This window comes from Silene latifolia, chromosome 1 (genome assembly GCF_048544455.1).
Source record: "Silene latifolia isolate original U9 population chromosome 1, ASM4854445v1, whole genome shotgun sequence".
Classification (NCBI taxonomy): Eukaryota; Viridiplantae; Streptophyta; class Magnoliopsida; order Caryophyllales; family Caryophyllaceae; genus Silene; species Silene latifolia.
In genome coordinates, this window is record NC_133526.1 from 97522524 (window position 1) to 97594612 (window position 72089).

At 38.2% G+C, this 72089-nt stretch overlaps 3 protein-coding genes and 2 non-coding genes across 6 annotated transcripts; 3 read left to right on the top strand and 2 right to left on the bottom strand.

The window, feature by feature from the left end:
• Positions 1–3477: 3477 nt before the first annotated feature.
• Positions 3478–6942, bottom strand: LOC141651508 (uncharacterized). The gene is made up of 2 exons (XM_074459218.1): positions 5471–6942; positions 3478–4693 (listed from the first exon to the last, which is right to left on the bottom strand). The coding sequence occupies exons 1-2, from the start codon at positions 6940–6942 to the stop codon at positions 3478–3480; spliced, it is 2688 nt and encodes an 895-aa protein (XP_074315319.1).
• A 925-nt stretch (positions 6943–7867) lies between these two features.
• Positions 7868–7974, top strand: LOC141619814 (small nucleolar RNA R71). Its single transcript, XR_012531812.1, has one exon. It is a non-coding gene; the product is annotated as a small nucleolar RNA R71 (small nucleolar RNA).
• Positions 7975–19596: 11622 nt separating this feature from the next.
• On the top strand, positions 19597–19902 carry LOC141651514 (uncharacterized). The gene has a single exon (XM_074459224.1). The coding sequence runs from the start codon at positions 19597–19599 to the stop codon at positions 19900–19902; it is 306 nt and encodes a 101-aa protein (XP_074315325.1).
• A 289-nt stretch (positions 19903–20191) lies between these two features.
• LOC141608053 (putative transcription factor KAN2) lies at positions 20192–27062 on the bottom strand. 2 transcript variants are annotated; one of them, XM_074427411.1, is made up of 6 exons: positions 26172–27062; positions 25868–25944; positions 24598–24640; positions 24297–24474; positions 23520–23589; positions 20192–20808 (listed from the first exon to the last, which is right to left on the bottom strand). In XM_074427411.1, the coding sequence occupies exons 1-6, from the start codon at positions 26803–26805 to the stop codon at positions 20674–20676; spliced, it is 1137 nt and encodes a 378-aa protein (XP_074283512.1). In that variant the 5' UTR covers positions 26806–27062; the 3' UTR covers positions 20192–20673. The 2 variants fall into 2 exon arrangements, with proteins under 2 accessions (XP_074283512.1, XP_074283507.1); XM_074427406.1 differs by having other exon boundaries at positions 23520–23592.
• Positions 27063–50451: 23389 nt separating this feature from the next.
• Positions 50452–50558, top strand: LOC141619404 (small nucleolar RNA R71). The gene has a single exon (XR_012531697.1). It is a non-coding gene; the product is annotated as a small nucleolar RNA R71 (small nucleolar RNA).
• The last annotated feature ends 21531 nt before the right edge of the window (positions 50559–72089 follow it).

A 72089-nucleotide genomic window follows, 5' to 3' on the forward strand; every position in this document is an offset into this window, starting at 1 on the left:
AGGAACATATTTTTGTGATTTTTTTGGTTTTGAAAAATTAAAAAGACATATTTTTGTTGATTTTTGATGTAAGAACTCCCTCCCCACACTTATTTATTTACATCACTTCCAAATGGAAATAAATGTGTGGAGGGAATTCAAATTAAAAGACATGTTTTTGGTTTTTTTTTAGGCCCTCCCCACACTTATTTATAGACATGGGAGGGCAATTTAGTGAAATAAAATAACATGTTTTTGGTGGTTTTAGTCATTTTTCAAATTTTTAGTTGGTTTTTATTTTGATGATGCAATGCATGCGATATTTAAATGACAATGCAAGTTATGCTAAGTGAATGGAATTGCTAAATGTGACAATATATTACAAATTTAAAATCTAATGCAACTCTATATGAATGCAAACTAAATGAATTATCAACTAAATGCATGCGAAAAATTAAACGTGAAGGAGAGAATTTGGATAAAAGGGAGAGATCGTACTTGTCATTTTGGATTGAATATGAGGAGCATGCCAAAGGCTTTGGATTTTCAAAGGGGAGCAAAAGCCTTATGATGGTGCAAGGCTAGGAATCACCGAGAGCCACTCTACTTCTACCAACCAACAAGAAATATAACCAATCTTCAAGAAATGGAGAGATGAAATACTATCAAAGGGTCATGGAACGAGATGCATAGGAAGCCACCATTGCCAAGAGCTCACATTTGAAAGTACCCTCTCCACTTCACCAACTCAATTCTCAAAATCAATTTCATCATCCAAATTGAAATCATCATTACCCGCGTCACGAATAACATCATCATCGGTACTCAAATTCCATCCTCCTCCGGACCCCGACGCCCCCGCGTCACCATGAAATGAAGGAGCCACTCCACTAAACCACGTGCCACTCTCATGATGAACCACGGGAGTAGGAAAGGCCGGGTTACCGAAGTAATCCGATTGCATGTGGAACCCTCCACGAATAGTCGGCGCGGTGTATCCGTGGGTGGGCCATTGGAAGTAATCCGGGTGCGGCCCATCCCTCGTGACAAACCCGCGTCGGGCATAATCATCATAAATGGGGTAGTTCCCTACTCCTTGGTTATAGTAGATATGGTCAAGCCTTTGGTTCACCGCGTCAAACCGAGTATTCATTTCACTCTTCATTTCACCCAACGCCAAGTTTAAGTTGTCAAAGTACCCTACCAAAGTTGGGTCAAGGGGAGGGTGTTGATAGCTCGGTTGTTGAGACGTGGAAGGCATAGAGTGAGAGTCAAATTGTTGCGGCAAAGAGGTAAAAGTGGATGGGTGGGATTCTGAGGTCGGGCCATGGCGTTCTCGCCGAGAAAGTGTTTGGCGGGCACCCCCGGTGTGGTCACGCTCATGCACCGTGAGGAGGTAACTAGTTTGGTCTTGCTTGATAGTTGTTTCCTTAGTGTTTGGAAGGACAATTGAATCCTTGTCATCGATTTGCCAATATTCACGATTATCGGCGGGGTCAACTTTAAACCATTCTAAAGAGTGGGTCAAGTAAAATTTTGATAAGACATTTGGTTCTTGAACCGGGTTGTACAAAGACTCGTCAAACCCACCAATATCCTTGGCCAATTGGGTGATCATCCCGCCCACAAAAATCCCCACACTTTGATCCGGGAAATTAGCCAATTTCCGAAGGTGGAGCACAAAGTGGTGAGCAATGTTAATTTGAAACGGCTTGGGCTTTTGGAAAAGGTAAGAGCCAAGGATATTTAGTTCATCGGTCCTTACGGACCACGGTTCACTCCTAGCAAAGATAGTCCACCCCATAAATCGATGCCAAACCCTTATAGCCGGAAAATGAATAGAGTTGGCACTCCTTTTTCCTACCGTGGGATCGGGCTTACCCAAAATAGCCTCCCAAACCCTAGAGTGATGAAAGTCGGCGGGTTCTCTATAAGAGTCCATGAAATTCAAACCAAAAACTTTCCCAAACCTCTTCAAGGTCATAGTATGGTTTCGGTTCATAAGACGGAATCTAATTTCAACAATTTCCCCGGTGCTTCTCCTTTTATCTACTTGAAGCGAGCACAAAAATTCCCAAGTAAGGCAAGGGTAAGTCAATCGTTTAAGGGTGTACAAGAATCCCATTCCAAGCCCTCTAAACAATTTCTTGGCATCGGTATCTATCCCTAAATCCTTCATGGTTTGGCTACAAATAAATTTAGTAGCATGAATGGGACGATTTTTGAATAAGAGGAACTTACATTTTTGAGCCCCGGATGCGAAGACAAGATTAGGGAAGTCGGGATCCGGCGAGGTATCCGTTACTTGTGCCACCCCGAATTGAGCCGACTCCTCAATGGCCCTAGCCGTGTCCGCCCTTGTCCTTTTGGATGCCATCTTCAAGTAAGTGGGAAAGGTGAAGTATTTGTGTGGGTTAATTTGGGGAATTAGAGAGGATTTTATGTTGAGGGAATGTAGAGAGAGAGAGTGAATTTTAGAGAGTGGAGGGAAAAAGGGTGGGTGAAGGAATATAAAGGGGGGCGGAAAAAAGGCTGCGAGCCGGCTGGGTACCGGCTGCCGGTTGCCCGGCTCTCGGTCATGCAGGTTATTTCTCAAAAATCAATTTTTATGTGTCAAAATTGATATGTCTCGGCGCCGGTCAGCCGACCAACCGCCGGTCAGCCGGCCCAGGGTCATTCTTGCTTCATTTTTTCATTTTTCGACTCCTAAAATTCGAAACGCTTCGGCGCCGGTCAACCGACCGGCCGCCGACCCTCCTTCCCAATGTCAGGCTTCCAAAAATGGATCAAATGACGACTAACTACCAAAAATGCAAGCTATATACAAATTCCATGGGTTGCCTCCCATGTAGCGCCCTTGTTTTACGTCGTAGGCTCGACCAAGTAAACAAGCCAACAAATTTCATGTTAAGGACGAAAAAGTATCTTAATTCACTAGAAAGGTAACAAGGATCTTCATTTCCTTTTGGACGGGATTGCCAACGTGATAATGCTTCAATTTTTGACCGTTTACTTTAAAAGTTCGGTCTCCTTGGCTTATTTCAACCGCTCCATGAGGGAAAGATCGGACAACGGTGAAGGGTCCGGTCCACTTCGACCTCAATTTTTCGGAAAAGAACTTCAAACGGGTATCATATAGAAGAACCAACTCACCCTCCTTGAACTCTCTTCTAATTATACATTTGTCATGAAATCTCTTCGTCCTTTCTTTGTACAACTTGGCATTCTCATAGGCTTCTAGCCTAAATTCTTCCAATTCATTCAAGTCAAGAGATCTCTTCTCACCGGCCGTTTTCAAGTCATAGTTGAGATGCTTGATGGCCCAATATGCCTTGTGTTCAAGTTCAACCGGCAAATGACAAGCCTTGCCATACACCAATCGGAATGGTGAGGTACCGATCGGTGTTTTGAAGGCCGTCCGGTAAGCCCACAAAGCATCATCAATTCTCAAGGACCAATCCTTTCTTGACTTGTTCACGGTTCTCTCAAGTATAGTCTTCAATCTCGGTTGGAAATCTCGGCTTGCCCATTAGCTTGAGGATGGTAGGCAAGACTTTTCCTTTGTTGCACTCCATACTTTTTCAACAAAGCTTCTAATGCTCTCTCTCCGAAATGAGTACCACGATCGCTAATGAGGACTCTCGGGACCCCAAACCTTGGAAAAATGATCTTTTGAAGTAGCTTGATCACTTCCTTAGCATCACAAGTCTTAGTTGGGATCGCCTCAACCCATTTGCTAACGTAGTCGACCGCCACAAGTATGTACTCATTTCCGAACGAGGATGGGAAGGGACCTTGATAATCTATCCCCCATACATCAAAAAGCTCAACCTCAAGCATGAAATTCATGGGCATTTCATGTTTCCTTGTGATGTTCCCGCTCCTTTGGCATTTGTCACATCCTTTAACATAAAAGGCAACGTCACGGAATAGAGAGGGCCAAAATAAACCACATTGAAGTACTTTAGCGGCCGTCTTCTTGGAGCTGGCATGGCCACCACAAGGCATGTCATGGCAATGGCTCATTATAGAGGTAGCTTCCTCTCTTGGAACACACCTTCTTATCATTCCATCGGCACAAGACTTGTACAAACATGGGTCATCCCAATAATAATGTTTCACATCATGAAAGAACTTCTTTTTCTTGTGGTAGTCATAATCATGAGGAATTATCCCGGAGACCAAATAATTGACAATGTCCGCATACCACGGTGCTTCTCCCAAGCTTAGGGACAACAAGTGGTCATCGGGCAAATAATCATTGATAGGAAGCCCATTGTCAACATTGAGGTTGATTAGCCGGGATAGATGATCGGCCACCATATTTTCAACTCCTTTCTTGTCTCTAATCTCCATGTCAAACTCTTGGAGAAGTAGTATCCACCTAATCAATCGAGGCTTGGACTCCTTCTTGATGAGCAAGTGTCTCAAGGCAACATGATCGGTGAACACTATAACCTTAGCTCCCACCAAGTAGGTCCGGAACTTCTCCATAGCAAATACCACGGCCAAGAGCTCCTTCTCCGTTGTTGAGTAATTTGTTTGAGCATCATCTAGAGTTTTGCTTGCATAATGAATTGCATGCACCTTTCCATCCTTCCTTTGGCCTAAAACCGCGCCCAAGGCATGATCGCTCGCATCACACATTAACTCAAACGGCAAGCTCCAATCCGGAGGTTGTATAATAGGAGCACTTGTCAAGGCTTCTTTCAACCTATTAAAAGCATCAAGCCACCGGTTAGAGAACACGAAAGGGGTATCTTTGGCTAACAACTCGGTCAAAGGTCTCGCAATCTTAGAGAAGTCCTTGATGAAGCGGCGATAAAAGCCCGCATGTCCAAGGAAGCTTCTCACCCCCTTAACATTGGTGGGAGGTGGGAGACTAGCAATGACCTCTATCTTAGCCTTATCAACTTCTATTCCACGGTTGGACACTATGTGTCCCAACACAACACCTTCTTGTACCATGAAATGGCACTTCTCCCAATTAAGCACAAGGTTAGACTCTTGACACTTGCTCAAAACTTTCTCCAAATTCATCAAACAATTTTCAAAACTTTTCCCAACAACCGAGAAATCATCCATGAAAACTTCCATTTCTTGTTCAATGAAATCGGAGAAAATTGACATCATAGCTCTTTGAAAGGTAGAGGGAGCATTACATAGCCCAAACGACATCCTCCTATATGCATAGGTGCCGAATGGGCAAGTAAAGGTGGTCTTCTCTTGGTCACTTGGATGGATAGGGATTTGGAAAAATCCCGAATAGCCATCCAAGAAGCAAAAATAGTTGTGTTGAGCCAATCTTTCTAGCATTTGATCCATGAACGGTAAGGGAAAGTGATCCTTCCGGGTGGATTTGTTCAACTTCCTATAGTCCACACACATTCTCCACCCGGTTACCGTCCTTGTAGGAATCAATTCATTCTTGTCATTTCGCACTACCGTCATGCCTCCTTTTTTGGGAACTACATGAACCGGGCTTACTCACCTACTATCTGAAATAGGATAGATAATGCCGGCGTCAAGTAGCTTAAGGACCTCTTTCCTTACAACCTCTTTCATTATGGGATTAAGCCTCCTTTGTGCCTCTATTGAGGATGCATCCTCATTTTCAAGTAAGATTTTGTGAGTGCACAAAGAGGGACTAATCCCCTTGAGGTCACCAATAGTGTATCCAAGGACACCCTTGAACCTTTTAAGCAAAGAAACTAGTTTTGAGGTTTGGGTGTCATCAAGTGCACTATTGATGATGACGGGATAAGTGGAATCATCACCTAGAAATTCATATTTCAAAGAAGAGGGAAGAGGTTTAAGTTCAACCGTAGGAGGAGGCGTGGAACTCTCCTCCTTCTTACCGACTTCTAACACTTCAAACTTGGGAGCTTGTTCATGAATTGGAGCCGAATCCAACATCCATACATATGCAAGAGTCTCAACATCTTTGTCATCGACCTCATACCCACTAACAAGACAAGTCTCTAAAGGATCCATAGAGAAAGCTTTTGGGTCATGCTCCTCCATGGGATTCTCTAGAATGTCTACAATGCAACATGTTTCACCTAGAGATGGAGCTTCCATGGACTTGTGGAGTTCAAATTCCACTCTATCTTCACCCACTTGTAAAGACAACTTGCCACTCTTTACATCGATCATAGCTCCACCGGTAGCAAGACAAGGCCGCCCCAAAATAATAGGCATATTGTAATCCTCGGGCATATCCATAACAAAGAAATCACATGGTATGACAAGCTTCCCAACAACCAAGGGTACATCGTCAATCACACCAATGGGAAATTTGACAGACCGATCGGCAAGTTGAAGTGAAACTCTAGTTGGTTTCAAATCTCCCAAATCAAGCCTCTTGAATATTGAAAGTGGCATGAGGCTCACACTAGCCCCCAAATCACACAATGCTCTTTTAATAGCCACCCCTTGGATAGAACAAGGGATCGAGAAGCTACCCGGATCTTCTAACTTGTTTGGAAGCTTGTTGGTGTGAGTGAGAATAGCACTACATTCCTTAGAGAGGTTGATGGTTTGCACCTCTCCATTCTTCTTCTTCAAAGTGACAAGTTCCTTAAGAAATTTGCCATAAGATGGAATTTCGGTAATCATATCAAGGAAAGGAATAGTGACATTCATTCCCTTCAAGATCTCAACAAACTTCTCATATTTCTTTTCAAGCCTAGGCCTTGCAAGCCTTTGTGGAAAGGGCACCGGTGCTACATACTCCCTTGGTGGTGGAGTACATTCTTTGGCCTTAGTTGCAATAGGCTCATCTTGCTTTGGAGGATCAACCATCTCCACCTCCTTAGACTTCTCCACCACAATCTCATCTTCTTTCACAACTTCAACCGGGTGCTCTTTCACTACTTCATTAGTCACCCTCTTCCTCTTCCACTTAGGAGATTTCTCAACCTTCTCCAATTGTCTTCCGCTCCTCAAAAATACCGCATTCATCTCCCTTGGGTTAACCGTATTACCCGGAAATTTCCCCGGATTTTGAGCCCATTGACTCAATTGTTGAGAAATTTGGGCCACATGAGTTTCCGTAGCCTTTTGTGATGCCCGTATTTCATCATTCACCCGGTTTTGTGAGGCAATGTGGTTATCAAGCTTTGAGTCGGATTTTTGATTTGCAATAACCAATTGTTCAAAGGCTTGTTCCCAAGATGGTTTTTGAGGGGTTTGGAAGTTTTGATTTTGTGGTTGGAAATTTTGGTTTTGTTGTTGATTGAAATTTTGTCCCTTGAAACCCCCAAAGGGTTGTTGTTGTGTGACAAATTGTTTCCCTTGGAAACCGGGTGGAATTTGTCTTTGGAATTGAGAGTTTTGATTGAACCTTTGTTGTTGTTGAGGTTGGGAAGTGGTGGGATTTTGAATGTTTTGTGAAGCATAAGATAGGAAAGGGTGAGTTCTTTTTCCATTGACAAATTGGTTGTTGTTATTATTGTTGAACCCTTGCCTTGCACTAGTTTATTCCCAAATCCCATTTACTTGCTCATAGCATTCCTCACCTAGGGGTGAAATCAAGGGACACCCAATGGGAGTATGCCCTTGTTCACCACACAACTCACAAGACAAGACTTGCCTCATATCGGAGCCTTTAGGTTTTGAATTTAGCAAAGCAACTTGTTGGGTGAGTTCATCTAGCATACCTTTAACCTCCACATTCAAAACCGAATTAGAATCCTTGCTCTTGCCCTTCCTCATTTGTCTATCACTTCCCCATTCCATAGTTCTTGAGGCCATCTCCTCAATTAGTTCCTTTGCCGCTTTATGCCCCAAAATGTCTAAGGCACCTTTCCCCGATCCCGCATCCAATGAAAGCCTAAGGTCTTGAGTCAACCCTTTGTAGAAATTGTTCACTAGCTCGGCCTCGGAGATGCCATGGTGTGGGCATAACCGTTGGAGCTTCTTGTACCATTCCCATGCCTCATATAAGGTCTCATCCTCTTCTTGAGTAAAGCTTTGTAATTCACTCTTGACTTTGGCCGTTCTTGAGGGTGGGAAATATTTGTTTAAAAATGCCGAAGCCAACTCATCCCATGTTTTGAAGGAATCCGGGTCACAATTCTTCAACCAATCCTTGGCCGAACCTCTAAGAGAACGGGGGAACAACCTAAGGCGAACCGCGTCATCGGAAACCCCATTTGACTTGTACATATCACAATTTTCAAGGAAATCATTTAGATGGTCATTTGGGTTCTCCAAGGGACCCCCTCCAAATTGGTTGTCTTGAACAAGGTTGAGCAAGGCATTTTTAATCTCAAAGTTATTAGCTTGAATTCGTGGCCTTTGGATGCTTGGATTGACTATGTGCTTAGGAGCCATAGTGTCTCTTATCGGAACCGGATCACCCATGGTGTTAGGCTCTTCTTCTAAAACCCCAAAAGGATTTTCAAACACTTCGGTAGCTTCTTGGTGATTAACTTCTTCAATCGGTGGTGTATCAAGTAAACCCCTTCTTCTTAGAGAATTAAGTCTTCTTGCTGTGGCTTCAATTTCGCGGTCAAGTTGATATATCGGTTGACCTCGTCTTCGTCGCCTACTCATGCAAAAGACCTAAGCACTTGAAAGAAAGGATTAGTAACAAAGGACTTAGTCTAAACTAGAACAAAAACGATTAATATCAAGCCGTACTCCCCGGCAACGGCGCCAAAAACTTGATGGTCTCAAGTTAAACCTCGCAAGTGCACGATTTTATCGTTGTACACTTAAAAGGGTCAATCCCACAAGGAGTAGGTGGAGTACTAATCGTTCTAATTCACCGGTTTAGCTAAGTCGATAAATAACAAAGAGGGTGGTAACAAACTAGCACTAGAACTAACCAATTTAAAGACTATAAACTAGACTAGATAAGAACAAGCTAAAAGACAAAGGATAGATCAAATAAAGAGAAGGACTAGAACTCGGTTCTCCCACAAATATAGGTAATTCCACATACTAATCGTCTCGGCTAATCAAAAGGGGTAGAAAGGTAAGGGGGAGATGGCTCTAATTCGCCTAGAACCTCCCTTCCGGTCTCGCAATAGGACACTAGCTACTCCGACTAACCCCCCTCCCGGGTTCGAAAGCCGGTCTCCCTAACTCAAAACCCGACAACCCCAAGAACATGCATTTTCCCTAGGAGGTCAAGTAATGGTCAAGGTCATTAAGTACTCATCGTATTCCGGGTCATCCCACTCCCCCTTCCGGAGGTCGATTTCAAACACTAGCCTAGAGGCACCCTCCCTCGGTTCTCCTTCCTGGTCTCAACCTTAGTTGGTGACAAGGTCAAATTTCGGGTATCCAACTAACAACCTAACCAACTTCCGTTGGTGGACAAGGGTCACAAATCGGCACAACCCAAAACCCAAACCTTAAACATGCAAATTCCCCTAGACTACCCTCACCAATTTTCCCCACAAATTAGCCTTAGTGATAATTAGTTAGTGAAATTACCTATATCGGGTCAAACCGAGTCCTAGAAGGAGACTACTCACTAATCATGTTTTTAGAAGTAAAGAAAACAACAAAGATAGAGTCTTTAAGCATAAACATGGTGATAGGATGAATTTTACTTATAAACATGCAACAACCCAACAATAATTATGAAGAAAGATGATTTTAATCTAATAGCAAGGATGAACAAACTAAAAGACACAATCTTTAACAAAATCAACTCAAAGATTAAGTCTTTGAGGACAACTAGCCCAAGATGAAGAAAGGAGAGAGAAATAATGAAAAGATGAACAAAGAAAAGATAAACAATGGTGAAACAACAACAATCAAACAACAAGGATGTAATTTTACCAACAACAATCAAACAAACTAGAAGGAAAAACAAAAGTAAACAAATGAAAAATAGGGAGAGAAATAATACCAATCAAATAGTAAGAAAGGAATTAGGATAGAAAATAAAAGAAGGAGAAACCTTCAATTCTTCTTACAACCCAACTCCAATTACTAATTAATTGAAGAACTACTCTAATTAAGGAATGATTAGCAAAAATGATTAACAAAGTTTGAAACTTGGAAGAGGAAATAATTCAGATCTAGGGTTGTGTGCCAAAACACCGATTTTTTGGGGGTATTTATAGTGTCCTCCTACTTAAGTTGTAAAAAGGGGAATTAAGACAAAACACGGGTAGCAGCGACCGCCAGCCGGTCGACCGGCGGCTGGCTGCCCATCCGGCGCCGAGGAATCTCTATTTTTGAAGCTTGAGAATGCCATTGTGACGTCCCGCTGGTTGGGCGGCGGCCGGTTACCCGGCTCAGGGTCATCCTCCGTCTTTCTCTCCTCTTTCTTCTTTGCTATCTTCCTCTTGTGCCTTGTTTCTTCCCAAATTTCCTCTAGCTAGCTCAATTACCTACAATAGAGCACCGGAATCGATAGTAGCGGGAATATGGAGCAAAAAGCAAGAAAAAGGCCTAAGATCGTGCCTAAGTAGTCCAAAAGATTAGCAAACGAAAGGGTAAAAAGGGGCCGAATGTTCATTCATCATTATGGTTTTGCTTGGGTTTGTCACAGTTGTAATGGGTTGATGATTCTAATCTAATAGAAGCAATGGAAAGTAAACAAGCAACAAAATTAAGAAATGTAAACAAATGAATAAAAATGCTAGGATATCATGGGTTCGTAAGGGATTCATGGGAGTTGATCATACAAATATGTTTCCTACTAGATGCAAGCAATTATTGTTATGATGAGATTGAGTTATTGTATATCTTACAATCCCTAGGAAGATTTGGGTCCCGAAACCGAATCGATTAGATTGTACAACACCTACAAGTCGACTTAATCCTCCCTATCCAACTATATGCATGGTCTAATGAGACTCGAGTTGGTTTATGTCTTACAAGTCTCTTTGAAAAGATAAGTGATGGGTAAAAAATGCAAGGATTCATAGGCTCGCATTTCATCAAACATAACATGTGCATAAGTTGAGATCACAACAAGCAAGCAAATAAATTATGTGAATATATTAGATTAAGCATGAATCATCCCCCATGTTGGTTTCCCCTAATTCCCCATTAACCCTAGTTAAGGAAACTACTCACTCATGATCAAGTTTAACATGTTAATAAGGTTGTCAATCATACTAAGAAAGGCAAACATGAAGAATAAATGATGTGATTAACAATAATTAAACAAGAGTAAAAGAGATTATACCTATGAATATGATTCCAAATAATAAAGCAAGAATAAAAGAAGAGAACTTGATTGATTGATGATGAGTTGTCAATACTCCAATAATAACCCAATAATCTTTAATTACCCAATAATAAACTTGAACAATAATTAAGGAAAGATTAATGTGTAATTTGTGGAAAGATTAAAGAGTAATCTATTCTAATCTACTCCTAATGAAGGCTTAATCTAATCTAAAGAAGGATTGATTTTATCTAAGGAAAACTTGATTGTTTGATTATTACAAATAGAGTATATATAGTGGTACATCATTAGGTTAAGTAAGGGTAGATTAGTAATTAACAATTCTAATTGTTGAGTTGAGGAAGTGCTCCTCTCCAAGGAAGATGCTAGTCTCCTTTTTGCTAGTCTTCAAGAAATATGCGCGGATCATGGATTACGTAGCAAGGAAAAGCTTCCTATCCAGCAATACGCTCGTCCCGTGCTGAAAATAAGGATCCTGAGCCTCAACCCGAGCAGGTTGAATTTGACCCGAGCGGGTTGTTCTGTGTCCCACTCCAGATAAGCTTGACCCGCGCGGGTTGAGCTGCTGTTCCCTTTCTTTTTGCTTTTAAGCCTAAGATGCCTCTATATACTCTTTATTTTTACCTCCTTGGTCATCATTCTTGCCTCCTATTCATACTTAGTCCATCAAATATCGTCAACAAGTTTCCAAATATGCACGAAAGACGGGAATTTCCGCCTTAATATCTCCTTTCTATAAAACATATAGAATGCACTAGGAAAGCAAATAGGAAGGTTTTGACGGATAAAATGGCCATGAAATGTTATAATAGTATGCAAAATAGGCTCAATTAGGGGACTAAATGTGCGCAATTATGAGTCACATCAAATATCCCCAACCGGACCTTTACTCATCCCGAGTAAAGAGGTGTCAAAAACTAGGACTCTTATTCAAACTAACCTACTAATATAACCGATGTGAGATAATTAGCGGGTCTCACTCTGCCCCTTCAACTCACAACAAGACAACCATGAGGTAGGATGCCTTCTTGCAAGGCAAGGTGGGTCTTGCCAAAATGGCGACACATCCAATCATTAAAGCACGTAAAATCAAGTAATGGATGCATCTAAATAAGAGTAGCCACTTTCCTCATCTAAGTGGCGGAAATTATCTAAAGGGGAAGCAATTCAAGGGTACACACTCCTTCAAAGATATGGTTTCTTCAAACTACTAGGCCTAGAAGGATACCAATAAATCACCTCCAAGTTGTGTCAAGCTAGGTTACCTTTGTCCTCAATCGTTAAATGCTTTTGTCAAGAGTAGACTCCTTATGGTGTTAGAAATACTGGAGGATCGCGGAATTCCCCTTCTTGCCTAGACAAGAAGAAGGGTCGTCCCCTCTTTACCATGCACAAAAGTGGATACAAAGGAAAAGGGATCAATAGAATTTGAGTTTCATATGGGAGTTTGCTTTTTGTTGTTGTTCTCCCCCCCCCCCCCCCCTTCAAATTTATTGTGGCATTTTGACATTTTGAGAACATTTCTTTGTCATTTCTTTTGATGTTTGGCATTTTAATACTTGACAATTTCAACTTTTCTTCGCATTTCTTTTTGAACATTTTCAAAGTCACCCCATTTGTAGTGAGGGTGCTTATATTTGAAGCTTTAGGAGTTCTATTTTTACTCCTCTTTTCATTTAATGTATTTGCAAACTTTTTCACTTTTCATTTCAATTCTTGAACTCAAATTTTTGAACAATTTTTGTGCCCATTCCCTTTGATGACAAAAATGTGGTAGAATATGGATGATGATTGCATGGTTTCAAGGGTCACCTTGGAATAAACGGTAGCCAAGGAGTTATCACACCACAAGGTACTCTTGACTAGGCCTTAATCCATGGGTCAAAGGATACTAGCATGACACATCCTAGGGTGTTTTACAAGTATTCTAACAAGAAAAGTTTTAATAAGAAAAAGTATCAACAAGGGCCTATATACACTTGTCAAGTTTCCCAAATAGATGCTTTCACAAAGTTTTTCTAACATGCAACTACATGCCATGATGCAACTAACATATATACATCCTAATACATATGCTTCTACCAACTAGTATGCCAAATAATCTTAATGCAATCCTAATTTCACATTGTTTATACCGCATCAATCAAAATAAAGCCACATAGTCATTAACATAAAGAGGAAAAAGGAGATTGGAAAGATCATACCATGCGATCTTCTATATCCTCATGTCTCGGATGTGGCGTAATCGATCAATGTGAAAAAGGATGAACAAACACAATATATACAAACAATATATACAAGACTACACTATAAAGGAAATGAACATGTTTTTGGATTTTTCAATTTTTCAAAATTTTTATGGGTTTTGTTTTTATGAAATTAAAAGACATATTTTTGTGATTTTTCGAAATTTTTCAATTTTTATGCATTTTTGGAATATAAATTCTCATCCCCCACTTTATTTTGGATATTGTCCTCAATTTACATGTAGGAGTAGGAATAAAAAGGAAATACATTTTTATGGATTTTTGATTTTTTTTTTTTTGAAATAAAGTACAAATGCAATGATATAATATGAATGCATGCATGCTCTAACTAAATGCAATTCTAAATGACATATATAACAAATGAATGCAATCTAAACTATACTATATGATGCATGATTTTTAGTAAACTATGGTCACCTATGATCAAACCTCCCCAAACCGATTTAAACACTATTTCTAGTGTAGAAATGAATAGGTTTGGCCATTAGTGACTATGCATGAATTCTAGTCTATATGCAACTAACTATATGAATCATGTGAGATAAATTATAATGCAAACTAATCTAATCATATGAAATATATTACAATGCTACTATACTATATGAGTTACCTAATGTAAATGCAATATGAAATATAATATAAGTGCAAGCCTAAATTATATGATATATGTATGTTGCTTCATGGTTTAACCTCCCCAAACCGATTTTAAACACTATTTCTAATGTAGGAAGAAAGGGGTTTAATCATGAGACAAATACATAAATGCAACTATACATGAGAGATAGGGAAAGAAAAGGGTTCTTACAATCATTGTAGGAGATGAAGATGGTAGATAGGAAGCATATATAGCCATGACACGAGCCAAATGAGAGAAAAAGATGAATTTTAGCCTGAACCCGCTCGGGTTAGGATTGACACGCTCGGGTTGACAGTGAACCCGCTCCAGATTAAATGAACCCGCTCGGGTTGTTAGTGAAGACGAGAATTTTCCTCAAAATCTGCGCGGATTCTTGGTCAGAGAACTTTTGCTTCTTTTTTTTGTCCTTCAACCCGTCGGATTAGTCTCGGGATGCGCATATTTCGATCCAACACCTTTCTCATGATAACAAACATACTCACAAGCCCAAATTCTCCATTTTCTTCATTTCTTTACATTTTTCATCTTCTCATTTTCATTAATTTCCTTCAAAAGCTCAATTAAAGTATGAGATCCCTCCCTTTCATCTCTCATGCAATTTATTAAATGAATGCAAAACTACACTAAATGCATATATACAAATTAATAGCTATTAAGGAACTCCATCAAACCAAAGATTATCAATAAACAATTTCATGGAAGATTATCACTAGCACTCAAAGCACGTAGAAGTCGGTCAAATTCTTAGGAGTGAGATATAAATAAGCATGGATAACAACACAAGATTATCCGATGAAATAATGCCCAAGTAAAAGACCGAACAAGCATGTCAAGAATGCTATGACAAAAATCATAAGAGATGTGATGGATGGAAGGAACATGAAATGGGTAGTTGGTTGGCAATTCACTCAACTCATCCTCCAAATAGTCAAAATCACCACATTCAATGCAAGTACTCTCATTATCATCTAAGGTGATTTTAAGGGTGTCTATTTGGGGTTCCCAAATGTCCTCATCATATTCCTCATCCCAACAAGGTCCATTATCAAAGGGGTTGTCGTAACAAGGCTCACCAAGTTCAACACAATTGTCTCCCTCTAATATGTCATCCTCAAAGGGTGAGTTTTCACTCAAGCTCACATCCATATCACTCTCACTTTGCCCATTAACATCAAATTCCACGGAAGTTGGGTTCATTGATACACAAGAAGAGTAAGGTGACGGCATCCAGGCATTAGTTTCAAAATCAAGAATGTACTCCTCCTCATCATCACTCTCTTCATCTAGCACACCATCTTCCCAAGGAGGGGCAAATTTGTGGGCATAGTAGGTTGACTCAAGGTTATAGGAAGGTTTCTCATTCTCACATATCTCATTTTCATCATAATTTTCATCAATGAATTTTTGAAATGTGGTTTTTATCACTTCCATACCTTCCTAGGCACTCTCAAAGATGTCATGTACAATTTGCTTAAGACAGTGGATGGTCATGAACTCAACAAATTCCCAAAATTCCTCACAACTCATCTCACATATCATACCACCACTCAAGTGAAATGCCAAGTTGCGGGTTTCAAGGTTCATGCCATTATAAACAACACAACATGCTTCATAATTTGATAGAGTAAAACCATGATGCCAAGCATGAGTCATATAATCTTCAAATCTTTTAATATACTTATCAAAAGACTCATTTTCATATTGCCAAAAGGTGACTGTAGACATGTTGATCAAATGAAATAAAACAAGTACAATAAAACTCAAGAAAAATAAGCACAACTAAAACTAGACAAAAGAACGATTCAAATACACAACACCATCCCCGGCAACGGCGCCATTTTGATGAAAGTGTCGTTGGGGCTCTCAATCAAACACATTTATATTCTCAACAAACGACTAGTTAGTGGTAAGTCGAGGTCGATCCATGGGATGGTGGTACTCAAATTATTCAATATAATTATGGTTTTGCTTGGGTTTGTCACAGTTATAATGGGTTGATGATTCTAATCTAATAGAAGCAATGGAAAGTAAACAAGCAACAAAATTAAGAAATGTAAACAAATGACTAAAAATGCTAGGATATCATGGGTTCGTAAGGGATTCATGGGAGTTGATCATACAAATATGTTTCCTACTAGATGCAAGCAATTATTGTTATGATGGGATCGAGTTATTGTATATCTTACAATCCCTAGGAAGGTTTGGGTCCCGAAACCGAATCGATTAGATTGTACAACACCTACAAGTCGACTTAATCCTCCCTATCCAACTATATGCATGGTCTAATGAGACTCGAGTTGGTTTATGTCTTACAAGTCTCTTTGAAAAGATAAGTGATGGGTAAAAAATGCAAGGATTCATAGGCTCGCATTTCATCAAACATAACATGTGCATAAGTTGAGATCACAACAAGCAAGCAAATAAATTATGTGAATATATTAGATTAAGCATGAATCATCCCCCATGTTGGTTTCCCTTAATTCCCCATTAACCCTAGTTAAGGAAACTACTCACTCATGATCAAGTTTAACATGTTAATAAGGTTGTCAATCATACTAACAAAGGCAAACATGAAGAATAAATGATGTGATTAACAATAATTAAACAAGAGTAAAAGAGATTATACCTATGAATATGATTCCAAATAATAAACCAAGAATAAAAGAAGAGAACTTGATTGATTGATGAAGAGTTGTCAATTCTCCAATAATAACCCAATAATCTTTAATTACCCAATAATAAACTTGAACAATAGTTAAGGAAAGATTAATGTGTAATTTGTGGAAAGATTAAAGAGTAATCTATTCTAATCTACTCCTAATGAAGGCTTAATCTAATCTAAAGAAGGATTGATTTTATCTAAGGAAAACTTGATTGTTTGATTATTACAAATGGAGTATATATAGTGGTACATCATTAGGCTAAGCAATGGTAGATTAGTAATTAACAATGCTAATTGTTGAGTTGAGGAAGTGCTCCTCTCCAAGGAAGATGCTAGTCTCCTTTTTGCTAGTCTTCAAGAAATATGCGTGGATCGTGGATCACGTAGCAAGGAAAAGCTTCCTGTCCAGCAATACGCTCGTTCCGTGCTGAAAATGAGCATCCTTAGCCTCAACCCGAGCAGGTTGAATTTGACCCGAGCGGGTTGTTCTGTGTCCTGCTCCAGATAAGCTTGACCCGCGGGGGTTGAGCTGCCGTTCCCTTTCTTTTTGCGTTTAAGCCTAAGATGCCTCTATATACTCTTTATTTATACCTCCTTGGTCATCATTCTTGCCTCCTCTTCATACTTAGTCCATCAAATATCGTCAACAAGCTTCCAAATATGCACGAAAGACAGGAATTTCCGCCTTAATATCTCCTTTCCTATAAAACATATAGAATGCACTAGGAAAGCAAATAGGAAGGTTTTGACGGATAAAATGGCCATGAAATGTTATAATAGTATGCAAAATAGGCTCAATTAGGGGACTAAATGTGCGCAATTATGAGTCACATCAGTATCGCAGCACATGATTTTTTGGACTTTTTTTTTCTTTTATCGCAATACTTTATACGAGCTCCTAAGATACGTTGTGCGCAATCCCTCATTTATTTGTTCTTGTATTATACAGTACATAATATTTTTATTAGTTGTCGAAATACATAGTATGTAGTACATTTATTTGTCATTGACATTTATTTGTCATTGACGTTAACAGGGACGTAGCTAGGAAAATATAATGACTGGGGCCGATATTAATTTTGTCGATGTATATAATCATTTATTATAGACCTTACACCATTATTTTACATTATCGATATTTATCAGTGCCTCCGTCTCAAATGCTTGTTTACATTTTAGATGATTCCTTAAATAGTGGGGAAAGAATGGGGTATACACATAAAACTAGAAGAAAAAGCCCAAAAAAAAAAATTAAAAACAACCTGCCAAGAGAATCAAACACACGAAATGTTGGACTCATGCATGAAATACTTAACTTACCATTGTACCAAATGCAGAACATTGTCTTATTTACTACACAAATTTTATTTATTCATTAAGAGCTTGCCCGGGCCATGGCTCCTTCAACCCAGGCGTAGCTTCGTCTCTGGACGTACGCGGTACATTTGTTAGTCTTGTAATATAAACATTAAAAATAAAAAAACATGCGCGCGATGGGTAGCTAATAGCAAAAAGGAGCGTTAAACTAGCACATTTGGCTGGTGATGATGGCTACGGGTGGTGGTAAGTGGTGGGGGTGGACCGTGGTGGAGCAGTTGAAAAATAGCGTACTGCGAAAACTTAACTCCCCTTACATGTAACTAGGCAAATAACTACAAAATTAAAAAGTAGCACATTTGGGTGGTGATGATGGCCATGAGTGTTTTCAAATTACCTGATAATTTTTAAGAGGAGTTGCGTTCACTTGTCTCAAGGTTTTGGTGGGGCTCGAAAAATGGGAAGAACAAAATTCCGTGGTTGGCTTGGAAGAAGCTCTGTGAACCTAAGTGTAAGGGTGGGTTAGGTTTTCGCGATTACCATAAGTTCAATATGACACTCTTGGGTAAGTAAGTTTGGCGTCTAATGACAGATCGATCGAGTCTTATGGCACGGGTTTTGGGCAGCAAGTACTTTCCGGATGGATCCTTCTGGAATGCGGAGATAGGGAACAATCCTAGTTTCACTTGGAGAGGAATATGGGAGGCGATGGCGGTGGTTGCGAAAGGAGCTCAAAGAAGGATTAGAGACGGGTTGAGTACGAAGGTTTAGGCTGACCCGTGGATCCCTAACACTCAATCACGACGTGTTTTATCTCCTAGGCTAGGGGCTGATGAGGATATGTTAGTGGCCGATTTGATGACTTCGGAGAATTCATTGGGATCGTTCTAAGGTTTGTGAGGCTCTTCTTCCTTTTGAACAAGAGCGGGTTTTTAATATTCGGATTAGCGGGTCATGTCCTAGTGATTTATGGTGTTGGGACGGCGAGAAGAATGGGGTTTACTCGGTTCGCTCTGCCTCCTGGCTGCTTGCTTTGAATGAGGATGATGGAGTGGGTCCGTCGAATGAGAATTGGGAGAAATGGGTGTGGAACAAGTTGTGGAAATTACCTGTGCTTCCGCGAATGAAACTATTTGCTTGGCAAATGTGTAATGATGCCTTGGCCACGCAGTCTAATTTAGCTCGACGCATTAGCATCGAAGACGTAAGCTGCCCTTTGTGCCTCGATAGTGTGGACACGACTCTTCATTTCTTTCGGGGTTGTGGTTGGGTGGGTGGGTTGTGGGATGGGTTGGAGTTGGAGACCACTTCGGGGGTGGGGTTTGAGCGGGTGAGGGAGTGGGTGGAGGGAGTGTTGAGGGAGATGGAGGAATGTGAGTGTGTCCGGTTCATTGTAGGGTGTTGGGCGCTGTGGGAGGGACGAAATAAGAAGCTCTTCGAAGGCAAGGAATTCCGTCTGGACAGGGAGGTGAGGAGGGTGTACGAGATTATTGGGGAAATGAGGGATGTGGATGAGAGATGTGGAGTACGGAGTGGTTAAGGTTTCGTGAGTGACAGGTGGTCCAGGCCACGGATGGGGTGGCTGAAGATTAATGTGGATGCTAGTGTTAGGGAGGGAATTGGTGTTGGTGTAGGGGCCGTTTGCAGAGATGAAGAGGGGTGTGTTGTGTGGGGACTGACGGAGCAGATGAGGGAGATGATTGACCCAAGTGAAGCGGAGGCGTTAGCAGTTTATGTGGGACTTAAGGAGGCTGCTCGTAGAGGACACCAGCACGTCATCATCGAGCTTGATTGCTCGATGGTTATCGATGCTTTGAAGTTGCAGAAGCGTGGTCGAAGCGAAATCTACCTTTTATTTGATGATATTCATAGTATTTGAACTGTATTTCGGTCTTGTGTTTGGTCTTGTGTGCGTCGTGATTGTAATCGTGTCGCTCATGAATTAGCACGAGCAAATCCTTGGCAGGTAGGGTCTAGAGGGTGGACGGAGTCTCTGCCTCCCAATGTTGAGAGTCTTGTTTCGAATGAGTCGTTGGCTATAAATTAGTACCGAAGACGGGATTTTTCAAAAAAAAAAAAAATGCACAAAATCATCCTCATCATTCATCAAGAAGCTAACTAAATATTACTTGTATAATCAAAAGTTCAAAACCGATTAAAAGCATAAATAAAGAAAATTAAATTAGCATATCATATTTACTTAAGGTAATAGTAATATAGTAATATAGTAATACAATAATATATCTAGCTAGCTAATTTAGATCTTAAGACATGATAAGATGTCCATATTTCCTCTCTTTTTTTCCTCTCCTTCAATTCACTCTCCTTTTGGTTGCTTTCTCTCTTTTTTGTCCCCATGTCTTTTTTTTCCATTGCCTTTTTTTTTCTTTATATCTCCTTTATGCACCCTTTTCCTTTTTTTTTTCTTTTTTTTGGCTCTGAATTTCAACCAGTGGGTACCTGATTCTCAAATCATTTCTAAATGAGTAGTACTATGTACTCTTTAACTCATATCATCACCATCTATTATTATCATCATTGCCATAATCATTATCATCATCATCATCATCATCATCATCATGGTTGTCATGCATGCATGATGATCATGCATCATAATGCATTTATATCATAATTATCTAGGTTGTTCTCATCATAATGCTCTTCCTAAGGTGAACTCCAGATTAGGCTTTATTAGACTGCTTGTTTGAAGATTATCTCCTGATAAATTTGAAGAACTTGCTTCTGATAGTCTTTCATAACTCAAGCATTTTGGATCTTGTTCCTTCTGCATTCAAAATTAACATTTATGTTATTCATTATAATCATAAAATGCAATACATTTATGTAAAAATAGTTCAAACCCTAGCCATCTCCCTCAAGTTTTTAATCATAAAATGAATGGAGGGCATATATATTCCTAATCGTTCATAAATCACATGGACGTATGCTATTAATATCGAATAGATCTTAACCTAGCGATTAAGACGAAATTATTTTGTGGTGAGACCGTGAGTTCGAATTCTTTCAATCCCTTTATGTTACACTGTTTTATTTTGTCCCTACTCTTCAGAACATAATTTATGAGCTATCAATATGTTATTAATGTTTGATGCAGATGAATGTAATTTTTTAATACAAATACATTATTTAACCAACAATTATTTTATATCCCGTGCACATCGTAAAAGTTGTTATAAATTGTCAAGAAATCATCTCAACCAATAAATCATCTCAACCTAAGCTTTTGGTTGGAATTCTAGAATCGGTTTATATTCTAACAAGCCTCCTCACACGATTGTCCGTTTAGCTTGAAATCTAGATGCAACTGGAGGTCTCCCTATACATAGTGCTTAATATTCCACTTTAGAAATTGGGGTGGTGAAATTTGACATCTGACCATTCAATCACATGACTCTGATACCATGCCAAAAAAACATCTCAACCAAAAGTTTAAACTTTTACTTGGAGTTTAAAGATCAATTTTGTATTCTAACATGAATTTCATAGTCATAAAAAAAAGTTGCAGACTAGGTACAAAAGGCTAGGTTGTGTACAATTGCAAATTGGTTGGAGACTTAGCAAGGTAGGAATCCAAGGACATTGGATTGAGAGAATAAAATAACATGGAATAAATTTTAATTTAATTAAAAAGAAAACAAAAAAAAGAGAAAAATGCTTCTGCTTGACTAGTGTTTTAGGTGTAGAAAGTCTGCTTTAATTTAGTGCGTGTGTCTCATTACTCATGTGCACGAAACAAAAAAAAAGATTAGCTCTCTAAATTCAATAATTATTCATGCATGTTTGTTTGTTTGTTTAATTTCCTTCACAAAATCTTCATCCTAGTATCTAAACTTGATATTATTTCATTCCATGCAATCATGCATCCATTTTGTGCACATTATGACTCCAAGAGTCAAACATGATAAACCATTGATGAGTCAACATCTTATAGTACTATTTTCATTCTATTTTAATTTCTATTCCTTTGACTTTGATACTCACTTTTATTCAATAATCTTTTAAATTTATGGGATTTACAATGTCTAATACGGAGTATGTTGTATTCATTTTACCAGAACAAATAATGTTTTCGTAGTACTCGATCTTTCCATTTAAATTCAAATATCTATTTATTGTTTGATAGTATTCAGAAATTACCTGTTAAAGTCAAAACATTAACAATATATAATTATTAGTGTGATTAATTTCTCTACTTTTATTTAACGTTTTAAATTAAAGATTTTGGATTAGGGTTAGAAGACTGAAACTAAGACTAAAATTATTTATAAACCAAACGAAGCTAAGATTCAAATACCCGTTTATATTTCGACATTATTCATGAGCGAAATTACCAGTTAAAGTCAAATAAAAACAACATATATAGTTACGGCAATTAGTTTCTATACTTCTTTCTACGTGGTAAATTTAAAGATCTTAGATTAGGGTTAGATGACTAAAATTACGATTAAAATTATTTATATAACAAATCAAGCTAAGATTTAAAATTATTTATATACCCGTAAATATAGTTAATAACTTAAGAGTATTTATTTACTTAAGTCAAATTTCTTTGACCAAATATATGTAACTTGTTTTTACTAGTAGTAAATCAACACAATGCTTTAACTTTGTGGTTGATGCTCTTTTAAAATGAGGCTTTTGCTCAGAGCTTTTCCTTGGTCACGAGAAGCCATGTTTCCTTTGGGAAATAAAATGACAAAAATGTCCCCTTTAGAGTAGCTTATGACCATAGGACACTCTCTTCTGCAGCTTTTCAAAGCCTTCGTCCTTTTTGTAAAATTCTCTTTTTTTTTTCCTACTTTGTAATAAAATTGAGAGAATTTTATGAAGAAGAAAGCTAGAAAAGTTTGATTTATTAATTCAAAAAATAAATAAATAATAATAATAAACGTTTATAATTACATCCTGTTTACTTCCTTTTGCCTTTGCTTTCTTTTTATGGTTATCTCACTTTTCTATTTATGCACATTCTCTCAATATATTCTCCACAAGAATGATATGTTTAGTATAGTATGTTATTCGTTCTATGTAGTTAGAACTTTTACTCTATATGGGTATCAAGAATGCTTAACAAATATAGAACAAAGTAAATAGAATAGGAATAACCATTACTAAAGTGTAGGAAATTGACTATATATTCTCACACACCCTAATAATCTATTTCCACATACACTCCTCTCCTCTCATATGTAGTGTTTCCAAAGAGTATTTGATGATCATCGCGATTCTTAGATGAAAAAAATAAGAGGAACATAACGTTTGAACCCGAAATAACCCAATCCGACCCAACTAACCCGATAATGTTACAAACACGGACTGACCCAACCCGATTGACCTGTTTGCCAAGTCTAGCTTCTCGTTCTGACACTGTCATCGAGTGCTTGACTCCTCCAAACGTTGTGAAGACATTTATTAGGGTGTGAGAATTACTTTCCTTAAATAAGAAGCAAAAAGAATGAAATTATTTATTAGTACCTCAAGAGAAGATTGACATTGCATGTTGTTTCTTCCGGAATCCTTTGGTTTGCTATGCAACCATGCTTCCCTGCTACAATATTGTAACAACAACAAAATTACATGAATATTTAGATTGTTATCAAAAGAATAACCATATTAAACAAGAGTTTTTGTTGGAATAATAAATTTGCCCTCTCCAATGAAAGCAGAAAAATTAGTCAAAAGAATTAAAAAAAAAATGGTCTAAAATGAGCCCACAAAATCTAAAGGAAAGTGATATATCTTTCAATATGCTTGAGCATACAAGGTCAAGTGAGAAATTCTTCATGTTTTGATTCCTTTTGATAATGGAATGCATGGTATGCTTAATTAGTTTGTTGTTCGTTCTTGAATCTATCCCTCTTGCACCATTAAATGTGTAAGGATTGTATTGCAAGCACACATCATTAGTTGAACACTTCCTCCGTCTTAGTTACTTGTTTCTCTTTAGTAAACAGGAAATTAAGACGGAGGGTTGGAGGGAGTAATAATATACTACGAGTACTAAATGAGTATATATATGTAAATTGTTGTGTAATTATTATTCCCACGACAACAATTTATTCATTTTCTCGAGTTTATATTACCGCCCCCATCCCTTGGACCGATGCCACTTACATTGAACTTTAGTGTCGAGCACAAATTACGAAAATATCATATTTTTAGCCTAGAAATGCAGTTGAGTGCAAGTAAGAAAAATGTAGCATCATTGACAAAATTCATAAACGCAAATTAAGTAAATGAGGTAAAGTGAACCTTGAAGAATTGCTCCAAAGTCCATGACAATAATCTTTATCTTGAAGTGCGTTATTTGAGGACGATCTGCCACATTGTTGAGGACTTGGGAGTTCTGAACTTCTACTTTGCATACTTGCAAATATTTCATCTGATGTTGTATCTCCTGATGACCCATTCTCATATGCGTCCCCTTGACCTATATATATGAGTGTCCCCATAAACAATTAGTTTACTTTAAACGACATTTCAATCGTTCCAGTCATTTGTTTACGTTTAATAGTAGTATTAATAACCACAGTATGTACTCCGTATATTATACCTGAAGCGGCTGCTCTATCTGTCGTCTTTACAGTCCTATACATCTACAAAACGTAACAATAGGCAAAAACATTCAATTTAATGAGTTAGGAAAAAAAATATTAAGTAAATGACTTAGCATAGTCGATAGTACGTCCAAAAACAACAATGAGACGATTTTACATGAAACAACAAAGTGTACATTATATATCAAAAAGGAGTATTAAGAAAACAGGATGCTATAAGTTAATTTCGATTAACCTAATTTTTTTACCTTATAAAAAAATCAATAATATTAAATATAGTCTTTAAAAATTGATTTGAAAGGTAGATGGAAATACGTAGGCAAGTAGTAGTAGGAGGGTGGAGGGAGTAGATGTATGGATAAGAGTGTAAAAAAGTCAAGTAAGGTTAAAAAAGAAGAGTAGGAGAGATTGAAGGAACATTATATCATTGAGAAATGATGGTGTTTCTGTACTTTCTTCCATTTATTTACTTCTCCCATCTCTAGGTAGACAGAGAAATACTCTATGTACGTTTGTATCTATTGTGTCTACGAAGTAGTAGCATTTTCCCAAGACAATTTAATCACTCTTCCAAATTAACTCACTCACTTCCACCTTTTCTCATCTATTATTCCGTTTATTTTGTGTAAGTCCGTTGTATAACACATAATGTGTTTGTATTAAGTATACACTGTAAATCTGTAATATCACAGTAAAACGATCTTATTTTAGTTATCCTCTGTCTTTGCCTTACTTATAGTGCTTGTACTAGTTTATTTATACATTATCACATGATAATAGTTCAATCTAAGGAAGAGTTTTCTTCTTGAAAAAGATGGCTCATGAGTCATGACTTATGTATATGTACTTTCGTGTATATATAACCGTCTTACTTTGAGATAAATAGAAGTTTTTGGAATTAGTTTTCCAATAAGAATGTCTTATTATACGAGTATAAAATGGATTTTCTTCTTATTCTTCTTCAGATCGGTAAATTACAAACTTTGGACTTACTAACAAAAGCAAAACCTCCTACATTTTCTTAAAAATTATTCAATCGACAAAATAATATTGTAATTAAATGTGAGGAAGATAGACACTGACAATTTGAGAGATTTGATTGTAATAATAGAGTATGTGATTTTTTTATTTTATTTTTCTAAAGAGGTAAGAAGAGACACATAAATTGGGAATGATTTCAACACTATTATATTCATTAAACCTTCATTAAATTGATCTTTTTTTTTTATTGATGCAACAAATTAAAGAAAAAAGAAAATTGATTACCTGTAAATGGGACTTAACATGAGCTAAGGTAAGATCTTTGACATCCATGAGCTCAAGAACTGACTTTGGTGTCGCCCCTATAATATTAATTAATTAATTAATTAATAACATTATTATTACACTCTCGATTAAAATTATCCTTACGGTTTATCAATATAAATTTATATACTTCCTCTGTACCATTTAATTGTATACGTTTTTTTAAAATTTGGTAATTTTGAAAAAAACCTATACAATTAGGAAGTATATAAATTTAATTACCCTAGAAGAAAGAAAAAAAGAGGACTGACTGAAAATGGCGTACTTTCATGACCACCCAAGAGTTCAACAGCGTGAACAAAGCGAGCATGAAGAGTAGAAGTCCACCTCATACGTGGGGCCCGCATACTCCGTTTCGCCGGAAACCTCGAAAGAAACCTCGATCTCATCATCATTCCATTATTCTGGGAGTGATGATGATGGTGATGGTATGGGACGTTAGTCGTATTATTACTAGGTAAACCCGAAAGCCCCCCAGCCGTTGACGATGATATAACGGACGAATCCAACGGCTGAGGAGGTGCAAAGGGGAATGAAGGAGGCGGGTTTTGGTACACCGGGATCCCTCTAATGGGCCTTAGATAGCTCAGTTCTGGGCTTAACCCGTTTGCTGGTGGCCCACCCGGATAGTGTTGTTGGAGCAAGTGGTGGTAGAGTTGTTGTTGTTGTTGATGGTGGTGATGGGGGAAGGTTTGGTAATGGTGATGGTGGGTAGGGTGGGAGAGAGTAAGGTCAGGTTTAGTGGGTCGGGTTTGGGTTTGGGTCGGGTCAGTTGACGTCCTTTTCCAAAAAGATAAGTCCATTTCGGAGGCAGGCGACGCGGTGAAGACGGGTTTGGAGGTGGTGTTTGGTGGGCTGATTTGGAGGGATAAATCTGGTTGAGCTGGGAATAACTCCATCTATATTATCTATCCCTAATAATAATAATAATAATATAAGGAGCGAGGAGTGTTTGCTTTGGTTGGTATTTAGTGAGAGTGATGGTTGAAGAATGAAGAAAGGTGATGGGTGGGTTTGATTGAAGAAGGATGGCAGGATGAGGAGGTAGTTGTTGCAGAGAAGGGAAGGGAAGGGAAGAGAGAGGGATATGAGAGAAGGTAGAAAGTGAATAATGGTTGTTTCTTTTGGGTGAAGTTTATGTGAGATTATGACACTTGATGAAAGGGTGTGAGACTTGAGAGTGGGAGGTATTTGGACTTGGAGGTTGAAAATTACACAACTTGGGTTTGGATCTTTAAGACTCTTATTAAGAAACAATTGATATGTACTTAACCCGTTTTATAATTAAGAGAGATACTATTGTTTGAGGGGGACTTATTGGTTAAAAATGTGTATTCTGCTGGTATTTAAATATTAACTAGCTTTTGTACCCGTGAAAATCACGGGAGTATTTGAGATTAACTGTGTAAGCACACGCGTAACGTAGCCTCAGTTGTTTAGTACATACTGACATCTTTATTGCCTTGTGCTAAATACACTGGTTATGTATCTTGGCAAGAAGTAAAACAACATATTTATTTTCAATTTCACAGTATTATAATATTAGACGGGTAAGTAGATATAATAACTTATCAATATAACGCAGAACTATTTGTTTCACATTAAGAATTGTGATATAAAATTAACCATGTCAAATGAATATTCGATACATGTGTAGCTTATTTTCATCATTGATGAATGTTTTTCTATATACTTCGTAATAAAGTTTGAAATTGTGTGGTTGTATAAATAATTACAGTGTCACTTTTTAGGACTGTCATTATATAAATTTGATATTACGATTAATATTTATATTAACTGACATAATGTATACATTTATGTATCTAGTACACTTTTCATTTGTACACTCTTTTCTTTAAAAAAAACAATAAACTTAATCTCCTAAAACCTAATTTGATTATAGAAAATGTATTTGATTTGTTTATTAGAAACTATTGATCATATTAGTAATTTTCTTCTCCCTTTTCCAGTATTCAATTCTTTTCCGTTTTATTTAAGGATTGGGGTTTTTAAGGTTTTATTTGATTTACGGTGGTTGTGTGGAAGTCAGGCGTAAAAGAAGTGTCGATGAGAAGGGTGTAGTGATCGATGGTAACAACTGGTTAATGGGCGAGTGAGCTCGTGTTTGTTATGTTTCTAGGAAGGGCATAACGGGTTGATGGTGGCTTGGAAGGGGTTGATAGCTTGGTGATAGGCTAGGAGAGGGTGGGCGTGTTGGTGGTGGGGTAATGCGCTTTGTTTATTTTTCAAAAAAAAAAATCTCTGTAGTGCACAATTTGTTTAATTCTCTCTATTTCATTATATATTTTTTCTTCACGTAATATTTTTTTGGTCGATGATGTATCTTTGTTGTTTTTTGTTCTAACTTGTTGTAGACTTATAGCACGTGCTTTTTTTACTTTAATTTGTTTTGTTCTTATCGCGAATTATTGCATATGAAGACTTTAGAAGAGTAACATGGGGTATTTTCTATTATTCTTATAGTACAATATCTTAATTTTCTTACGCTATTATAATATTTGAGTACGTTATATGAAAAATTATGTTCAAACATTAATTTTTAACATCTTCTTATGTGTCCAATTTATTAAAAATAAGGAGGTATATAACAAAAGAGGGTAACATTTACAAACAACGTAAAATATAGAGTGATGTAATATGATTTTTATTTGTCGTATAATAGATTTTGACAATAAAACCAAAAAAATTTGACTTTAATTTAAATTTATGTTTGATGTCGTATAATCTACTTTGAAATTAAAACCCAAATTTCAATGTTTATTATAATCTAATTTTTGTTTAATGATACAAGTATAATCAAATTTTTCTTTTTAAATAATAAATGGTGATGATGTGGATTATTAGGCTAGATATAATGATGTGTCAATTAGGTAAGTGTTTAGTTTGTGTTTTAATTATTATATATAGATTAATCGACATTCAAATAAAATATTTTAGTGCCTAAAAACTCAATTGATCGATATTTTGGATAATTAAAGGTATTATATCAACTCATATATATGAGAGAAACAATTTCTTAATGTGTTTATTAGTTAGACGCGCTCTCAACAAAGAATTTTCTCTTTCTAGGTCGCTAGTAAGCGTAGTGTCACCACTTACGGGTCATCCAATCTCGAGATATTTAGGCTTTTTTAACTACATGATGTACACAAAATCGATTCATCTAAAATACTAATCGTAATACTTTGATCTAATGAGTCACGCCTCACATAAACTTGGAATTACATGGTTGGTAACTCTTTTGACTATTTAATAGATTTATAGACTTACGCTAGTTGTTGAGGTCTCTTTGCATGTATATGTCAGGACACTGTTCCACATCGATAGAAAAAGAATGAATAGACTTGTTTATAAGTATGTATATATAGTCCACAAATAGAATTATCAATCCTTGATGGTGTCAAGCTATACCTCGCAAGTGCACGATTTATCGTTGTGCAAAATAGAGGGTCGATCCCACAAGGAGTTGAAAAGATTACTAATTGTTCTAATCCTATCGTTTAGATAAGTCGGCAATAAGGGATGAGTGTATTAATCTAATAACTAAACTAAGCAAAATGAAATGCAATTAAACAAGAGAATAAAAAGTGAGCAAGATAGAACTAAGTTGTAAATCAAATAATTAAAAGGCCTAGAACTCGGTTCTTCCCAAAACAATTCATAACTTCACTCAATTAAATCTCTAGGCTATTCATAAGGGTAGCTAGGTGAGGAGGAGATGGCTCTAATTCGCCTAAGACCCCCCTCTCGGGTTCGAAATAGGACACTAGCACTACCCACCAACCCCCCTCTCGGGTTCGAAGGTCGGAATCCCTAACTCAACACTCGACAACCCCAAAAATGTGCACTTTTCCAAGGAGGTCAAGAAATCGGTCAAGGTCATTAAGTACTCATCGTAATCCGGGTCATCTCACTCCTCCTCTCGAAGGTCGATTTCAAACGCTAATTTAGAGGTGCCCTCCCCCGGTTCTCCCCTTCGGTCTCAACCTAGGTTAGCAATAGGGTCGAATTCCGGATATCCAAATCACAACCTAACCAACTCTCGTTGGTGAACAAGAGTCATAAATCGATACTACCCAAAATCAATCCATAAACCAAATCATTCCTCTAAACTACCCTCACCAATTTGCCCAAATAATTAGCCTTTATGAGATTCAATTAGTGAAGCTACTCATGTTGGGTCAAACCGAGTCCTAGTGAAAGACTACTCACTAATCATGTTTCTAAAAGCAAGAAAAGCAACAAAGATGGAGTCTTTAAGCATAAACATAATGGGAGGATGAATTCTACTTGTAAACATGCAACAATCCAGCAATAATTAATGAACAAAGATAATTTAATCTAATAATGAGGATGATTAAACTAAAAGATACAACCTTTAACTCAAGTAACCCAAAGATTCAATCTTTAGCACAAGGAAATCAAGGACTCAATCTTTTGGTGTAAATAACAAAGGTGAACAAAGGAAAGATGAACAAGAGTGAAAATAACAACAATCAAACAACAAGGATGGAAATTTAACACAAACAATTAAACAAAACTTAATGGAAAAGCAAATGTAAACAAATGAAATTAGGAAGAGAAATAATACCAACTCAAATGCAAGAAAGGAATTTGGATTGAACAATAAAGAAGGAGGAACCTTCAATCTTCTTACAACCCAATTTCTACTACTAAATAATTGAAGAACTTGTTCTAATTAAGGAAAGATTAGCAATGTAATTAGCAAGATTCAAACTTGGAAAAGGAAATTAATTTAGCTCTAGGGTTGTGTGTACAAATGGTTAAGGGAGGGGGTATTTATAGTCTTTCATAAGATTAAGAAGAAAAGAGGAGAAAAGCCCAAAATCCGCCTGTTGCTGCGTTCTGCCGGTGGACCGGCTGCCGGTGCGCCTACCGGCAGCAAGGTCAAATAAACTCGAAATTTTGGAAATAGCTGGCAAGTGTGTTCTGCCGGTGGACCGGCTGCCGGCCTGCCGGCAGAACACTGTCTTTAGGTCTTCAAATATCTCCTTGTGATGTGCTCTGCCGGTTGACCGGCTACCGGTGTGTCTACCGGTAGCGAGGCCAAACTTCTTTTCTTCTCTAATTCCAATTCAACTCTAGCTGCTGTGTTCTACCGGTGGACCGGCCTGCCGGCAGAACATAGCCTGCAGCTTCCTTCTTCATTTCTCTTGGCATTGTGGGGAGCGTGTTCTGCCGGTGGCCAGACCGGCTGCCGGTCTGCCGGCAGAACACTCTTATCAGCATTCTTCACCTCTTTTTCTTCTCAAGCTAACACGGGTTACCCTTTCACTCGGGTTTCATTCCGTCTCTTTTTTTAGGCTAATTCTCTGCAAAAGATCACGGGGAACCGTAATATGGCGGTACATGGAATAGAAGGGCAAAAGATGAGCGAAAGGAAGCTAAAACCGTGCTAAGGAGGTTGAAACGCATGGGAAATGGGAAGTAAAAAGGTGTAAACTAATCACATATCAAACCTCCCCACACTAAAGCCTTACTCGTCCTCGAGTAAGCCCAAAGGCAATGCACAAGAGACAACCATAGTTACAATTGAGAGTGCGTGCACAATATAAGCATCACTCAATTATTCTAAAAATAATAGCCGAATGAGTATTAGCGCACTCAACGCCCCTTCAACTCACAATTTGACACCCATGAGGGAAGAGTGCCCTATTGCAAGGCAAGTTGGGTCTTGCTACAAAATTGCGATGCATCTATCATAAAAGCACGTAATCAAACAATAGAACGCATCTAACAAAATGGTCCACTTTCCTCATCTAAGTGGCCGGATTTTTCAAACAGCAAAACATGGTCTTGGTCGGGAGTACCGTCTCAGAAGTGCCAATTGAGGTGCCAACCCCCTAAGCATGGCTCAAGCAACCCTAGTGTGACCAATGCCCGAGAAACAAATTCAAGAGCGGGGTAAGGGGAAGTAGGAAAGTCCGCCGAGAATTACTAAACCGATACGAGATTCAACCATAAAGACCCATGACTAAGGGGACCTAGGCAACGACATCCTCACGGTTTTCACTCGTCACTCAATGAAAGAACAAGGTGATTTTTGTGACAAATAGTAACCAAAATCACTCCCCTAACTCGACTAGCGAAAATGTGCCCGCAATCTAATGTGTAAGACCGTCCTATGTCCAATGAGACGCAAACAATGGTATAATGCACACAATATGAAACAAAGGGTTGTAACGGGGCTAGGGAGTAGGTCGAAACGGGATTGATGCAAGCACCGTTTGGATATGTGGGGTTCAAATCAAGAATTGCCGACACAACGTAACCCATTTCTTATTGCAACACATGAGACACGTCTATGCCCTAACATAGCATGGATCACCAAAACTATACAAAAATTGCATAAACCCAACTCAAATTGGAAAAATTCAAAAGTACTCTTATTTCAACAAATGGTAACGTCTACACCGTAACAAAGGCTCGGTTTCCCAAGCCATGCAAAAAATGTGTAAACCCGACTCATTTTGGAAAAACATCAATTTGTTCTTTTATTTAGCAACGGTTTTTTCTACCCCGTTTAATGATGAGGAGGGGTGTTGCTTGCCTTTTTCTTTTCTTGACAACATATATACAACACGCATGGCTCATTTTTTTGGCTTTTTCATGACTTTTTCACTTTTCTATTTTGTTTTTCATTTCCTTTTCAAAACCTCTTATTTATTCACAATACCGAAAACACCAAGCTTTTGACCCGAGTGGACATGTATACTATCCACCATCATGACCCAAATCACCTCCTACAACACAACTACAAAACCAACCAATTCTTGATTAAGGACGGGTGGTTATGGAATGTAGCTATTTTGGTGGGTTTGCCAAATGAATAGGCTAAGGCTCAAGGGGGTGAATCAAAAAGGGGAATAATAGAAGGGAGAAAATAAGGCTATTTGGCTATGTGAGGTTCATACAAACTGATTTTTGCTTCATATCATGTGCACAAAAAGGTAATGCAATTTCACGGTCTAAGGACGAAATGACACACTTATGCGTCTTGATGTGACACGCCTCGCGAGGAGACATACTCTAAAACCTAGATGAGGGTGGGGTATGAATGTACCCATCCTAGGAGGCTCTACCCTTTCCTTTGAGTAGCTAAGTCGAGCCTAAGGTCTAGTCTACGGCCCTAGGTCTCACAAGATCGGTCTAAACTCATTGGTCAAGCCCTCTTCCCTCGGCTAACTAAGAGGTCACGGGTGCGAGTCACGGGGAGGGGAAAGGCACAATCGGACACATAACTCATCATGGGGGTACTTGGTTCCCTTCCTAGACCATGTTCATGCAAAACATTTATTTACAAACGGATGCAAGACTTCAAATTGAAAAACATGTATATACAAGAACATATGCATGCGAGAATTGAACACAACAAGGATAGAAAACATGCAACAAGTCAACTAAACCTAACAGCACATCAACACCAATAGTCCAAAAGTTCCCCAAAGGAACATCCAAGGCACAAAAACCCGTCCTCCTCCATATTATACCACGATATAAAAAGAGAGAGAATGGAAAAGGAGAAAGAGATAGGAACGTGTATACCAAGCGGTCTTCTAGTCTCCTTTTTGCCTCAAATGGTTGATGCCTATGCCAAATGTTAGCCAACAAACAACATATATATACAATGCAATGTTTTTGTGATTTTTTGAAATTTATTTTTCAATTTTTAGGCATTTTTCAAATTTACAAGTATTTACAAATATAAACAAATATTCACAAGAGTGGATATTTCCCTCCCCACACTGGAGATGTACATTGTCCTCAATGGACAAAAGCATAGGGAGTGAATAAGAAAAAGAAAATAACATATTTTTGGATTTTTGATTTTTGAAAATAAAAAATAACATGTTTTTGGGATTTTTTGGTTTTTGAAAATTAAAAAGACATATTTTTGGTGATTTTGAATATATGAATTTCCTCCCCACACTTATTTATTTACATTACTTCCAAATGGAAATAAATGTGTGGAGGAAATTAAATATGAAAATGCATGTTTTTGGTTTTTTTTAGGCCCTCCCCACACTTATTTATAGACATGGGAGGGCATTTAGGGAAATAAAAGAACATGTTTTTGTTGATTTTTGTCATTTTTCAATTTTTTTTTTTTTTTGTGATTTTAAAATAAGAATGCAATGCATGCTCTATTCTATATGCAATATTTGAATTACGATGCAAGGTATACTAAGTGAATGCAATGTCTAAATGTGATAATATATTACAAATTTGAAATCTAATGCAATCCTATATGAATGCAATTATGTGGATTTCTAACTAAATGCATGCGAAAAATTAAACATGAATGAGAGAATTTGGATTAAGGGAGAGATCATACTTGTCATTTTGGATTGATTAGGGAGGAGGTTGGGCCACCAACTCGGCCCGCGGGACTAGGAGTCCATCTCATCATCATCATCATCATTTTCTCTGGTACAATACTCGGAGCCTTGAATCAAGTCATCGGGGTTGAAGGTGAGGTCACCTCCACTACCGCCGCCCATGAGACCTCCCGTAAAGTCCCCACTCATCATCATCACACCGCCATCACCTCCCGTGAAAGCATCTCCCATAAAGGCCCAACCGGATCCCGTAGCACCCACGTCACTAGCAAAGAAGGGTCGGATGTCCCCCACCCAATGGGCGTCATGCCCCTCCGGTCGATACTCGGGCCTAGGGGGAAAAATGGGGGCGGAGAAGTAGTCCGGTTGGAGGTTAAGACCTCCGTGAACCATCGTCCCGTCCTTAGGGTAGTTCCCGTCGGGCCAAGTAAATTAGGAAGGGTGTGGGGCGTCAAAGGGGACGTAGTCCCGTCTACAAAAGTTGTCGTAGATCGGGTAGGAACCGGTGGATTAATCATAATAAATGCGGTCCAATTTCCGCCCCAATACATCCCTCTCACTCGCGGCCTTTGCCGTAGCAATGCCCATCCTCTCCATCCACTCGGTAAGGGAAGGTGGTAATGGAGGGTAAGAAGGTTGGCTCGAGGAGGACCCCTCACCGGGTTGGAATTGTCATGGTGAGGGTTGGTGAGTTTGTGGCATAGTGTATTGGAGGGAGGTTGGAGTGTCCACCCTACGATCCCGTGAATACACACGTGGAGGATTGGGGGGAGGTTGGTCGGTGGATACCTCCGCTTCAATCGGGAGGAGGTATTCTTCCATATCTTTCTCAATTTAATGGCGGTGACATTGGGAAGCCGGATAGAATTCTTGTAGTTGATTTGCCTATACTCGTGATCGTCAATGGGGTTGACCTTAAGCCACTCAAGGTTGTTGGCTAAGTAACGTTTGGTCAAGTAAGTGTCCCCGGGTATCCAATTCATGGTAGAAAGGTCTACGGACGGTCCAAATTTCGAGCAATTCGGGTGATGATGCCACCCACATGGATTGGGACTTTTTGCCCCGGAGAATTGGCAATTTTTGATAAATGAATGGCAAGGTGGTGAGCCACATTAATCTTGAAAGCGGTGGGTTTTGTAAACAAATAGGACCCCAAAATTTCAAGTTCATTGGTCCGAAATACCCACAGCTCATCCACCGCAAGAATAGTGCATCCCATAAATCAATGCCACACCCGAATGACGGGGTTGTGGCAACTAATTGCGGCCCTTTTTACCCCGACCTTATCCTCTAAACCGGAAATCGCCTTCCAAACTCGGGAATAATGAAAAGTATGGGGTGGGTTATGTGATGCGGCATTTTCTAACCCAAACATGTTAGCCAACCGGCCCAATGAAATTGTGTGGTCCTGGTTCATAAGACGGAAACTAAGGGTAGCCACCATATTTGTTTGTCGGTTCTTGATAATCCGCAAACTACTCAAGAATTCCCAAGTGAGTCGGGGGTAAGTATATTCATGCATTGAGTACATTCCCCTCATTCCTACCCCGGAAAAAAGAGCTTCCGTCTCCCTAGCTAACCCGAGGGCCGATAAGGACGGATGATGTAGAAACTTAGTGGGGGTTAGGGGGCGATTTTTAAACAGAATAAACTTACCCTTTTGAGTTTGGGTGGCAAACTCTACCGAAGGAAAATCCGGGTCAGGGTTTGTATCGCTCGCGGCGCGCTCAATCAACTCGGCTTGGGCCCTTGCAACATCGGCTCTTGTTCTCCTTCCCGCCATTGTTTAGATTAGAGGGGTTTGGTGATGTTTGATTGAAGAAAGGTTGAGATTTGAGGGAGTTAGAGGGAAAATGGAGGAAAAATTATGGAGGAATGAAGATGAGAAATGTCGAAGGAATGAAAGGATTGGGTTTTTTGTGGTTGTTTAACGGGCCTGTTTGGTGTGTTTTGACGGTATGCGAACCGGCAGCCGGTCTGCCGGCTGAGCACACTCCCCTCTTTTTTATTTCTCGAATTTTTCCTCCAAAATTTTTGTTCTCGCTACCGGTGGACGAACCGGCTGCCGGTCCACCGGTAGAACACACTCCTCATTCTCAATTTTTCTTTAGCAGGCGTGTCCTTCCGGTGAGCCGGCTGCCGGCCTACCGGCAGAACACTACTCCACTCATCTTCTCAGCTTTCCCAACAATCTTGTGTGTGTCCAGCTGGTGGGCCGGCTGTCGGCCTGCCGGCAGAACACACTCCCTGGAGCAATTCTTCAGATTTTCAGCTATATTATGTGTTCCCTGCCGATGAGCCGGCCTACCGGCAGAACACATCCCTCCTTCAATTTTCTTCAAAATAATTTGGTCTCGGTGCCGGTAGGGGCACCGGCTGCCGGTCTACCGGCAGAACACTACATTCAGCTCTTTTTCACTTGTTTTCTTTCAACTTGTTCAATTTTCATTAACTCGGAATTCGAGAATTTTTCGTTGACCTCGGTACTCGTGTTTTCCACAATTACGCCGACGCATCATGTCGGGATTTCGGGTCAAACGAAAATAAGGCTTGTTTTCTTCAAATACGACTTCCGTCACCAATCCAAAGTGGACAAAATATGACTCCAAAACTCTCATTGTCTATTTAAAATGCATGCTATATACAAATTCCATGGGTTGCCTCCCATGTAGCGCCCTTGTTTTATGTCGTAGGCTCGACGAAGTCATGAATCACAATCAATTATGAAGAAGGTAGGTATCGATGGAGCTTACATTCTTCACGATAGGGGCTCCGGCAATGTAATGCTTTAGCCTTTGCCCGTTGACCTTGAAGGCTTGGTCTCCATCGAATATTTCAATCGACCCATAGGGAAAAACTCGGACCACGGTGAAAGGTCCCGACCATTTAGACTTGAGCTTTCCCGAAAATAACTTGAACCTGGAGTTAAAGAGTAGAACCAAGTCTCCCACCTTGAATTCCCTCCTTAAGTTAGCCTTGTCATGAAACTTCTTAGTCTTTTCCTTGTAAATCCTTGAATTCTCATAAGCATCGAGGCGAAATTCCTCCAACTCATTCATGTCAAGAAGCCTTTTCTCTCCCGCTTTCTTCATGTCAAAATTCAAGAATTTTACCGCCCAAAAGGCATGGTGCTCCAATTCAACGGGGAGGTGACAAGGCTTGCCGTAAACCAACCTAAAAGGCGAAGTTCCAATAGGAGTTTTGAAGGCGGTACAGTACGCCCATAGAGCATCATCTAGCTTCATTGACCAATCTTTTCGCGACTTTTCCACGGTTTTCTCAAGAATAGACTTGATTTCCCGGTTAGAGATCTCGGCTTGCCCATTTGCTTGGGGGTGATAAGCAAGACTTCTTCTATGTTGAACCCCATGCTTCTTGGGCAAAGCCTCAAAGGTCTTTTCATGAAAGTGCAAACCTCTATCACTTATGAGCACCCTAGGCACTCCAAATCTTGGGAAAATAGTATTCTTCAAGAACTTGCCAACCGATTTGGCATCACATGTCTTGGTAGGAATAGCCTCTACCCACTTACTCACATAGTCTACCGCCACAAGTATGTACTCATATCCATAGGAGGAAGGGTAGGGGCCTTGGTAATCTATACCCCATACATCAAACAACTCTACCTCTAGGATGTAGTTCATTGGCATCTCATGCCTCCTTGAAATATTGCTGCTTCGTTGGCACTTATCACACCCCTTGACGTAAGTTACCACATCATGAAATAGGGTAGGCCAATAAAAACCGCATTGGAGTATTCTTGCAGCGGTCTTCCTCGAACTCCCATGCCCTCCACTTGGCATATCATGGCAATGAGAAATTATCGGTTTCACCTCTTCACTTGGAATGCACCTCCTAATTATCCCGTCCGCACAAGATTTGTATAGGCAAGGTTCATCCCAAAAATTTTGCCTTAGATCATGAAAGAATTTCTTCCTCTTATGTGAGTCATAGTCATGTGGTATGACCCCGGATACCAAGTAGTTGACATAATCCGCGTACCAAGGGACATCCATAAGAGCAAGAGCGAATAATTGATCATCCGGCAAGGAGTCATCGATTGGTAGTCCATCCTTAACCTTGTCATGGAATAGCCGAGAGAGAGATGATCGGCTACCACGTTCTTCACGCCCTTCTTGTCTCTAATTTAAATATCAAACTCTTGGAGCAAAATTATCCACCGGATCAAGCGTGGTTTCGACTCCTTCTTGATTAGCAAGTGCCTCAATGCCGTGTGATCGGTGTGTACAATTACCTTAGAGCCCACCAAGTAGGAACGGAACTTGTTCATGGCATATATGACCGCCAAAAGCTCCTTCACGGTGGTGGTGTAGTGTGATTGAGCTTCATCCAAGGTTTTACTTGCATAATATATGGCATGAAGTTTGCCATTCTTTCTTTGTCCAAGCACCGCTCCCACCGCTACATCACTAGCATCGCACATCAACTCAAAAGGTTCTCCCCAAGTGGGAGGTTGCATAATTGGAGCGGTGATGAGAGCTTCTTTCAACCTATTAAAAGCATTCAAACATTCATTAGTAAACTCAAAAGGCACATCTTTGCCAAGCAACAATGTTGAAGGTCGGGCAATCAAAGAAAAGTCCTTGATAAATCTCCGGTAAAAACCGGCATGCCCAAGAAAACTTCTAACTCCTTTGAAATTAGTGGGAGGGGGTAAATTTTTAATCACTTCAATATTGGCTTGATCAACTTACAAGCCTTTACTTGACATAACATGACCCAAAACAACCCCGGATATCACCATAAAGTGACATTTCTCCCAATTCAAGACTAACCCGGTTTCTTGAGACCTTTTCAAGACCTTACTCAAATTAGCTAGACATCCATCAAATGAGGTGCCTACGATGGAGAAATCGTCCATAAACACCTCCATTATATCCTCAGCATATTCGGAAAATATAGCTAGCATGCATCTTTGAAATGTGGCCGGCGTATTGCATAGCCCAAAGGACATGCGCCTATAAGCAAAGGTGCCAAACGGGCACGTGAAGGTGGTCTTTTATTGGTTATTAGGGTGAATCGGGATTTGGAAAAACCCCGAAAACCCATCAAGGTAGCAAAAGTGAGAGTGTTGGGCAAGTCTTTCTAACATTTGGTCAAGGAAAGGGAGGGGGAAATGGTCTTTCTTAGTCGCCTTGTTGAGGCGTCTATAGTCTATACACATTCTCCACCCGGTTGTGATTCTTGTTGGAATTAGCTCATTCTTGTCATTGGTGACTACCGTGACCCCGCCCTTCTTTGGCACAACATGCACCGGGCTTACCCATGCACTATCGGAGATAGGGTAAATTATACTTGCATCATAGAGCTTCAACACCTCCTTCCTAACCACTTCTTTCATTGCGGGGTTAAGGCGGCGTTGAAGCTCAATGGAAGATGCACTCTCATCCTCCAAATGAATGTGGTGGGTGCGAAAAGAAGGGCTAATCCCCTTGATATCATCAATTGAGTACCCAATGACATCCTTGTATTTTCTCACAACATCAAGTAACTTTTGAAGTTCGGTGTCATTGAGTGCACTATTGACAATAATAGGGTAAGTGTCATTAGGGCCAAGGAAAGCATGTTTAAGAGTAGAGGGAAGAGGTTTTAACTCCACTTGAGGAGGCGTGGATCTCTCCTACTTTTTACCATCTCCTCTCAAGCTCTCAAATTCTTTGTCCGGGTCTTCTTCAATTGTTGCTTCCGTAGCTAAGGCATACTCCCGGTGCTCCTTGCAATCTTTTACCTTGCCCTCTAAAAATCCTTGCAAACCCTTGTCTTCATCATATTTCTTCATATCAACCCATTCCTCTACCATGTCAATCATGTAACAAGACTTTTCTTCCGAAGGCTCTTTCATAGCCTTGTTCAAGGAGAATTCAACCTTTTCTTCACCCACTTGTAGAGAAAGCTTTCCATTCTTCACATCAATCATGGCACCCTCCGTAGCAAGGCAAGGGCGCCCCAATATTATGGGAATATTTGAGTCCTCGGGGATGTCCATTACATAGAAGTCACATGGGAATGCAAGTTTGCCCACTTTGAGTGGGACATCCTCCACAAGACCGATGGGGTATCTTACCGACCTATCCGCAAGTTGGAGAGAAACCCTTGTTGGTGAAAGCTCATAACCCTTTAATTTCTTGAAAATTTTGAGGGGCATAAGACTAATGCTTGCCCCCAAATCACACAAAGCTCTCTCAATATGCACGGTCCCAATTTTGGAGGGACTGAAAAAGCTCCCCGGGTCTTCAAGCTTTTGAGGAGCCTCATTCATAAGAATTGCACTACACTCCTTGGATAAGTTCACCGTGGTAGTCGGGCTCAAGGAGTTTTTGTTTGAGATTAGCTCCTTTAAGAACTTTCCATAGCTTGGTATTTCCTTAACGGCATCAATGAAAGGCATGGTAATGTTGATACCCTTCATCATGTCCATAAACTTTCCATATTTTTGTTCAAGTTTTACCCTTGCCAACCTTTGTGGGAAAGGAATTGGTGGCACATAGGTTTTCACAACTTGTTGTTTTGGCCCTTCAACGACCCTTATTGGTTCATCAATCACCTTTGGAGTCTCCACAACAATTTTCACAAGTTCATCTTCAACCCCTTTTTCTTCAATTACCTTAGGAGGTTCAACCACAATTTAAGGCTCAATCATATCACCCGGTTTACTACTCTTCCTCTTCTTGACAAATGTCCGGTCTTCCAAATCTCTACCACTCCTCAAGTGGATAGCATTTATGGTTTTCGTATTCTCCTCGGTTTTACCCGGGAATTTCCCATGAGAGGCTTGTAGTTGGCTCATTTGGGAAGCCAATTGGGAGATTTGGTTGTCCGTCATCCGTTGGGAAGCTTGCATTTGGGTTCTAAGTTGGTTGATGGATGAGGTTGTCTCTTCTTGTTTTTGAGTGGAATGGTTGATGAATTGTGTTTGAGTATTGACAAGTTGGTTTTGGGAAGTCATCAATTGTTCCATCATGAGTTCCAAGCTTGACTTTGGTTGGGTGGATTGTTGGAAAGGTGGGTTATTTGGTTGGAAAGGTGGGTTATTTGGTGGGTTGAGTGGTTGAAATTGTTGTCTTGGTTGGAAGGTTCTTCCTTGGAAACCCGGTGGACCTTGATTGAATGTTGTGTTCGGTTTTTGAGCTTGAAAGTTTGGTGGTTGTGATTTTTGTTGGAAGGTTGGGTTTTGGACATTTTGAGAGCCATAAGAGAAGTTTGGGTGGGCTCTCATTCCGGGGTGATATTGGTTGTTTGATACCGTCGTAGAGTACCAAAGATAAATTTATATTTCCAAACTACTACTATAGCTAGTGGCAGTCAGGGTCGAACACAGAGAGGCGAATGCAATTATTAGTTGTCTGACTTTAGTCTTAAAGTAACAAGTGAGTGGGGGTTTATTTTGAGTTGATCTATAACTAAAGGCAATAAATGAAAAGTAAACTAAGCTAGTAGATGAAATCAAATATAAAAAGGGTGCTAAGATGGTCGGTTCACTGTAATTTCGGCGGCAGTATCCTAGTTAAGTCTGAAATAAACATATGAGACGGGAGAATAAGAAGTCCTCTCGGTCCATTCTTAACAAGTAGCATATTTTGATCTCGCTACAGGTCCCTAATATCACTAATGCTAACTTTCGTCCTGAAAAGTGATTTAAAAGTCTAAATTAACTTATCTCTCGATCCTATTAATTTAGTCGTCTTAATTAGGCAGTCTATTTCCCTCCCCTATCTTTCGATCTTTATCGGGTCGGTCAATTCCTAAACATTCAACTAGTCGCGTGCACTCGATTCGTCAAATATAGAAATTAAATTAATTAAAACGAAGCATATCTCACGTGGCCAGTCGATCGACCAGGGTATGCGGTCGATCGACCGTGGCGCGATTCCAGGTCTTCTTATTCTAATGCCGCCTAACCTACAGATCTCCTACATCCTAGCATAGGGTATTTAGCTACTCATGATATTGATAAAAACAGCAAATAAATCAACAATTGAAACAATCGAATTCATAATTAAATTTACTAAACGAATAACTAACATAAAACAATAATTTGGCTTATGGGAATTCTAACTAGCAATTCTAATCTAAGAACGAGCAAAAATGAACTGAAATTAAAGAACAGAGAAATACCATACGAAGAAGAATTGCAGAATAAAGATCAAAACCAAATGCAAAAAGTAAACTTTATTGATTACGAAATAATCTTAGGAACCCTAATTATTGATGATAAAAAAACTTACTAAAAACTGAATTCTCTGTATCTGAATGAGCCGGTTACGTTATATAGAAATATCACGTAACTTTATTCTCAAAACCTAAAACACAATGGGCTTCCTAATTCTCGTTCTATTAATTCACGTCAGAACCACGGTTTGGTCGATCGACCATGCAAGGCGATCGATCGATCGGTCGATCTTGAGCAGAGCTCTTTGGAAGTCGTGCTCGTCGATCGACCATGGGCAGCAGTCGATCGACCACTATAGCTGGTAGTCCGCTTCTAATTCTTCATAAAGTTGTCTTTCAGGCCTCGAAATGCGCACCAAGTTCGTTTCTTGAGTAAATACTTCACGTCAAATGCAATGTAAGGTACTCGGGCACGGATTCGGCTCGATTTCTACTCATTTCCGCATAAATCTGCAATATTACATAAAAATACGAAAGTAGACGAAATGGGGCAAATAGTAGCATAAACTACATAATTGAGCTCTGAAATGCGTCTAAAATAGGGTGTAAAACATCATATAAATGGCACGCATCAAACTTCCCCAAACCAAACCCTTCCTTGTCCCCAAGCAAGAACTAGACTCGATCCTAAAACCTAAGGGAACGAGTTCAATCTCAGAGCGAAATGCAAACTGAATAGCCTAAACCAATTTAATGCTACAACTAACAATCAATTAGCAATATGAATCATGCAAACGAGTTATGAAGTCGTTAAAAAAAAACTGCTGAACCGTCAACTATAGAGACTTATCAAATCGGACTCTCACGGGTCGCTCATATCACTAAATAAATACAGGTGAGTATATGTAAAGATAGAATGAATTCATTTTGTAGTGACACTCACCTAACTACGACCTATAAGAATATGCCTGCAATCTAATATGAAAATAATCTCTACAACCGTACATATGCATTCCAACCGAACAAATGACCATGACACATGCCGAGGTAAATTTGGATATGTGAGGCTATGGGTAAGAAGAGGCTAAGATAAATTTGGATAAAAAACAGAGTTAAAAGCCAAGCTAGTAAATAAGGGAACCAAATTAAAACAACATCCAACTTCTTGCTCAAGATTTCAATCAACACGGAGCTAATAGCAAGCACAAATCTCACAATCTCCATAATTAGTCAACTCCCCAAATTATGATAATAAAGCATGGGAATAAAATCACCAACTAATCAAAACTCCAACCATGTGATTTTGATTTTTCTCTTTTCTCGGGCTTCAGTCGATCGACCAAAATGGGCAGTCGATCGACCGCCCTCTACAGTACAGCATGCGTTTCTTTTTTTCTTTCTTTTTTTTTCAATTCTATTTTTTTTTCTCTTTTTTCTTATATTTTTTTCTTTCTTTCCTTCCTTTTTCATCTTCCCAACATCATCTCAAAATGAGCATATGCCACCAAAAACGTAGTAACAATCCCAAGAACATAAATTACTAGCTTAACAAGGGCAGGCTAAATGTAGGATGTAGTAACGGGACAAAAAGGCTATTTTGGCAGTGTGGAGCTTATGGGCAAAAAGAACAAAGGGGTGACCTCTTCCACATGTGTCAACAAACCACAAACCGAATGCATACAGGTATTAAGCAGATTAAGTTCATATTTATGCATATTTATGTAACATGTCTCATAAGGAGTACTACTCACAATCCTAGATAAACTGGTCATAAATGACACCAGTTATAAGCTCTAAATCTCAGAAAATGATGTAGCTTGCCGAAAATCAAAGTCAAGTCTCAAGTCCAGCAAGAAATTTAACGAAAACTCGTAGACTATGCATAAATGATTCTACTAAAAACATGTTAATTAGCAAGGCTTAGGCATAAAACAGCTGAAAATGCAATGTCATCATTGAAATACTACCGTTCCGACTCGACCTATATGCTAAAATAAACGTGAAAATTTTGAAATTTTTGAAATTTTTCAATTTTTTCAATTTTTTCAATTTTTTCAATTTTCTGTATATATGAAATGAAATAAACAATGCAAACTCAAATAAACGTGAAACAGAAATGCAATAAAACATATGAATACAATGCAAAACCCTTCCCCAAACCAAATCACACAATGTCCCCATTGTGCAAAATCATATAATGAAATAAAAGGGAAAACGGGAATTTGCGTGAAAATTAACTAAATAAGACATGAAGTAAGGACTCGGAAACTCACAAGACTTTAAGTGCAGCAAAAGGAAACCTCCCCAAACCAGCGTGAGCTAGGAGGTTTCAGTAGCCAGCAGTGCTACCATAGGTATCTGAAAAGACAGAAAATACCGCGCGTAATCCGAGAAAACAATTTATTAAACGCAAAATTATGTGTAAAATAAGAAAACAGAAGAAGACAGAAATGAGGCGGAGAATATAGTGGAGAACAGACTCCCTCAACTCCGCAAATCGATCAAACACGCCAGGAGAATGATCGAAAACAGGTACAGCAGCGTACATGGTCGATCGACCACATCACCCAGTCGATCGACCAGGGTGAACAGGAACAGAAGCTCCTGGAATTCGCAGCTCAGTCGATCGACCATACTGGCGATCGATCGATCAAAACTCTTTAAAGTTCGATTTTCTTCGAATTAGCTCAATAAATTGAGCCAATATGGTCTATAAACCTACAAATACACATAATAACGCGCCCAAAATTGCGCAAAACCCAAAGTAACAGTCTAAAACAATTTAAAATCCTAAGCAAACTTATTAAAATGCGAAGTCTCGCGCACACAAAAAACGGTAAATAGTCTTAAAAAGCAATAAAATGTTTTGTTAAGTCTTGATCAACTAATAGTTGATCAAGAATGGCCACGGAATGGCCCACTTGCTCGGCTTCTGGCTACAAGAGGTAGCCTCTACAGTGCTCATCTCCTCAACTGCACTCCTATCAACTTCAACATCTGCAAAACTCAACGGATCAACAGCCTCAACATCTTCCCAAGCAATGACCTCTTCTGGCTCATCAAAATCCAAGTCGGACTCCGTCACTTTGACTGGCTCCTCATCAGGCTCCTCATCTGTGCCATAGTTAAGACATCCTAGGCCGCCCCTTTGAATGATTGACTCCTTCACAGCTGGAGCAACATGCGGCTCTTCCTTCCCCAAACCAGCTCCTGCAACATCCAAAACAGAAGAATCTTCCTCCAATTTGCTCCCAATATGGGGCGGAGGTGTTACAACAGGAAAAGGCATAGAGGCAGGCATGTCAGAAAGCACAAAATAGGATTTCTTTTCAGAAATCGTATTACAAGTGACTGGCCACATAGGATCTTTCTTCTTAGCTGTCTGGGCAAAGACAATGGAATGTTTCCCTACTTTGAAGGTCAAAGTCCCTGAGACAACATCTATAACTGCACCAGCAGTGTGCAGAAATGGTCTACCCAAAATGATAGGTGTGTGAGCATCCTCGGTCATATCTAACACAACAAAGTCGACAGGGAAAAAGAACTTTCCTATTTGCATGGGAATGTCCTCTAAGACTCCTATAGGCTGGACCGCAGAACGATCAACCATTTGTACTGTCATGTTGGTGACTGCAAACCTAGTCAATTTCAGCTTCCTAGCAAGACTCAGAGGCATGACATTAATACTGGCTCCTAGGTCACATAATGCCTTCTCAATAGAAAAGGTGCCAATATTACATGGGACTGAAAAGCTACCTAGGTCTTCTAGCTTATGAGGTGCAGTATGGGTCAAATAAGAACATGACTCCTCAGTTAGTGCGACAGATTGCACAGTTTCAAGTGACTTCTTTTTAGACAAAGGTTTCTTCATAAATTTCATGTAAGCAGGCACTTGATTAACTAATTCAAGAAAAGGAACTTGTACATTGAAGCTACGAATAACATTTTCAAATTTGTTAAGCGATACCTGTTCCTTTGTCGGCACCAATCTCTCTGGATAAGGGGCTGTAAGAAGTAACTTAGCCCTCTCCTCTAGGTCTCTCATGCCGGCATCAGTGGATTTAGGCTGAAAATCCACTACCTTCTCCTTGTTGAAGCTCGAACCCTCTTCAGACCGTCTCAAGAATGAGCCATTAATCGTCATCGGGTCATACTTTGGAACCGGGGCTGACCCATCAGCATTTGGGTCTTGCCTCAATATTTCTGGAGTCGTCGTACCTCGAAATAAGTGGTCCCTCAAGTTATTAGGCATTCGAGGACGAAAAGGTTCATGATCAGCAGCGTCCTCAGTCGATCGACCATTTTGGTCAGTCAATCGACTGACTCCTACAGGAGCAGAAGCTGAACTGTTTCGCGATTCAGTCGATCGACCGGGTATGTCAGTCGATCGACTGATATGCCTGGTAGACGTCTTTTTCTTGCCACTATTCGTCACTGCCTTCTTCTTGCTTGGTTCCGCCTCATCTTTTTCAGTGACATCCTCAACCATAGCGGGCCCATCAAGGGTAGACCCACTCCTCAAAGTAATTGCATTAAGGGTCTCTTTTTGGTCCGATTGCGACGGTAATTGCCCCGGAGCTCTTGTTGCACTCTTGCTAGCCAATTGAGCAATTTGGCTCTCCAACATTTTCATCCCGGCCTCTCTAGCTTGAGACTCTTTCAGCAACAAATTTTTCAATTCGGCAAAATCGGAGCCTTAGGACTGCTGCTTCGGGACATACGGAGGCTTTTGGTACGGCTGCTGCTGCTTATGAGGGGGCACATAATTCTGTTGCTGCTGTTGTGGGGGTGGAGTCGGATTTTGAACATTTTGGCTACTCCACCTCAATTTTGGATGGACATTCGGCTCAAAATAAGTGTTTGTCAGCCTATAATGTTGAAAAGCAACACAAGACTCATAGGGATTAGGACAAAAATCTGAAACATGTCCCTCAGCTCCACATCTTTTGCAGACGAAAGGACCGTCTGACACAGCATTCACTTGATAGATCCCTCCTTTCGAAGCTCCTCGCAACTCGTACTTATCAAATCTTGCCGTAAGAGCCTCTAATGCAGCTACAGAAGGGGATTCAGCAGCTCTCCTTTGATTTCCCTTGGAATTCCCATACTCAGCTTTATGGGTGGCCAAATCATCAATAATTTTCCACCCCTTAGTCTCTCCAACATTCTCCTGGAATCTGTCATTAGCTGCCGCATCCAGGATAGCCCTCTGATCGTCATAAAGCCCATTATAAAATTGATTGCATAGGCTCCATTTCTCGAACCCATGGTGCGGAATAGTTCGCACCAGCTTCTTAAAACGGACCCACGCCTCATGAAAATTCTCATCAGGACCATGTTTAAAGCTCGTGATCTGAGCTCTAATGGCATTGGTCTTCGAGGCAGAGAAATATTTCTTATAGAATGCTAGGGCTAGCGACTTCCAATCAGTGATCCCGTTAGCAGCTCGATCCAGGTTTCGGTACCATTCCCTTGCAGCATCTCGAAGAGAGAATATGAACATCGTCTCCTTCACCTGGTCCTAGGTCACACCGGTTGGTGGGGGTATGGAACAACAGTAATCAATGAATATATCCATATGCTTAGCTGCATCTTCATTTGCAGCTCCCCCGAATTGGTTTCTCTCAACCAAGTTGATATAAGACGGTTTTGGTTCAAATTTTCTGTCCGTCCCTGGTAATGCGAATCCCTTATAGAGATTCTCAGCTGTCGGCTCAGAGTGACTGGCTATACTCGCTTCTTCAGCCATGTCTAGAGATGTGACGGTCTCAGCTGAGGAAGTAGAAACAGGAGATGAAGGTGGATCCTCCTCAAACAGCTCGTTCTCGTAAAAACTAGAATGAGAACCAGGCTCTTCCCCTGACTGTTGTTCTTGAAATAATCTCCTCTTCACGCGCAAAGTCCTCTCAAGCTCGAGATCAAGGGGAAGTAATTAGCCTTGTTGAGACCTGCGCATAAGATGAAACTACAAGAAGAATATGAAAATAGTCTAAGGAACAGATGTCCCTTAAACTGAGAAAAGGCTAAAATAAAAACAACTAAAAATTTAAACAATTGCCTCCCCGGCAACGGCGCCAAAATTTGATACCGTCGTAGAGTACCAAATATAAATTTATATTTCCAAACTACTACTATAGCTAGTGGCAGTCAGGGTCGAACCACAGAGAGGCGAATGCAATTATTAGTTGTCTGACTTTAGTCTTAAAGTAACAAGTGAGTGGGGGTTTGTTTTAAGTTGATCTATAACTAAAGGCAATAAATGAAAAGTAAACTAAGCTAGTAGATGAAATCAAATATAAAAAGGGTGCTAAGATGGTCGATTCACTGTAATTTCGGCGGCAGTATCCTAGTTAAGTCTGAAATAAACACATGAGACGGGAGAATAAGAAGTCCTCTCGGTCCATTCTTAACAAGTAGCATCTTTCGATCTCGCTACAGGTCCCTAATATCACTAATGCTAACTTTCGTCCTGAAAAGTGATTTAAAAGTCTAAATTAACTTATCTCTCGATCCTATTAATTTAGTCGTCTTAATTAGGCAGTCTATTTCCCTCCCCTATCTTTCGATCTCTATCGGGTCGGTCAATTCCTAAACATTCAACTAGTCGCGTGCACTCGATTCGTCAAATATAGAAATTAAATTAATTAAAATGAAGCATATCTCACGTGGCCAGTCGATCGACCAAGGTATGCGGTCGATCGACCGTGGCGCGATTCCAGGTCTTCCTATTCTAATGTCGCCTAACCTACAGATCCCCTACATCCTAGCACAGGGTATTTAGCTACTCATGATATTGATAAAAACAGCAAATAAATCAACAATTGAAACAATCGAATTCATAATTAAATTTACTAAATGAATAACTAACATAAAACAATAATTTGGCTTATGGGAATTCTAACTAGCAATTCTAATCTAAGAACGAGCAAAAATGAACTGAAATTAAAGAACAGAAAAATACCGTACGAAGAAGAATTGCAGAATAAAGATCAAAAGCAAATGCAAAAAGTAAACTTTATTGATTACGAAATAATCTTAGGAACCCTAATTATTGATGATAAAAAAAACTTACTAAAAACTGAATTCTCTGTATCTGAATGAGCCGGTTACGTTATATAGAAATATCACGTAACTTTATTCTCAAAACCTAAAACACAATGGGCTTCCTAATTCTCGTTCTATTAATTCACGTCAGAACCACGGTTTGGTCGATCGACTATGCAAGGCAGTCGATCGACTAGTCAGTGCTGAACAGGAGCTACTGGAAGTCGTGCTCTGGTCGATCGACCATGGGGCAGCAGTCGATCGACCACTATAGTTGGTAGTCCGCTTCTAATTCTTCATAAAGTTGTCTTTCAGGCCTCGAAATGCGTACCAAGTTCGTTTCTTGAGTAAATACTTCACGTCAAATGCAAAGCAAGGTACTCGGGGACGGATTCGGCTCGATTTCTACTCATTTCCGCATAAATCTGCAATATTACATAAAAATACGAAAGTAGACGAAATGGGGTAAATAGTAGCATAAACTACATAATTGAGCTCTGAAATGCGTGTAAAATAGGGTTTAAAACATCATATAAATGACACGCATCATTGTTGTTAAATGCTTGCTTGGCCGGACTAGACCCCCATATCCCGTTCACTTGCTCCATGCAATTTCCATCTCCTACCATCAAAGGACACTCATTGGGTGGGTGTCCTTGGTCTCCACAAATCTCACAACTATAAACTTGGTTCCTCATAGAAGAATTGCTAGATGTGTTGCTTGAACTCATCAAGGCAACTTGTTGCTTAAGCTCTTCAATCAACCCTTTAACTTCAACATTATTGGCTGATTCAACCGTTGACTTTCCTTTCCTCTTGTGCCTATCATTGTTCCAATGAAAGGTACGAGAAGTCATCTCTTCAATGAGCTCTTTGGCCGTCTTGTGGTCTATTTTATCCAATGCTCCCTTCCCCGAGCCGGAATCAAGGTTCATCTTCATTTCATTGTTTAACCCTTCATAGAAATTGTTGATGAGCTCATCATCCTCAATACCGTGGTGAGGACATAGCCTTTGGAGACCCTTATACCTCTCTCATGCTTCGTAAAGGGTCTCATCTTCTTGTTGGGTGAACCCTTGGAGCTCACTCTTGATTCTTGCGGTTCGTTGTGGTGGGAAATACTTGTTTAGGAAAGCCTTAGAGACATCATCCCAAGTCCGAAGAGAGTCGGGTTCACAACTTTTAAGCCATTCCTTGGCACTTCCCCTCAAGGAGTAAGGGAAAAGCCTAAGGCGTACGGCATCCTCCGACACTCCGTTGGCTTTGAACATGTCACAACTATCCAAGAACTCGTTGAGATGCTCGTTGGGGTTTTCGGTGGCTCCCCCGCCGAATTGATTCCCTTGGACAAGTTGTAGCAAGGTGGCTTTCACATCAAAATTGTTGGCTTGAATAGGTGGCTTGACAATACTCGGATTCACCACTTTTTTCGGAGCCAAGTTATCTCGCATAAGGACTGCGGCCATTGTCACTTCTTCTCTCGGAGTTGCAAAGGGATTCTCAAAAGTTTCAAAGGTACTTGGTTCTTCTTGAAAGTCTTCAACTACTAAATTTTCTTGGGAAGTTGGTGTTTCTATAAGCCCTCTTCTACGTAGTGAATTTAGTCTTCTCGCGGTAGCTTCAATCTCGTGGTCAATCGGATCAATTGGTTGACCTCTTCGAGTTCTCCTACTCATGCAAAAAGTCCTACACACTTAAGAGAAGGATTAGTAACACAAACGACTTAGTCTAAACTAGAACGAAAACAATTAATATCTAGCCGAACTCCCCGGCAACGGCGCCAAAAACTTGATGGTGTCAAGCTATACCTCGCAAGTGCACGATTTATCGTTGTGCAAAATAGAGGGTCGATCCCACAAGGAGTTGAAAAGATTACTAATTGTTCTAATCCTATCGTTTAGCTAAGTCGGCAATAACGGATGAGTGTATTAATCTAATAACTAAACTAAGCAAAATGAAATGCAATTAAACAAGAGAATAAAAAGTGAGCAAAATAGAACTAAGTTGTAAATCAAATAATTAAAAGGCCTAGAACTCGGTTCTTCCCAAAACAATTCATAACTTCACTCAATTAAATCTCTAGGCTATTCATAAGGGTAGCTAGGTGAGGAGGAGATGGCTCTAATTCGCCTAAGACCCCCCTCTCGGGTTCGAAATAGGACACTAGTACTACCCACCAACCCCCTCTCGGGTTCGAAGGTCGGAATCCCTAACTCAACACTCGACAACCCTAAAAATGTGCACTTTTCCAAGGAGGTCAAGAAATCGGTCAAGGTCATTAAGTACTCATCGTAATCCGGGTCATCCCACTCCTCCTCTCGAAGGTCGATTTCAAACGCTAATTTAGAGGTGCCCTCCCCCGGTTCTCCCCTTCGGTCTCAACCTAGGTTAGCAATAGGGTCGAATTCCGGATATCCAAATCACAACCTAACCAACTCTCCTTGGTGGACAAGAGTCATAAATCGATACTACCCAAAATCAATCCATAAACCAAATCATTCCTCTAAACTACCCTCACCAATTTGCCCAAATAATTAGCCTTTATGAGATTCAATTAGTGAAGCTACTCATGTTGGGTCAAACCGAGTCCTAGTGAAAGACTACTCACTAATCATGTTTCTAAAAGCAAGAAAAGCAACAAAGATGGAGTCTTTAAGCATAAACATAATGGGAGGATGAATTCTACTTGTAAACATGCAACAATCCAACAATAATTAATGAACAAAGATAATTTAATCTAATAATGAGGATGATTAAACTAAAAGACACAACCTTTAACTCAAGTAACCCAAAGATTCAATCTTTAGCACAAGGAAATCAAGGACTCAATCTTTTGGTGTAAATAACAAAGGTGAACAAAGGAAAGATGAACAAGAGTGAAAATAACAACAATCAAACAACAAGGATGGAAATTTAACACAAACAATTAAACAAAACTTAATGGAAAAGCAAATGTAAACAAATGAAATTAGGAAGAGAAATAATACCAACTCAAATGCAAGAAAGGAATTTGGATTGAACAATAAAGAAGGAGGAACCTTCAATCTTCTTACAACCCAATTTCTACTACTAAATAATTGAAGAATTTGTTCTAATTAAGGAAAGATTAGCAATGTAATTAGCAAGATTCAAACTTGGAAAAGGAAATTAATTTAGGTCTAGGGTTGTGTGTACAAATGGTTAAGAGAGGGAGTATTTATAGTCTTTCATAAGATTAAGAAGAAAAGAGTAGAAAAGAGGAGAAAAGCCCAAAATCCGCCTGTTGCTGCGTTCTGCCGGTGGACCAGTTGCCGGTGCGCCTACCGGCAGCAAGGTCAAATAAACTCGAAATTTTGGAAATAGCTGGCAAGTGTGTTCTGCCGGTGGACCGGCTGCCGGCCTGCCGGCAGAACACTGTCTTTAGGTCTTCAAATATCTCCTTGTGATGTGCTCTGCCGGTTGACCGACTACCGGTGTGTCTACCGGTAGCGAGGCCAAACTTCTTTTCTTCTCTAATTCCAATTCAACTCCAGCTGCTGTGTTCTACCGGTGGACCGGCTGTCGGCCTGCCGGCAGAACACAGCCTGCAGCTTCCTTCTTCATTTCATTTGGCATTGTGGGGAGCGTGTTTTGCCGGTGGCCAGACCGACTGCCGGTCTGCCGGCAGAACACTCTTCTCAGCATTCTTCACCTCTTTTTATTCTCAAGCTAACACGGGTTACCCTTTCACTCGGGTTTCATTCCCTCTTCCCTTTTTCGAGGCTAATTCCCTGCAAAAGATCACGAGGAACCGTAATATGGCGGTACATGGAATAAAAGGGCAAAAGATGAGCGAAAGGAAGCTAAAACCGTGCTAAGGAGGTTGAAACGCATGGGAAATGGGAAGTAAAAAGGTGTAAACTAATTACATATCAGTCCTCTTATTACCAATTGATTTTAAGATAAAACCTCACTTAATTATTTATGGGTCAATATCTTGGATCTACTTCTATAAGGTGGCTGAGTTGAACTCAACACAAGTCATTTAAGTATTCTTTCACCTCATTCGTGAAATTGTACACTCGTGAAATTTATTTCTCGCGATCACGGTTAATTATATTACTCCCCAACAAACATGCTTAGTTATGAAAACGCATATCATCACACGAGTTTTCAAAATCATGTTATGTTGATTGTCAATTCTATAAGCATGGATTCAAGTAAGGGGAACGATTATCAGGCTATGATTCGTGAATGCCGCATTTTCTATGTTATTGGTGGATCAAGGCAATGTCAAGCTATAAGGGTGAAGTTGGATGTGAGCTGGCATAGTTCGTATGATGCCGCAATTGGGTGGGTTGTTCATGATGTGGTAGGAAATATCTTGTTTAAAAGGGGAGGCAAGACTAGGGCGGTGTCGGCTTTACAAGATGAGGCTATGGGGATTCGGAAGGTCTTGCAGTTGCACGCGATCGTAGCATACTACATTTGGACGTCTCTTCTGACTGCCTTCAACTGGTGGACCAGATTGCAGGAATCGAGTGCAAACATCATCCCATTAAAGGGATTCTTGAAGACATTTTCCTTTTGTTTGCATGTTGCACGTCAGGTCATGAGAATGTAGGAACCCTTTATTATTAGTTGCCAAAAAAATAAAGTAAAATAAAAATTCTATAAGAAATAAAGCATTCATATTAACTAGTTGATTCTAATCTCTATTACAATATACATTATTACAGTTTTTACCTTTCTATAAAATAGTTTTGAGATATTCCACTGTGTATCCTTGTGGTTTTCGGTTTTCTACGTTGTACCCCTCCTTTTTTTTATATTCTATGGTGTACCCCTAAACTCTATACATTATTAGTCTATACCATGACCTTATTTATTGTCATTGCTAACTTAGTTTCTTAAATGACCTATTAAATCGTCTATTTATCATTCCAATTACTCGATAACCTACTCATTTACTTATTAGTTCGCTGAATTAATCATTAGCCCAAGAAATAGTATACGAAACTAACTAAAAGTTCAAAAAATCTCCTTTATCATGTCAAGAATCATAACAGATGTTTTTAATAGTAGTTGGTGTTTATTAAAAGTGATCTGTGATGTTTCTCATATATAATGGTAATACAACATTCATTAGTCATAATAAAGGTCAAAGTACGGTCGTTTGATAGTGATAAAGTTAATGGAGAGTTAAACGAGGTTATGATGGAGAAATAAGTAAACGGTTTAGGGGTACAATGTAGAATTAAAAAAAAAAAAAAAAAAAGAGGGGTACAACATAGAAAATCGAAAAATTCAGGGATACACCGTAAAATATCCCAATAGTTTTTAGTGCGATCATGATTAGTATTTGATTTTGAAGATATTAAAAAAATTAAAATTTTGCACATAAGTACAATAACAAATTACAAGTATAATACTATATTACAAAAACGATCGCGAAAGTGTTAATTAACCCCCATAAGTTTAGCCAATTGTGAGATTAAGCCTCATAACTTGCAAATATAGTAATTATGCCTCATAACATTGGCAAAAAACGAAATCTAACTCAATTTCTCTTTTCAACTTAATTCATATCGTTAAATCATTTTATATATAAGTTCAGTGTACACTAAATAATTATTAACATTTTAAAAGTATTTATTTAATTTATTAACATAATTTTTAGAATATTTTAAATATTTTTACTAATTTTATTATAATTCATATACATATGAGAGTACGTTTACAAGTTTTCAATTTTATTTAATTCTTTCAAATATCTGTTTCCACCAATGTGTAATAAATTGCATACACAATTTTAAATTTTTAATAAGTTTTATGGTATACTTATAAATTGTATTGATGAATGAAATTGAATTTTTTTGTGCAATTTTTGGTTGAAAAGAAAAAATTGGATTGAATTTCCCTTTTTATCAAAGTTATGGTGTCTAATTACTACATGAAAGAATATTGTGCTTGCCTTTATTAATAATAAAGTTACATACAAAACAAGTTATGTGAGGAGATTCTAACCTAATTACAAGGATATCAGAATCAATTAGTTACGACTAATAAGGAAATACAATAATACGATTATTGACTAAATATTCACAATATATTCTAACACTCCCCCCTCAGTCGAAACGGGCGGTGGACGAATGTTGAGGCTGTTTCGTTCGAAAATCATCAAATAGGACCGAAGGATGACCCTTGGTAAAGATGTCAGCCAATTGAGATCGAGATGGAACGTGATGGACTCGTACATAACCTTTTGAAACTTTCTCATGAACAAAATGTATGTCAAGTTCAATATGTTTTGTTTGTTGATGTTAAACGGGATTACCAGCTAAATATAGACACTCATATTATTACAATAGACAATAATAGCTTTGTAAGACCATCCCCAAGCAAGGTCGTGAAGGAGGTCGTGACCTTGCTTGGGTCATCTTAATCACAATTAAGGGAAAAATTAGCGTGACCCAGGTCATGGCAAAGGCAAGTAAAGGTCAGTTTGTGACCTTTCCTGGTGACCTCGACCTCATCCATGACCTGCTAGGTGTCATGCTCTGATTGGTTACTCAAACAAAAAAAAGGACACAATTCAGTCTTTGTCTAGTTATCTGCAAAAGTAAATGTTACTTTCCCTCCATTGCATGCCTGCAAATTTTCCAAATAAAAGAAATATATGAAGAAACTAAATGAAAATTATACAGTAAATCAAAACAATAAAAAATATGAGCATATAAAAAAGAACTATATTTTTAAATTGTCTATTAAATGAGCTTAATTTTGATATATTTTGACTCATTCTTATTTTTTCTATCTTCTCAAATACACCATTATATTCTTAACATTTTTATAAATAACATCAGAAAATCAAAACAGAAAAAATAAATAAGGATAAATACATGGCTGGCTACCTGGGGTCGTGAAGGTGATGGTGAAGACGGTGATGGTAATCGTTCAAGATGACGGTCGTGAGTCGAGACGATCTGAATAGGCGATGTTAACAGTATTGATTGATTAAGAAATAGATCGATGATGGTGAAGATCGATGATGGTGATGCACTTGGGGGATTTTTTGATTATCTGGGTTGTGGGGGGGAATGAATTTGGGAAAAGGGGGATAAACTTGAAGAGTTTGGTTCGTTGTGTCTTTGTGGTATGACCACATTAAATTTACTTCTTTTTTTTTTTTTTTGAGTTTGTTTAATACTCCGTATTAAAGCTACCATATTGACTCGATTATGTTGTTCAAAATAATAATACGATTATTAAATTGAATAGATTTTCGTTAAAATACGACTGTAAAATTAAATTAATATTTTACTAATATCCGAATTAAAAGATAAATATTTATCATCTACTCGTAATTATTATTTATAAAATTATAAAATAAAATTAAGTTATATAAATTAAATGATAATTGGAAAAAATGAGAAAAACTTTAGTGGGGGTAAATAATATGGAGAAATGATTGAAATTGTTGGAAAGTGGGAAATGATTGGGTTGATGACCTAGGTCGTGACCTTCTTGCTTGGGAGGGTGAAATTGGGTCAAGGTATAAGGTGAGATTAAGAGTAAAACCGGGTCGCGACCTAATTAGCGCGACCCTTGCTTGGGGATGGTCTAAATTATGAGGCCTAATTTTACAATTGACTAAAATTATGAGCTAATCACCACTTTCGCGCAAAAACCATTCACTACACCGTATTATTTAGCGACTCCCAATGAGCATGCATATATTATTCGAAAAGAAAGAAGTTTGCTTTTGTAGACGTGGGGGTACCTATTAAAAGAGAAAAAGGGGGAAAAAGTTGGTAATTTTGAGTTTAATTATTAGTGGTAAAGAGGCTTTCATGTCTATTTTTTTTTTACTTTTTAAGTTTTACCGCACCACATCGTTTATTCTTTATAATCTTTTTACTTGTCTTTTGAAGGTTGTAAACGTGAGTAATTGGGTACTTTTGTCCTTCATTTCCTACAAGTCATACTAACCTTTGTCAACTAGTAGGAGTAGCTACTAACTCACTCCTTTTCTAAAAAAAAGGGAAATTCTACTTTATGGCCCCAAGGTTTTCAGTTGTCTATATTATATTTCTATATTTTTGAAATTCCATGGTATATATATTCATGAATTTTATACATTAGATTATATCATGATCTTAATGGCTGTCTTTACTAACTTAGTTGATCAATTAAACCGTCTCTTACCATTTAAATTACTTGTTCACCTACTCATTTCCTTATTAGTTCGTCGAATTACCGTTTAACATACCAAATAATATACGAATCTAACTGACAATTCATGAAATTTCCATTATAATTTCATGCGTCATAACAGAGGCTTTAATAGTAATTTGCGTTTATTAAAAAATATTTGTAATACTTCTCATAGAGGAGGATGATACGGCATTAATGAGTCAAAATAAAAGTTGAAGTACAGTTGTTTTATAAGCGATAAAGTTAATGGAGTTGAAGGAGGTCATATTGAAGAAACATGTAAAAAATTTAGGGGTACAATATAGAATATAAAAAATGGAGAAATATAACATAGAAAATCGAAAAACGTAGAGAAACAATGTAAAATATCCAAAAAAAAAGGTCAATAATCAATACTTAATACATGATTGTAAAAAAGAAAATTTTTACTCACTTCTGTGTGAATATATTAGTCGAACCAGGGTACAAGAACAATGTGAAAGTATAGCTATAATTTCGGCACCAGTGCGACTTGCTTCAGACCACTACTTTTGGTCTGAAATAAGACGGACAACATGTTATCATTTGACAGTAAAATGTTCATATTTTTCTGATAATATGTTACCATTATTTTTCCCACTATTTTCAGGGTAAAAAGTGACACCTCTATTAATAACATTTTGTGGATTCACTGCTTACATTTTCTTAAAAAATGGCAACATTTTGTCGGTCTTATTTCAGTCGGGAAAACTGCCCGTCTGAAATAAGATTTTGCGTTTCGGCACTCTTTGCAACAAAAGTAGCAGCTTATAGGGGTATACCATCAGTTATATTACAACTGGTAGTATAATTTATGAGCTGTGTAATAAATTTTACGAGTTTTGCTATAAAGTTTATAAATATTAATGAAGTTTCTTAATTCTTTAATTTCAGCAAACATCAAGCTAAAAAATTTACAATGTACCTCAAAAATAATATATACTCCGTAGATATATGCTTAATAATTAAATTTGAGTATTGACATCAAATCAAAAGATTAAATATAAGTTGAAAACTTTAAAATGCTCACGAAAACTGCACATAAACTCCGTTACAATACTATTGAACTTTTGGATGTATAATTTTTTTTCCCAACAAAAGCATATCTATAGAAGAGACATTACAATTTTTTTTAGTTTTGTAACACCCCGTTACATGACACAACATATAGAGTAATTATTTTACTATCAATAAATAAGTTGTTTGGAATTGTTTGATAAAGTCGTTATACCGGGACAAACTTTTAAACATGATTACCTAAGACGAATGTAAGCTATATTTGGTAAACCTAGTTAAAAAGGTATGAGTAGTTGAAATCTAGAAAGTTAGCTGAAAATCGTACTTGTAAGGGTAACTGATAAGGTAGCTGAAAACTAGTATAGCTGATATGGTAGTTAGTTATACGAACAATGTTTGACAAAAAAAACTAAAAATAAAACCAGATTTTGGTAAAATAATGTAAATATGATAATTATTTAATACTATTTACTTCCCGTATACATAAATATAGATGCTTGTTAAATTCAGTGCCTAAAGGTCATACGGTCATACCCCTTATATACAACAAATGGCAATATCTCCTAGACATCAATTAATCCAATTTTCAGCTGTAAAAATGGAATGAAATATTAGTTGGTGATAAGTTGCCACTTCGAAACAACATACCACCTAATTGATTATAGCAAAATGAGATATGCTTTTAGAATTGAAGTTGTGTATAGTGAAATTTTTTTAAAATTGAATTTGCACAAATTTTTATTTAAAACAGATGTTATCCATCTTAAAATTAAGACTACTTAAATAGCTAATACTTCAATTGATAAGATAAAAACAAAATGTTTAGATATTAGCAAAAAACTTATCTTCATTTATACAAGTAACATGTATTTGACCTATTTTAATCTTAGGATGTATATATTCGTCTAAGAGAGAAGTTGAAAGGGAACATGTTAAATTTTAAATATCCATTAAGATAACTTAATCAAAAGTACTACCTGTTATTCCTCCCGCCCCTCTCTCTCTCTCTCAAAAAACTCTTTCTGAAAAAAAACCCTAGCCTCCATCATATTATACACGGGGCTCCCACCGATTATCAATCGATCGATGGTAAGCCCCAAAATTATTTTAAATTTCAATCAATAATATGCATATCTATCTTTTATTCAATAAAAGTCTCCCTTTTGGTGAGAATCGTTTTTCCATCCCTTATTTCGGGATTTTTCCATTTATTCATGGGGTTAGTTTCATCAATAATATAGTTAAGAGTAGTTCGTTGATGGTTTGCAGCGTGTTCTTTCAAAGGGTAAAAGTGATTTGTCAACGATCTTTGGAACCAGTCAGAGGTAAATTTTATCTCATAAATCAAACGAAGGATCCCCTCAAAAGCTACATGAAGATAGCGATACTAGGACGAGCCGAATTGTCAGATGCTGTTTTGAGATCCCTAGTTTATAAGAAAATTATTTTTTTTTGGTTTCCATTAGATTTGTTTTCGATTATAATTATTCTTTGTAAGTGCCGTATGGCGTTCTATTAATGAATTGTTCTTTCTTCTAAAAAAAAAGTACTACGTGTTATTCGAAATCACTATTGATAGATTGATAAATTCCTTAAAACATTTACTATGGAAATTAGTATAGATCCCACGCAAATACGCGGTATATATAGATATTTTAATTTTCACTGTATTACTTATACATTTTAGATATATATCTCATTAATTTTAATAAAAAAATCAATCTTAAAATTAATTAAGAGAATTGAGTAATTCCATGAAGTTTGTTTTTTATGAAAGTATTTTAACTAACTCAAATTATTTTAATAAATTCTTTTTTCGTCACGAAGTTAATAATAGAAGTAACAATTTATGTATAGATTATAGTTTTATACCAATTAATTTTGTTTCATTTTTGTTAAAAGATTATATTTTTGAATTTAATGATAAAAAATTATTTTTAAATGAAAAATTAGTTTAATAAATGAAAGTCTAATTTGTTTCCATATATAAGCTTTGACACTTTGAATGGAAAACTTTAAAGAAGTTTTATTCTCTTAGTATATAGAAAGATGAAATAAATGATTATAACATTTAAGATTATAAATTTCTATAGTGTCATACTGTCAATAATATCTATTCCATCAGCCATAATTAAATCTCACAATTCGAACACTTTTTTTTCAAAAATATGACTTCTAATCTCAAAATATGAATGTGGTTATGTGGCATTTATAAGATTATTTCACATTAAAAAGCTAATTAGAGAAACATTTATATATAAGATTATTTCATTTATAAGAATCTCTCTCTAATTAGCTTTTTAATATATGCCTTTAGGGTACACGTTAGAAAAACCGTATTGACATTGTAGACACTTAATTCAAGACTACCACTACAACTTTACACTATAAGCATCTGTGAGTAGCAACTCAACCTAAAATTTAAGTTGATGAATAAAGTCTAATAATTAGTTCTTACTCTTTAACACACCACTTACGTGAAAGCTTGTAGGCTTGAAATGTTGATATAATGCACATGTTCACCATACCTTGTGCTTAAATTGCACATATCAAAATAGGAGTGTACCAAGATTTGAATTAGAGATTCTTTTTGGGTTATTGAAGAATTTGATACTATATACTCCCTCCCATTCATCATAATTTTCCCATTTTATTTTAGCACAATACTTTAGGAAAAGTATTAAAATAGGAGTAAAAGAATTGTGTGGAGTTGGTGATAGGAGAGAGGGATGAATTATTAGTAGTTAAATAAAGAATTGTGGGGCCAAAACATAAAGGAAAGTAATAAAATAGAAGTAAAAGAGTTGTGTGGGGTTTGGTAATAGGAGAGAGGAATGAATAAAATAAGAGTAAAAGTTTCTAAAAATAGAAAGGAGAACATTAGTTGAATAATCCGTTTTGGGAAAGAGGGAACATTATAGTGACTGGGAGGGAGTATATTAGAGAGCTATTTAAATTAAAAGTTTAACCTGGTGAATGAAGTCCAATAAATGATTCTTATACCTTAACAGTTTAGCTCTCAGGTTCGATTCTCAAAAATAAATAAGTTTAATTTAAAGAAATAATAATGTCATTTATACCTTAACATGTTATTGCCTAACTTCAATTTAAATAGAAGTTTAGTTGTATGGTTCACTCTACTTATATTTGCTAAAACTCCAATAATTATGGGCTATTTAACCCTAAACCAAGCACTTTATGAGCTTAACTAAAGTATGATCATATCACAAACAAGGAAAAATATGAGTCTAAATTTCACCTCAACTCCATTCTTATAGAGTTATACCATTATGGGTTTGTAGCAATAATGAACAATGAAAATAAAAGTATTGTTGACTTGTTGTTGACAATGATGGGACCCACATCAAGGGGCAAATTACATTATTCTGTGTTACTTTTCTCCTAGATTTGTAACAAACTGATTGAAGCCAAACAATTATTTTGATAATCCTAACAAAACATGCCTACACACTTCACACACCGATTTAGTCAAAAAAAACAAAAGAGAAAAAAGATGAGGGTTCAATTCAAAAGCATATATTATGTGAAAGACATTGGGAGAATTATATAAAGTTGGAAGATGGCAAGACTAAAGAGAGTCTTTCCCTTGCCATGTTCTTATCAATGTCAACCATTACACAAATGGCAAATTGTGTACGTCTCGACTATTCTTCGTTTCTTCGTTTCTCTATCGTTTTAATTTTATCAAATATCTTACTAATTGACTTCATTAAGGATTCATGCAAAATATTAGATGTTAGGAGTATGTGTGTATGGTAGACCTAGCCAAAGCAACGGGCCAGCCCGACCCATCTCAGCTCACAACTATCTCGGCCAAATCCGGCCCGTTAGGCGGTCTTATTCTTATATACGGTCCGGGTTCAGGTTCTATTTTTCGAACCCGGCCCGCCCTTTGGCCTGTCATTTTAGGCAAAATAAAAATATTGAAAAAATAGATAGGTCAGCAGGCCCCCCCAGGCCACCTAAGATTCACCATGGGCCAGACTTAGCCCGACTTGGCTCGGATCTGTCACAAGCCGGTTAAGGGCTCAATGGGGTGAACCCGAACCCGACCTGTGGCGAGCTCTAGTGTATGGACTCCCTTAAGAGTGGGTCTATTTAGCAAGTTGTGGTTTATATACTCCCTCCCATTCACAATAAACCTCCCATTTCATTTTGGCACAAATATTAAGGAAACACACTACCCCATCATATAATTAAATTTGAACCACACAAATACACTACCCCACCATACAATTAAATTTGGACCACACAAACACTTACCAAAAAAGGAAATAGGGAGGTTATTGTGAATAGACGGAAAAGGAAATAGGGAGGTTTATTTTGAATGGGAGGGAGTATATGGTAGTGTCCAACTAGCTCATTGTTGAGGAAGAGAGAGCTATTTTACTCTTGGAAATGGGCCATTGGATGATTGAGTTATTTAACATACAATAAGCAATAAACTCCCTTTTGTTATGTAGTTAGCTCGCTCATGGTTGAGGTGACCAATTTATTAGCATGGAATATGCCCTAACGTATTTATGAGTTTTATTTTTATAATAAGAGTACCTGGGATGACATAAAAGTTTTAGGCAGACGTAAAGTTAGTTAGGACATCATTATTAGTTAAATTCGTTAATGATTAGCATATAATCATATATATGTTCATTACATATTTTTCCTCAATTTTATTTGGGATATTCTCTGGTATACTCCTTAACTTTTTCATTTTCTAAGATGTACCTCTCTTTTCTTGCAAAAAAAACTTTGACCGTGAGTAACTTTTGACTAAATGTTCAGAATACGATAAACGTTTTTTTTTCAAATTGACAGTCTTAAAGAGATCTTCGGTTTGAAAAAGAATTCACCGACGTCTCAACTCGTAGTCGGGAATTATGGTCGGTCAAAATTTATTCGTTAAAAAAAATTTTGACCAACCATAAGTACCGATTACGAGTTCAAAAAGCGGTGAATTTTTTTTTTTCAAATTCAAGGCCTTCACGAGATAATTGGTTTGAAAAAAAAATTATCGTTTTCTGAACTCGTAACATAGAATTATTGTCGGTCAAAGTTTTTTAGTGAAAAACGAAGGGTTGACCTTAGAAAAAGAAAAAGTTCAAGGGTACACGAGAGAATATCTCTTTTTATTTTCCGAAGTTCATTATTAATTCCTGAATTTTTACCATAAATAAATTGAAAAATAAAACTATTAATACATGAAACTAAAATTTACATTATTTCCAAAATTTCATTCACAAAATATTTTTTTTCGACAAAAAAATATTATCATACATACATTAAAAAATACGGTCCAAGTTCCTTTTTGAAGACCGTGATAAAGCAAATGACAAGAAAACTAAAATAGAGGGAGTATACTTTTACTCCCTCCCAGTCACTATAATTGTAATACTCCGTATTTATATGTCTTGGGGTACTCTATCGAGTAGCCCTTACTCTGTCGAGTAAGGGCAAGTTGCGAAATAAAATAGTTTCGACTGTTAGTACTCGATCGAGTAGTCAAGTACTCGATCGAGTAAGGGGTACTCGATCGAGTACCTTGGGTACTCGATCGAGTGTCCGGTTTTACGGGGGTTTTTCTCGGGTTTTGTTAATTATGCGATTAAGGTATTTAAACATAATCGTCATTGTTTTAAATCACTTTTGCAAAACCTAAAACCCTGTTTAAGAGAGAAAGCAGCCAGTTCATCTTCCTAATCGCATTCTTAGCAATTCCCGGAGTTCAGACGGTCAGTTCTTGTCGTGATTCATATAGTTGAGTTCCTTGCGTCGAGGGTAAGCTTTTAACATAATTTTTATAATGCTTTGTTAAGATTGGTTAAACCCTAATTTAGAGATTGGGGGTTTTGTGGGTAGTATGTGATGTGTAGTCTCTATGTGTTATGTGATAGGAGGAGGATTCGTAGAAGAGGCGTTTTGATACAGCTGTAGATACCGTCTGCTTGTTGTGCTTTCCAGGTAGGATTTCCTACTCAGTATTAGTCCCATAATGGGATATTGGTGATGTGCTGTAGTTAGTTGTTTGATATGATGATTGTGATTGTGATTGTGATTGTGGTTGTGTTTGTTGATGGTTCTCGAGATGCGTTCTCGGCTGAGTGGGGTCACTTGCGGGAGTGATCTCACGCCCTAGTTTCGCCCTTCGTGGAACCCGCCACGGAAGGGGATGTGCACATTAATGGGACAGGGTTATCGCTCGTATGATGAGCGGGGCTTAGGTGGGAACGGCTGCGGTCCCCCACTGGCAGGGCTGGTCCAGTGGACAGTCAGGATTGTGATGATGGGAGTTGGTGGTGTGTGTGTGTGTATGACAGCTCAGCTGTCTGTTTGCCTTATTATTGTTATCTATATTGATTGTGTGATTAGTACTGACCCCGTTTAAATGTTTTAAAAACTGTGGTGATCCATTCGGGGGTGGTGAGCAGTTATTGAGCAGGTATGAGACGATGCGTATGGGATAGCTGGGATGAGTCACCACGTTGCAGTTTAGAAGTCTTCCGCTGTGTCTGACGCTTGATAGTATTTTGATAGTAGATAGTTTTGAGAACTTGTATTTCCTTTTATCAGTTTTGGTTTTGAACATGTAATCACTTAAACTATAATTACTTTTAAAGTACGTTTCTTTATTGTCTTATGATATTCATTGCCTCGGGCAACCGAGATGGTAGTATCCTTATACCTGAGTGGTCCTGGTAAGGCACTTGGAGTATGGGGGTGTTACAAATGGTATCAGAGAGACGATCCTGAAACCTGTAACCAATGAATCTAATGAACCTAGGGAGTCTAATTAAAATGAACCCGGGGTAAAAGTTGTAGGAGCTAATGCAAAGGCTTGGGAGACGTCTTAAAGTCGCGAACTCGCCCTACAATTTTGAACCGGTCACCATGGGATATGAGTCGGGATCGCTATGTGTTTATCTTGTGAATTGTGTACCAATATGGTGATGTGTGGCATGAATAAGGGTGATTTTGTATGCTGTTGGTTGAAAGCATGTTGGATGATACTTGGTTTACCATGTTGATTGGAATAGTTGGAAAAGTATGTGAGAATGACGAATGATGTGGTGGAAAAAGGAAATAGTTTATATGTGATGAATAATGATGTGTAGGATGAATGATTTATAATGTGTACATACTAGTAACTTGTGGTTAGAAGATGTGACATGATTTTTCATAATCCTTTTAAAAGTTAGATAATAAGTTCATATAATTGTCTCATCGTGGTATCGTATGCACTTGTAGATGAAGAATGTGGATGAAATAGATGAACTGATTGGAAAAGATGGGGTGTCAATTGCATGAGAATATGAATTTTGTGATTATGAATATGTTTAGGTGATGAAGTTGGTTTGTAATATTGTTGCATTAGTAACATGGAAATAGGATTTGTAAGATACGAGTATGTTTTGTGTTACGAAAAGTTATAAAAATTAAAACATGTGGGTAATATGTGATTGGTAAGTTGAATGATATATGTGCATCGAATTATTTGTTGCTTGGCTTTTGAAGTTAGTAACATGTGGTTAGGGATACTGGTTTTATGAGCATCGAGTTGTTTTTGTTTACCATGTTGTCATTTAAGTTGTTTAGAAGTAAAATCAAGTAGTTGTGTTTCCGATTATAGAAATGTTGTCTTTAAACTGTCATAACTTGAGATTTATATATGATTTTGATGTGATTCCAATTGGAGGTGATAGCTTGTTCTTTTACGATTCTAACAATAGGTCACACGCCCAAAACGACCAAGAAATGAGTGAGTTATGGCTGTTTTATGAAAACTGGACAGTGCTGAGAAATTGGGTACTCGATCGAGTAGCTGGGGTACTCGATCGAGTAGGGGGGTACTCGATCGAGTACGTCAGTTACTCGATCGAGTGTCCCTGGTAATTTGTTTTACGTGCTTCTGATCTTCACCTACTCGATCGAGTAAGTCCCTTACTCGATCGAGTGGCCTGTACTCGATCTAGTGACCCCTATTTTGGGTCATATGCTTATCTTTTGACTTCGTTGCATATTATGTTTAATTCAAAAGCATTATTTTGCTTCTTTATGCATTGTTTTACATGTATGTTGGTCTTGACGCGTAAGTTACCCAATTTTGTGGTGTAAAGAGTGGCACCTATGATGAGTATGAGTTCGGTGGGGAGGACATGATTTATATGTGTTGGGATTCGTAAGACTTAATTGAGGCATAGAGCATGTTGTGTGAGACGAGATGAGTGACATGATTGTATGTTGAGTAATGTAAAAGTAAATGAATGTGGGCAAGAGTGATGTAAGTCTAAGGAACGTGAGAATAAAAGGATTGAGAGTAAGGATGTGGATAGTGGCAACTTGAGATGTGTAAAGAATTATGGAGGGAGATGGTTAGGAGTCGTGTGGGACAAGAATATATGTAGTGAAAGTTCGTTTTAAAGGGGTTGAGAAGAGTGGTATATAGTGAACTTTATGGAGACATGTCGCGAGGTGGATTTGTAGACAGTGAATGAGTTTGGGAGATTTGGTTTATTAAGAGATGAAACTACGGTGTGATTTCCTTGGGCAATTAGCGGTATGAAAGGAATTTTGATTTCTAGAGATGTAATTGTTGAACAAGAACGTTGATTCTATGGATGGATTAGTGGCAAGGGTGATTGATGACATAATAAGAGAATATTTGTGGTAAGAAAGAGTGAGATGATATCGATATGAAATAATTAGATGTGAGTTTTGGAGCAGTGAGAAAGTAACCGGAACACTAAAGAGTTAGGTAGAAGTGATAAGGAGTTGAATGGTTAATTGATTTTGTAGAGTGTAAAAGAAAAGAATGAGGGGAATAAAACTAAGAAAATGTTGACCGGAGTTATGTGATATAGAGGTAAGGAGTCGTCGAGATGTGTGCTACCAATCATGAGGATGTTAGTTAATGGTTATAGAGGAGTTTCGGGACAACATGATTAGTCTTGAGTTTTGAAGAATTCAGAAAGTAAGAAGTTGGTAGAATATCTGCATGATATGAGATTTTGGTGGAGATTTAGATGATGATACAGTTAAGAATGGTATTGGGAAGAATGTTGAAGTAATTTTGTTGATAGATTTTATGTTCGTTATTTGGGATGTTAACCAAAGATAGGAAAGAAATCGTGATATTTAGAGATGAGTGTAAGGATTTGATGTCCTGACAAAGTGGTAGTGTTATGGTTGTGACTAGTGGTTAAGGGTGATGGTACATTAGAAAGGTAACAATTAAAAGCGGTTGATTTTGGCAGAGACCAGTTGATATATATGGTTGTGAGAGAGTGTAAGATGTGGTTATATGAGGCGGTTGTTAGTAGTTGAGTATTAATAGTATGGTTATACTTGGCATGAGGTGATGGTTATGCGAATGATGGAATATGCTATGAGGGGCATATGAGTTAAGCTCGGGCGACAGGTAACCTTTGTTGAGTGGTAACTTACGTGATCAGGATTGACTAGGTGGATGTGATTACGGGTCTATGATACGTGTAAATGTTTGTGTGAGGTTCTGACCTCACAAGAAGTGGTATGGTGTGATAATTATAAAGTTGTTTTATGAATGTTCTGTAATATATATATGTTGGACACGGTAATTTAATTGAATGATATCCAAAAAGGTAATAATTTGATTAATTTGACATGGCTAATTATAATTTTATGTGTATTAATAACACATGTGTATTCCGTGAAATAGTAGAGATGATGTTCATGAGATGCTTATCTATGTATCCATAAAATATGTTGTGTTATGATTTAGCAAAGTGGATTTTAGTAAGTTTTTCTTGTCTGAAAAGTTATTCTCGAGTCGTGTTTATGGGAGTCAGATATTGATTGTGATATCTATCGGTGTGGTTGTGGTGCCTCGGGTGGTGATCCGGGCACGGTACATAGTGCTGTGATACGGGTATTTTCGCACTACGGTGTGGCTGTTGGTGGCGGTGTTGTGATGCCGTCACCGGTTGTGGTGGAGTAGGCGGGATAATTATGATACGAGTTTTCGAAAGTGCATACCAGTTATACATAGATTGTTGTTTTGTTTGCTGTCGTTCTTTGTGAGTTTTGGTTGAACATGTAGACAGTTGTCTTGCTTATTGATGTTTTCTTTACCAGGTTAAGTTAAGAATGAGGTAGAGTATGATATGAAACCGAGTTGAATATGTTTTCGTTGTTGTCATGGTATAGTGATGTTCTTTTGATGGGACACGGTTGTGAGAGGTTGTTCTGATAATTTTGATCTTGTTCTAGATAAAGCTTTAGTAGACATGGTAATGGAAAATGATTCGTGGAACATGTGTTGTAATGATCCGAAAGCGGCAGGTAGTTCATAATCTTTTGTTGGGACAGTGAGTGTAGGGTTTTGGGGGAATTAGTGTCATATTAAGTTATGTATGAGTTTTGCGGTAATGAAGGAAAGAACTTGAGGATCTGGAATGAGTGCACGTAACAAGTGTGGATCGTGAGTTATGCTTTTGATGATGGGAGTTTCATATAGTTTATATAGAGAGGTATGTCATGTTGCGGTAATGTGGAAAAGTTGAAGTTTTGGGTTAAGATAAAGATTTTGAGGTATAGGTTAGGTGGTGTGACGAGTGAATTGAAGTATGAGAATTGTTTAAGTAAGAGAGCCTTGGATGCGTGCATGGCGAGTGTTTAGAGTATAGGTGGTTATCTATGACATGTGATGATGATGAGAATAATGAGAAGATATAACTAAGGATATAGTATTAGTGGGTTACGAGGACGTAACATTTATCTTAAGAGGAGTAGGATGCGATAAAAGATATTTTGATGGTTGTTCATATGGTAGTATATTTGGAAGTAGAGTGTTGGTATAGCATAAGATATGGATTTGTATATGTTGTGGTTGATAATGTTAAAGGTCATGACCGTGCTTGTAGTAGCGTGATGTTTAGGAGTGTGAGAATATTTCGCTAGTGTTGACAGTTGGATGATGAGGTTACGAGTGTGAGTAAACTTCGAGGACGAAGTTCCTTTTAAGGGTGGTAGAATGTAACATTCCGTTTGACGTCTATGAGTGTCTTGGTATTGGGTTTGATAGTTGATGATATTATGGAGCTAGCAGCATTAGAGGATGGTAGTTGATTATGTATGGAATTGGTGTCGTGAGAGATATATATATGTGGTAGATACGATATAGTGAGTCATGTTGTGGAAGTAACATAGTTGGTAGAATGGGGGTTAAGAGTTCATGTTCTATGTTCGGTCGAGTTCTTGAGTCCTTAGCTAAGTTGTTGTGTCTTGGTTGAGTCAGTATGGTTGTTTTTTATGTATGGGTTGAACTCCGGGGACGAAGTTCTTTTAAGGAGGGAAGACTGTAATACTCCGTATTTATATGTCTTGGGGTACTCTATCGAGTAGCCCTTACTCTGTCGAGTAAGGGCAAGTTGCGAAATAAAATAGTTTCGACTGTTGGGTACTCGATCGAGTAGTCGGGGTACTCGATCGAGTAAGGGGTACTCGATCGAGTACCTTGGGTACTCGATCGAGTGTCCAGTTTTACGGGGGTTTTTCTCGGGTTTTGTTAATTATGCGATTAAGGTATTTAAACATAATCGTCATTGTTTTAAATCACTTTTGCAAAACCTAAAACCCTGTTTAAGAGAGAAAGCACCATTCATCTTCCTAATCGCATTCTTAGCAATTCCGAGTTCGACGGTCAGTTCTTGTCGTGATTCGTATCGTTGAGTTCCTTGCGTCGAGGGTAAGCTTTTAACATAATTTTTATAATGCTTTGTTAAGATTGGTTAAACCCTAATTTAGAGATTGGGGGTTTTGTGGGTAGTATGTGATGTGTAGTCTCTATGTGTTATGTGATAGGAGGAGGATTCGTAGAAGAGGCGTTTTGATACAAATTTGTAGATACCGTCTCGCTTGTTGTGCTTTCCGGTAGGATTTCCTACTCGCATTAGTCCCATAATGGGATATTGGTGATGTGCTGTAATTAGTTGTTTGATATGATGATTGTGATTGTGATTGTGATTGTGGTTGTGTTTGTTGATGGTTCTCGAGATGCGTTCTCGGCTGAGTGGGGTCACTTGCAGGAGTGATCTCACGCCCTAGTTTCGCCCTTCGTGGAACCCGCCACGGAAGGGGTTGTGCACATTAATGGGACAGGGTTATCGCTCGTATGATGAGCGGGGCTTAGGTGGGAACGGCTGCGGTCCCCCCCTGGCAGGGCTGGTCCAGTGGACAGTCAGGATTGTGATGATGGGAGTTGGTGGTGTGTGTGTGTGTATGACAGCTCAGCTGTCTGTTTGCCTTATTATTGTTATCTATATTGATTGTGTGATTAGTACTGACCCCGTTTAAATGTTTTAAAAACTGTGGTGATCCATTCGGGGGTGGTGAGCAGTTATTGAGCAGGTATGAGACGATGCGTATGAGATAGCTGGGATGAGTCACCACGTTGCAGTTTAGAAGTCTTCCGCTGTGTCTGACGCTTGATAGTATTTTGATAGTAGATAGTTTTGAGAACTTGTATTTCCTTTTATCAGTTTTGGTTTTGAACATGTAATCACTTAAACTATAATTACTTTTAAAGTACGTTTCTTTATTGTCTTATGATATTCATTGCCTCGGGCAACCGAGATGGTAGTATCCTTATACCTGAGTGGTCCTGGTAAGGCACTTGGAGTATGAGGGTGTTACAATAATGTTCCCTCTTTACCGAAACGGATTATTCAACTAATGTTCCCCTTTCTATTTTTAGAAACTTTTACTCTTATTTTATTCATTTCTTTCTCCTATCACCAAACCCCATACAACTCTTTTACTCCTATTTTATTACTTTCCTTTATGTTTTGGCCCCACAATTCTTTATTTAACTACTAATAATTCATCCCTCTCTCCTATCACCAAACCCCACACAACTCTTTTACTCCTATTTTATTACTTTCCTTTTATGTTTTGGCCCCACAATTCTTTATTTAACTACTAATAATTCATCTCTCTCTCCTATCACCAACCCCATACAACTTTTTTACTCTTATTTTAATACTTTTCCTAAAGTATTGTGCCAAAATAAAATGGGAAGATTATGATGAATGGGAGGGAGTATATAGTTATCGTAATTTATTTTCGTAGTACAAATTTTACTCATTGTAGTACTTTTTACCTACTATTTTCCATTATGATACCCCTTACTGAAAGAGAGCTCTAAACCAATTTCTCTAAATTTCTAACAATACAATTTTCTTAAATTAATCATATTTCACAAATTATGTATGATAATTTGTACGTAGATAGCTAATTGATATATTAATTGCAAATTATTGATTAAATTAATGCATTTTCCCCCAAATTCAATACAATTAATTGAACGAATTTCCCCCTTCACAGCTTTACACAAACCCTAGCTCTCATTTCTATCCCCAAATCAC

Bases quoted from the DNA above. Each gene is read 5' to 3' on its own strand.
- LOC141651508 (XM_074459218.1), bottom strand. From the start codon at position 6,942: ATGAATGCGGTATTTTTGAGGAGCGGAAGACAATTGGAGAAGGTTGAG. The intron at 4,694-5,470 runs GTGAGTAAGCCC...TGCTTTTAATAG, and splicing joins TATCCTATTTCAGATAGTAG to GTTGAAAGAAGCCTTGACAA.
- LOC141651514 (XM_074459224.1), top strand. From the start codon at position 19,597: ATGGGGTGGCTGAAGATTAATGTGGATGCTAGTGTTAGGGAGGGAATT.
- LOC141608053 (XM_074427406.1), bottom strand. From the start codon at position 26,805: ATGGAGTTATTCCCAGCTCAACCAGATTTATCCCTCCAAATCAGCCCA. The intron at 25,945-26,171 runs GTACGCCATTTT...TTAATATTATAG, and splicing joins ACTCTTGGGTGGTCATGAAA to GGGCGACACCAAAGTCAGTT. The intron at 20,809-23,519 runs GTACTAATAAAT...TTTTGAATGCAG, and splicing joins AATGTCAATCTTCTCTTGAG to AAGGAACAAGATCCAAAATG.